At 39.8% G+C, this 72,089-nt stretch overlaps 1 protein-coding gene across 2 annotated transcripts; it reads left to right on the forward strand.

The window, feature by feature from the left end:
• Positions 1 to 11,281: 11,281 nt before the first annotated feature.
• On the forward strand, positions 11,282 to 42,369 carry LOC130869462 (pregnancy-specific glycoprotein 22-like). 2 transcript variants are annotated; one of them, XM_057761658.1, is made up of 8 exons: positions 11,282 to 11,345; positions 12,460 to 12,819; positions 13,405 to 13,764; positions 14,985 to 15,344; positions 37,323 to 37,679; positions 39,143 to 39,502; positions 40,730 to 41,086; positions 42,086 to 42,369. In XM_057761658.1, exons 1-8 carry the CDS (start codon positions 11,282 to 11,284, stop codon positions 42,367 to 42,369), a joined length of 2,502 nt encoding a protein of 833 aa, XP_057617641.1. The 2 variants fall into 2 exon arrangements, with proteins under 2 accessions (XP_057617641.1, XP_057617642.1); XM_057761659.1 differs by lacking the exons at positions 37,323 to 37,679; positions 39,143 to 39,502; positions 40,730 to 41,086; positions 42,086 to 42,369 and adding an exon at positions 16,346 to 16,629.
• The last annotated feature ends 29,720 nt before the right edge of the window (positions 42,370 to 72,089 follow it).

Consider the following 72,089-nt stretch of genomic DNA (forward strand, 5'->3'; position numbering starts at 1 on the left):
ACTGGTGGTGGCATTTTCAATTAAGGCTTTGTCTTTAAAAAGTAACTCTTGTTTGTGTCAAGTTGACATAAAACCGGCCAGCCTAATACCCAAGCCTTCTGAAGGCCTGAGCCTGCCTTGAAGATCAGCCTTCTCCCAGATTCCATCCAGACCTAACCCTGAAGGCTGGCAGGCAGAGAAGCAATAGCATCTGTAGTGTGACATTAAGGGTTGAGTGTAGCCACAAAGGAAACTGAAAAAAAACCCTATAATGTAAACATCTGTCAGGATGAGTTTATGGAAGTCATGTTGTTAACCCTCAGTGTGCAGTGTCTGACTGAGAGCAGTGAGGGAACAGCCCTGAAGATACCTGAGGGGAGATTTCCAAGATGAGGAAATGACAGTTTGGGGGCAGAAATGGAATGGAGGAGGTCATGGTGCTGACCTTCATTAGGTGGTATAGACACACCCACACCTGCAGTTCTAGACTGAGTAACAAACCCATCTTTTCACCACACACAATAATCCCCATGTGACAGCTTTTTTCTCTTTCCTCTTCCAGGCTCCCTTTCTCCATGCTGTAACCCTCTCACCTCTTCTCAAGTCATGATCCAATCCATGCCTCTGTATGTTAAGGAAGGGGAAGATGTTTTTCTCCAAGTTTATAATCTTCCAGAAGATCTGCAAGCCTTTACCTGGTACAGGGCAGTATATAGGGTTCCATATTATGAAATTGTTGAATGCAGCAAAATCTTGAATACCGTCACCTGGGGAGATCAATATACTGGAAGAGAGCTGGTGTATGACAATGGATCCCTGCTGCTCCAGCATGTCACTGAAGAAGATGCAGGAATGTACACACTAGAAATTTTGAAAAGTGATTTCAAAATTGAAAAAATTTATGTGCAATTCCATGTAAACAGTAAGTGACTCTCTATGTCTAGTTGTTGGGCATGGGTTATCCTAATTCATACGCCAAGCTGTCAGGACAGCTGTTTCTGATCTCTTCCTGACAGCATTATGTTCTCACAATAGGGTTTACGCACTTACTCCTGGACATACATTGGGTAAACAAACAATAGGTTAGAATCCCTTACCTGTCTTTCCGTGCACAGAGAAGAATGTATGCTGGATAACTCAGCACAAAGAAGTCAGTGTCAGTGCATATTCTTGTGACTCACTATGCACATAGCCTCAAGAGAGACTCTGAGACTTAGGCAGACAATGGATAAAAAAGCTATGGGGTCCTCACAGAGAGCCTCAGGAAGCCATGACTCCAAAACTTTGCCCCTGATTGTACTCTAGGTTACACTGGGGAGATTTTTGACACTGTCAGTTCTGATTTCCTGTTAGAGCTTGCAGGAAAGAAGTCTTTACTACTCTATAGAACCCTTAACAGTGTCAAACCATCAGTGTGCTGTCATGACAGTTACAGTTAGGTAGGTCACTTGTGCATTTTCTTCTCATGAGGCTCAGTAGACAGATGTCTGGGCCATTAGCCTATTGTTTGATGGGTTTATGAGACTTCACAGGAAGGTCAAGGCACCATAGGAAGAAACAGAGGAGACAAATCCTCCAAATTTTTCCTTTTCCTCATGGGTCCACCCTAGGGAGTTTTCTTCTTCAGGTAAATAGTAACAGATGCTGCTTATGTGAATAGCTCCCCTCCCAATGTCAGATCATTGCTCATAACTAAGCTTAATTCATAGACACAGCAATGATCATGTACTGTGTGTCCTATTACAGGGAAACTGAGTCAAAGGAAACAGTGACTGAATCAGGGTCACAGAGTCCCTGGGTGACAGATCCAAAACACAAGATATGTTTACAGTCACAGCTCCAAACTCTGCCCCCTGGAGACTTTATTAAGAATGAACTAAAGAGGGACTGGTTGAACTCTCTGGGCTACTATCATTTGTTTCTTTTCTCTCTTTCATCACAGAATATGTGGCACAGCCCTTCGTGCGAATCACTAATGGTGTAGTCTCATCACACAGATCTGTGATATTCACCTGTGTTTCACCTGACACTGCTATCTCATTCCGTTGGATCTTCAATAACAAACCTCTGCGGCTCTCAAGGAGAATGACTCTGTCCCCAACAAAATGTGGACTCAGAATATATCCTGTACGGATGGAGAATTTTGGAGAGTATAGATGTGAAGTCTTCAACCGAGTTAGTTCAAAGATCAGTCCCCCTGTCTTGTTTCGGTAATGAATGACTGACCTTTCCTTTCATCCTATAATATAATTGCAGATTTTCTTTCTTAATCAATGGGGTACTAAATGGAGAAAAGGTTTATGGTGAAATTGTCAATTATCACTGAAGTATAGCCAGCAAGGTCACTCATATCTATAATATTGGGATGCATATGTGTACAAGATTTAAAATGAGATGCTGTCTCCAAAGAAAAATAAAGACACCAGTATAGTAAAAAGAAATGAAAAGGAGTTAAAACTTTAGGTTTTGAATCAAATATAGCCAACCGCCAGAATTCATAGGTACTACTTTCAGGAGCTGCCAAAGTTTTGGTGCTCTGAATCTACTGTAAAAACAGTGGAACATTTGAATAGAGAAAATCATATTCTTATACGGTAAAATACATTCAGTGTTTAACTGATTCACTAATTGAATTAAGTTGAATGCTACCAGCACACCGGTCATCCATGTAAAGTGAGGAAGAGTGACAGGAGAAGACTCTGTCCATGCTTCATTATGGACATAGCTGGTTTCTAAATAGATTTGATCTATAGTTTGTTTGATATACAAATATAAAGTCCTTAACATAAGGGCAGATCATGTTATTTTCATTCTGAGAGTGGGCATTCACAGAGGGACCATGCACATGGTTGTTTCAATATGTATTTCTTCCACTTATATTCTCCTCTCAGGTATTCATCCAGACCACAATTTTCCCTCCCTCCAGTCCTCACTAACCCCCACATCCCCTCTCCCTCAGATACAGTCTTCACTTTTCCTTCAATAAATGAGCAGACCCCAAGGATGTTAGCCATATATGGCATGACAAATTACAGTAGACTTGCCACAATCCCTTATATCAGTGCTGGGTGAAGCAATCCAGTAGGAAGACAAAGGTCCCAAGGGCAAGTAAAATGATCAGAGATCTTTCCCAATCCCACTGTTAGGAGTTTCACAATAATACCCAGATACATTACCATAACTTATATGCAGAGAATTGAGCTTAGACCCATATAGGGTCTGTGTTTGTCACTTTAGACTCTGTGATTCTCTATAATCCCTGCTATTGATTCTGTGTTCCATATTTTTATTATGCCCTTGAACCCTCTGATACCTAAAATCTATCCTCCCCTCCTCTGTGCAGATACCAAGTGTTTGGCTATCTGTCTCTGCGTCTGCTCCCATCAGTTGCTTTATTTGTCAGAACAAAGAACATGTTACACACTTCTTCCTTTTTTTCTAAACAATAAGGGAAAGTTTTAAATAGCAGAAAAACTATATACAATAAGTAAAATGACCATATACAAATATACATATAATAATTACATTAAGAATTCATTTGACAAATTCAGAGAAAATACTCCAATGTCTATCCTATATTGGTGAGTTTATCCTAATTTGTATTATAAATCCAAAACTAATTTTTATATTTCCCAGGCTCTTACACATTTTGTACATCTTGTGTGAATTTATTTTCTGAAATTGTTAACAAGAAAAAATGTAACTACAACTATCTAGTCTTCAACTCCATCAGAGACTTGAGAAGGAAATAATATTAACTGAGTAAAAAGGAAATACAAGCAAGCCACTTTCAAAAATGTGAAAAGTAACAGAAACAGCTGGTTTCTTGGAAGCCACTCAAGGTTCTTGTGTAACATTGGGGTATTAATCTTTTGCCTACAGGCCTAAAATATTTGACAGCCTTTTCTGTGAAGCAGGATATTCTGAAGGGATGTCCTACTTTGCATTGGCAAAGTTTGACAGTCACTTTCTTTTTGTTCTGCTTGTCCAATTTGGAAAACAAACTGTCAGCAGTAAAGGCAAAGGTAATTTTCTCACACTGGTTAACTTTTGATCCTCAAAAGAAAACTCCACATGAAGTTTCTCTGATATCCATCATCTTCTCTGAAGTAGATTGGTATTGCCAGAAGCACACAAGTCTCATTGTCTTAAAAAAGAACCATGTGTTATTAAAACATCTTAAATGCCATATTGTGTAGATCTCTGAAGTGTCTAAAGATCACCAATCTATATAAAATATATCTGTTTGACTGCGAAAGCATACCTAATGTGACTACAAGTTTGACTTTGACTAACTACTTGCCTGCATTTCTTTATTATCATAAATAGTTTGTAGTAATAACATTTAAGTACTAGAAATTTTCATGACATTGTTAAATGAGCTGTAGAGGTACAATAACTTTAACAAGAGTAGAAAGGCATGTTCTCTATGTTCTAAAAATAGCCTCATATTTTAATCAATATACAACAATATCTTAAAGAAGAGAAAAAAGCATGCATTGAGTATGACAAAAATAACCTCAATTTTGTATTAAAATAAAAGCAATCCTTACCGGTGAAAAATATTTAAGACTAGTAGTTGTTATTTTTGGTGAAAAATTAGATTCAAAAACCTACCCTTTTATCCTTTCATGTGTATATCCCCCTTTCTCAGAATCAATTTGATATCTACCCCTTTATTCTATGATTTCTATATCCTTTCTTTTCTTTACAGAGCAATATCCTTGACTCTATCACCTTTGTTCAGTTATTTTTTCCCAATGATTAGTGATAATAAGTTGGAACCAACCTGCATAAATGATGACAAATATCCATAACCCATTGAATGACCAAAAATTGCCCACCCCACCTCTTGGGAGCATGGGTATCTTGCTACTAAAATTACTTCCTGTTGTTTAGGGATTATGGAATCTTTAGGGGACAATGAAAAAAATGGGATAATTATCAAGATCTGGGAGAGCTAGCTGTATCAATTGTTGCCCAGTCTTTGTATAATTGGAAAGTACAAGGCTTACCTAAGTCCTAAAATAAATAGTCTGTGAACCTGGACCATCTTAGCTAGCCAACCTGAAGTTGTCCTGGACAGTTTGTAGCCCAAAGCTGATCTTTGGTTTGCATTTGTCATCTTAGTGGCATTATCATAGTCCTGGTGGAATTGTTGTAGTATCCCATCCTCTTTTCAGAGACTTCAAAGGTTGTTGTTAGGCATGGTCATTGTTCACTACACAAGACTTAAACATTCTAAATGTCATATACAGCAGATCTCAAAGAGGTTAAATGACCATAACTTGTTATGGACATCCAGAGTACAAAATCTTAATTCTTAGTTACATTATAAGAGACTCAAGCCAGAAATCATGTACAGCTATATTAAGCTTTTTTTTCTAGAATTAGTTAGTATTCAACAGGACCACTAATATCAAGATAAAAGTTTAATATATGTATATAATTGTATGTATAAACATACACACATATACTAATCTTATAAATTTTGAGATAATATTTATACCTTAAGAAAAACTTTAAATTGATAAAGCAAAACCAAAGTATTATGAGATTGGTAGGAATAAATAGTCCCTTAATTTTGGTTTTTCTTCTGTCTAATATCAGCTGGTTCTTCTGACATGAAACAGAGATTTTGTATTTTACTTTAAAAAGCATGTTTAGGTTTAAAGAGGAAAAGATCCACACTACAAATATAAAGCCAGCTTTAATTTTAAAGTGAACTTGGACTTAACAAAAGATCATTTATGGCTGGGTGTTTGTGGTGTACACCTTTAATCCCAGTACTTTGGAGTCAGAGGCAGGCAGATCTTTGTGAGTTTGAGGCCAACTTGGTCTATGAGAGCTTGCTCCAGGATAGCCAGGACTGTTACACAGAGAAACCCTGTCTGGAAAAACAAACAAAAAATATCATTTACACATGTGTCTATAGATAACAGTAGAACCAAATATTTGGAAAGATTTATGACATTTTATAATATTGGAAATGTGAGATACCAATAGGCCAATTCACTCTTTCTCCAAGGAAATTTTCTTTGGATGATTCATCCCTCTTCTTCAGATGTCTCATTTGTCCAGTGATCTTCATATTTCTTATCAGAATGTCTTCATTCTCCTGGTAAGACAAAAACAAAACGTGGCCCAACCCTAATTTAGGGGAAGATTTCCTAAGCATTTACTAGTTATATAAGTTAGTCTAGATTGAATGATCACCCTCTTTGATGAACCATCACCTCTTCTAATCAAGAGGTTTTTCTTATGCATATCTAATCTTTATAATATTTGCTTTATGGTTTCTTGTGAATTTCTTGTTTTATCATCTAAAGCTGTTTGATCATCAGGAGCAGTATGTCTTTTCTTAAATAATAGTCATTAGTTCCTTTAATTTCATTGGGAAAGAGATTTCCCCACAGTGATAGGGAACAATTGAATCAAATTTGCAAGAGGCCTCCCAAGGTGTTTCACAAAGTTAAAGGGTTGCTTTGTCTGTTCCTTGTTGATCTGCATTTATTGTTCCAATGTTGGCCTTTGTTGCTACTTCTGCACACTCCAGAAGTCAAGGGACTTCTGGTGTAGAAGGTCCTTCTGTCTATGTGTTGCTTTCATTGGTTAATAAAGGAACTGCCTTGGTCTGTTGATAGGGCAGAACTTAGGTAGGCAGAGAATATGGAAATGTTGGATGGGAGGAAGAAGGGTGGAGTCAGAGACACCATAGATCTACTGCCAGAGTAAGACACACTGCTGAAACTTAACTGGTAAGCCACTGCCATGTGGCAATACACAGATTAATAGAAATGGGTTAAACTAAGATGTAAGAGTTAGCCAACAAGAAGTTAGAGCTAATGGGCCAAGCAGAGTTTTAATTAATATAGTTTTAGTGTGATTATTTTGGTTCTGGATTGCCAGGACAAACAAGCAGTCCTCTCCTTGCAACATCCTTCTGATTTGATTATTCTTGAAGAAACATTGTTTCTAGAAATTCTATGTCTACAGTCCTATTTTTGGTGACCTTTTTAGTCACAATTAAAACACCTAATATTTTATTTTTCTTCAAGCCTCTGAAAATCACATCTCCTATCCAAGCATCATCATGGGTATAAGATTCAATATTGACTGTATCTCATATCCATTCTTCTATGGGTGCTGATCTTGCTTTTAAAGGCCTAATTGCACTTTTACATTGTGAATTATCATTTTTCAAAAGTCAGAGATTCAAGTATTATTCATCTAGCTTCTGAATTTAGTATCATTTTATTATAGATGAAGTCAATAATTGTAAAAATCAGTGAAGATTTTGTTTGGACCCAGTATGAGTTTAAAAGTGATTGCGTTTTCTTTTTGACTTCTTCAATTCTGTGCCAGACATTCACAGCTACTGCATGGAATAAAGTCAAGGTGTGTTCATCATATAGAGATTGTCTTTGTATATCATCATAAATATCTTCTCCAAAAACTTAGTCTTGGGAAATTTTATTTTATTCTATTTATTTATTTAATTATTAAAGATTTCTGCCTCCTCCCTGCCACTGCCTCCCATTTCCCTCCCCCTCCCCCAATCAAGTCCCCCTACCTCATCAGTCTGAAGAGCAGTCAGGGTTCCCTGCACTATGGGAAGTTCAAGGACCTCCCACCTCCTTCCAGGTCTAGTAAGGTGAGCATCCAAACTGCCTATGCTCCCACAAAGCCAGTACGTGCAGTAGGATCAAAACCCAGTGCCATTGTTCTTGACTTCTCAGTAGTCCTCACTGTCCATTATGTTCAGCGAGTTCGGTTTTATCCCATGCTTTTTCAGACCCAGTCCAGCTGGCCTTGGTGAGTTCCCGATAGAACATCCCCATTGTCTCAGTATGTGGGTGCACCCCTCTTGATCCTGAGTTCCTTGCTCATGCTCTCTCTCCTTCTGCTCCTGATTTGGACCTTAGGATTTCAGTCTGTTGCTCCAATGTGGGTCACTGTCTCTGTCTCCTTTCATCGCCTGATGAAGGTTAATATCCAGGAGGATGACTATATGTTTTTCTTTGGGTTCACCTTCTAATTTAGCTTCTCTAGGATCACGAATTCTAGGCTCAATGTCCTTTATTTATGGCTAGAAACCAATTATGAGTGAGTACATTACAAGTTCCTCTTTTTGGGTCTGGCTTACCTCACTCAGGATAGTATTTTCTATTTCCATCTATTTGCATGCAAAACTCAAGATGTCATTGTTTGTTACCACTGAGTGGTACTCTAATGTGTATATATTCCACACTTTCTTCATCCATTCTTCCATTGAAGGGCATCTAGGTTGTTTCCAGGTTCTGGCTATTACAAACAATGCTGCTATGAACATAGTTGAGCATATACTTTTGTTGTATGATAGGGCATCTCTTTGGTATATTCCCAAGAGTGGTATTGCTGGATCCAGGGGTAGGTTGATCCCGACTTTCCTGAGAAACCACCACACTGATTTCCAAAGTGGTTGCACAAGTTTGCAGTCCCACCAGCAATGGATGAGGGTACCCCTTTCTCCACAACCTCTCCAGCAAAGGCTATCATTGGTGATTTTTATTTTAGCCATTCTGACAGGTGTAAGATGGTATCTTAAAGTTGTCTTGATTTGCATTTCCCTGATCGCTAAGGAAGTTGGGCATGACCTTAAGTGTGTTTCGGCCATTTGAACTTCTTCTGTTGAGAATTCTCTGTTCAGCTCAGTGCCCCATTTCATAAATGGGTTGATTAGTTTTTTACAGTCTAGTTTCTTGAGTTCTTTATATATTTGGGAGATCAGACCTTTGTCTGTTGCAGGGTTGGTGAAGATCTCCTAGTCAGTGGGTTACCTTTTTGTCTTAGTGACAGTGTCCTTTGCTTTATAGAAGCTTCTCAGTTTCAGGAGGTCCCATTTATTCAATGTTGCCCTTAATGTCTTTGCTGCTGGGGTTATATGTAGAAGTGGTCTCCTGTGCCCATGTGTTGTAGAGTACTTCCCACTTTCTCTTCTATCAAGTTCAGTGTGTTCGAACTGATATTGAGGTCTTTAATCCATTTGAACTTGAGTTTTGTGCATGGTGATAGGTATGGATCTATTTTCATTCTTCTACAGATTGACATACAGTTATGCCAGCACAATTTGTTGAAGATGCTCTCTTTTTACCATTGTATACTTTTAGCTCCTTTATCGAAAATCAGGTGTTCATAGGTTTGTGGGTTAAAGTCTGGGTCTTCTATTCGATTCCATTGGTCGACTTCTCTGTTTTTATGCCAATACCAAGCTGTTTTCAATACTGTAGCTCTGTAATAGAGTTTGAAGTCAGAGATTGTAATGCCTCCAGATGATCCTTTATTGTATAAGATTGTTTTGGCTATCCTGGGTTTTTTGTTTTTCCATATAAAGTTGATTATTGTCTTCTCAAGGTCTGTGAAGAATTTTGGTGGGATTTTGATGGGGATTGCATTGAATCTATAGATTGCTTTTGGTAGAATTGCCATTTTATCTTGACACAGCCCAAAGTCAAGTGGGTGGAAGTGGTCTCCTGGGCCCATGTGTTGTAGAGTACTTCCCACTTTCTCTTCTATCAGGTCTCACCGGAGTAATTCCTCATTAGTTCAGTCTGTGGACATGTCTGTGAGGGATTGTCTTAATTGATGTGCAGCACCATTCCTAGGCAGAAGATCCTTGGTTTTACAAGAAAGCTATGTCAGAGTGAACAATAGAGGAGGCCAGTGAATGAGCCAACAAGTGTCATGTTTTCTTCCTTGACTTCCTTCAGTGCTAAAAAATTACTGAGCCCCCGAAGAAAAATGGACCCTTCTCTCTCTCTTAATCTGCGTTTACTCATGATGTTTTTATCATAGCAAGAAAAAAACTAGAACATTTTATAAGGAGAAGCAGACAACACATCCATTTGAATCAATGTTCTCTATACTCAAAATCAGATCCCCTCAGCACCCTATATGTAAAGAGAAGGAAGGATTTAGAGCCCAAAGATGAACCAAAAAGTTCATTGCATCCCCTAGTTTAGTGTCTTCTTCTTGGAGTCTTAAGAGAAATTTTCTGAGCATAAAACTACTCCAGAGAGTGCCCATTCTCTGGAAACAGAGTGTTTCAATTTTAGTGCAGGGCTTTGCAGGAAAAATCTGAGTTCCTTTATAGACAAACCCTTCATGGAATACGAGTCCTGAAGAACACAGTGAACAGGATGACAGGCTCTTCATCCACTTGTGTTGAAGGTATCAGGTCATTTCACATTTGTATTGTTGACAATTCATGCTGTAGCCCAACACATGAAATTTCAGTTCTCCCATAGATATTCAGGGAGAGATATCAAGACACATGCTAAACACTTAGAAAATGTTTCTCTGAACTATATAACCTTGCCTTGCAGACTGGTTTTCATCTCTGTCCTTACTAACCTAAAACTCTCTCCCAAGGCCCTACTCTCACCTACTGGATGCTTCTTGTATCTGAAATCATCTTTCTGCAGGGCAACCTTAAAGCCCCATCCCTCCTGGCATCTCTCTAAGGGAAGACAGGATTACCACTGGAGAATTACCTAGACAAAAGCCATAGGAGGCTCAGGAAAATTGGAGAGGACATTGACTTACCTAATATACAGCTCAGCCAACACATAATGCTGAAAGTTGGCTTGAAGTTCTTTATAGGAAGAGGAAGCCACAGTCCTTTCAATGACACACAAGTCACATATTCCCCAACACTGAGGACTTGAAACTCCTCATAAACTTCTCCTGGAGCTCTGTTCTAGATCAAGAATTTGATTGATGAAATTATTGATAAAGGCTTGCTTTTAATTCCTTGTCATTACTCAGCTGGTCCCTTTCCATCCCTCAGAGACATCTCTGTCACCTTCCTTCTGGGAGTAAATCCCACCTTCCCATAGCACTGAGAACAGTGCACATTGGGTACTTAGCAGGGCCTCTGTGTCAAAAAGACACGTAGACTAGATAGAGGCTCCCTCTTTGGTTCACACAGACCCAAGGTCATGACACAGCAGATTTCAGACCTGGGATGAGCTATTGTTCTCTGAGGGCATGGGGATGTTTATCAGCATTGTTGCTAATGTGTTTCTTGGAGGTGAAACATAAAGAGAGAACAGTTGAGAAGGATGTGGGGAAGCACTGAGAGTGTATGGAACAGAGCAGTGCCTTTGACTCAGCTCTCACCACCTGAAGCCCACTTGATTCTGTGAAGTTCTACTGCCTGAGAGGAAGCTCAGATCAGAGGGAGGAAGGAGAGCAGAGGCTGGAATTTGGTTGGAACCGAAGTTCTTCTCCTCAGAGGGAGAGAAGCACCATGAGAAGAGAGATGGAGATGTTTTATGTGCTTCCCTGTAAGTGGGGTACCCCTTGGCAGGGGCTCCTGATCACAGGTAAGACACTAGATCTCTGGAAAATTAGCGAATTTCTGTGGTCTATAAAGAGAACGGAATTCTGAGAGAAGAGCCAAGATTTCTGTAGTCATAGGACAAAAATACAGGGAGGGAGAGAAGCTCAGCTACTTGTAACTATCTGTGGACAATAGGTGATAAATGATAAAAGCCTCATCTACTCCCAACTCAAAGTCAAACACATTGGCTGCCATTTCTGAAGCCTTGTGTTTCCTATCATGACAGGGTGACTCTTCAAATAGAAATTAAACAGGGGTGGGTCAATAAGACAAGTTAATCTGTGGAGACATGAGAATCTGAATTTAGTCTTCAGCTCATACATGGTAGATGGAGAAAACAAACTCCTTCTGGCCTTTTTCTGCCTTAAAATATTTCAGAGAATGAATGTGCTCATACACACACTGAGAAGTATGCCTTCACAAGTACACATACAATACATAAATAAATATAAAACCATTTAAATCACACTTGAGTATAATTTTTCTTGTTGCCTACAAATCTGGAGCTATGTAGATAAACCCATGTAGAAGCAATTTTCACTCTCGCTCTCCTTTTCTCCCTTCCTCTTACTCCATTCCTTTCTTCATCCATCTCTCCTTCCTTTCCCCATTCCTTTCTATTTTCTTCCTGACTACATTCTGTCCTTCCATCCTTCCTTAATTGTTTCCTTCCTTCTTTCCATTATCCACTGTTATCTAAGTCTTTTCCAAGACCTGAACCACCAAAAAGATCAGACTAATCTCTGTCCTCAAAAATCCCTGATTCTATTGAATCTGACATCAGCATATATAGAAAATGATATCAGGGTTTGACTGATACCACAAAGTATACAGAAATAAAAGTTAAAAAGTGAGGATTCTTTAGAGGAAGAGGTCAGAGAGGCTTCCTCACACCAATTCAGGGCAATGGTAAATGGAAAGCCAGCCATACACCTGATCAGAGAATTCCTAAGATGAATTTCAATCAGAGGCTCTAAGGTCATAGAGGTCAAGCTGCTCATGTGTCAAGGAGGGTACAGAAACCCCTACTCACACACCTAGGCTGAGTTATGATGTCAGCTGTTCAATATTGATTGTTTTTCTCTTTTCACTTTTAGCCTACTTTTTAACCTGTTGGCACCTGCCCACCACTGTCCAAGTCATTGTTGATTTAGTGCCACCCCATGTTGTTGAAGGAGAAGATGTCCTTCTTCGTGTCCGCAATCTGCCAGAAGATCTTGTAGCCTTTGTCTGGCACAAAGGGGCGACAAAGATGGACCTCGGAATTGTACTTTATTCACTGACCACTAATTTAAAAATCACAGGGCCTGGACACAGTGGTAGAGAGATAGTGTACAGAAACGGATCTCTGCGCCTCCAAAATGTCACCCAGAAGGACACAGGATTCTACACGCTACGATCCTTAAATAGGCATAAAGGAATTGTATCAACAACATCTATATACCTGCATGTATACTGTAAGTGATTTCTATGTGAACTATCAGTGCTGGGTGGGTTCATTCCACTGGATACACACAGGATGGTGGCCTGTGCCTACCTCCCCTCTACATTGTGTCCCCATCTTTGTATTTTGGCATTTAGTATGTGACTTGCAGTGCAGACTTTCCTTTTTTGGTGGTTAGAGATACAGGATACAGCAGAGAGCAACTCCAGGTTCAGCTGCTATTTTCTTGGGTCAAAAGGATACTCATTAGCTTTGATAACTTACTGGAACTACAAAAGGAACAGAGCAATAACAAAAAGAGTAAAAGCATGAAGATTCAGGATCTGTAAGGGAAGAAGTCATGAAGACATCATGACAAAACCATCCTACTGTAAATTTGAGCAGAGATCTGACAGCAGTGAAATAGCAACAAACAAGTGCAGGGACACCAATTAGGATGATAAGATACTTACCTACACAGCTAGATGGAGCAATGAACACACCTATTCAGGATATAGGGCTTCATCTCACCAAAATGCAAAGTTCTTACTATTGATGGATCTCTCTCTCTCTCTCTCTCTCTCTCTCTCTCTCTCTCTCTCTCTCTCCCCACTTCTAGCCTTCCTTTGGACCTGTGGACCCCTTTCCACCTCTGCCCAAGTCAATATTGAATCAGTGCCCCCCATAATTTCTGAGGGTGGAAGTGTTCTTCTACTCATTCACAATCTCCCAGAGAATATTAGATCCCTTTTCTGGTACAAGGGGATGATAGTGTCCAATGATCTTGAGGTGGCAAGACACATAATAACCATGAATTCAAGTGTGCTGGGCCCTGCATACAGTGGTCGGGAGACAGTGTACAGCAATGGATCCCTTCTGCTCCACAATGTCACCTGGAAGGATGCTGGATTATATACCCTACGAACTCTAAGTACAGATATGAAAACAGAATTAGCACATGTGCAACTGCAGGTGAACAGTAAGTGATTCTCTGTGATCATTCAGTGAAGGGTGGGGCTTAGACACATAGGATTATGATACTTGGACTGTACCTCCCTTCCCTCTGCACTGTGTCTCAGTGTTGGTGTTTGAGCACTAAATGCATGACACATGTTAGAGAAAAATGATCATACGTCAGACTGTATCTTCTAACTATACCCCACACACGTTAAGGAAGACCTTGATGGAATATAATTTAGCCTAAGAAGTCAGAGTTAGCCCAGTCTCTTGGGGGAATGGAGAACAGGGAGCTCTGTACTCTGTCATCTTTCCAAGGCTGGACTACTGTGAGAGAGGAATGCTTTGCTAGGACTCAAACCTTACTTTCTTGTATAACTGATAGGGAACAATGTTTTTTCACCGTCTATATCAAACTGGTGTATTTATAAACCCCAAGTTAAAAGTGTCATAAATAAAATCCATCAACTGGGTCAGGGATCATGGAGGTATGCTGCTTACTGGCTTACTTTACATGGCTGGTAAGACCACTCTTATATATCACCCAGTACATGTAGCCCAGGAGTGGGAATGCCTGCAATAGTCTGAACCCTTCCACATCAATCCCAAATATATATTGAAGATTGAGTGGGCAGCTACAAAAGGCCTAACTACAGGCCAATCTGGTAGTGATATTTTCAATTGATACCTTGTATTACAAGATGGCTCTACATTGTATCAAGTTCATGTTAAACTAACCAGCCTAAGTGAGCCTTTTTGAAGACCTGAACCCTGAAGATCAGACTGGTCCCTACTTTCACTTAGTCCCAGTCCTGAATAGTGCAGGACAGAGAAGAAAAATCTTCTGGGAGGTGAATTTAGGAGTTGAATGGAAACACAAAGAAAACAAATCAAAATAAAAAAACAGAAACAATAAAAACAGATAGTAAAACCCTGGAAGTTCATGGAAAGCATCCTCTCAACCCCCCCTGTGTGCAGTGTGTTCAGTGTCTGCCTGAGGACAGTGAGGGAGCAGGCATGCAGATACTTGAGGGGAGATTTCCATCCTGAGGAAATGACACTTTAAGGGGCACTGAGGGAATGGAGGAGGTCACATTACCTTGATTAAGTAGAACGGACATTTAAACACTAGGAACTTTAGGCTGAGTGATGAATTTGTCTGCTCAAGATGGAGGTAATCATCTTTACACAAAGCACAATTATCCCCATGTGTGATGATGGTTTTTCTCTTTCTCCTTACAGCCTCCCTTTCTCCTTGCTGTAACCCTCTCACCTCTTCCAAACTCATGATCCAAACAATACCTCGGTATGCTGCTGAGGGTGAAAGCACTCTTCTCCAAGTTCATAATCTTCCAGAAGAACTGCAAGCTTTTACCTGGTACAAATTGAAGTCTAGGACCGAGGTCCTTAAAGTTGTAGAATACAGCAGAGCCATGAATTCCACCACCTGGGGGAGCGAACATAGCAGAAGAGAGATGGTGTACACCAATGGATCCCTGATGCTCCAGAATGTCACTGAGAAAGATGCAGGATTGTACATACTAGAAATTCTAAATAGAGATTTCAAAATGGAAAAAGTAGATGTGAAACTTCATGTGAGCAGTAAGTAACTTTTTAAGGCCTCCACCTGCTGGGTGTGGCTTATGCTACTTCATATACTGGACTATCAATACTGGGTTATGCTTGCTTGCTCCCCATTGCATTGGGTCCCCACAGTGAGGTTTGGATGCTTACTGTGTGTCACACATGTGCTAGACAAACTGCAGTAGATCAGAATCCTTCATCAGTCCCCCCCTGCGCTGAGGAGAATGTGTGCTAGATAACTCAGCACAAGGATGTCAGCCTTACCACAGGCTCTTGTAGCTATGAATACGGTCCCAAGAGAAACTCTATGGTTTTCAGGCAGACCCTGGCTGAGGAAGCCATGGCGTCCTCACAGAGAGTACTAGAAAGCCCTGACTCCAAAACTCTCTCCCTGGATGACTCCAGGTTAACAGTGCTTGGTTTTCACTTCATGTTAGTGTTCATGACGGAGAACAAGGCTTTACTGACTTTTCAAGTCCCATAGAGTGTGGAACAAGCTGTGCATTGCTATGACAGGTGCAGTTAGGTAGGACATCTGGGTATCTTTTTCTCCTGAGTTTCAGTAGACAGGTGTCTAGGTCATAGCCTATTTTTCTTCCAGGCTTAGGAGACTTAATGGAAGATCAGTGATCTCATAGAAGAAAGGGGGGAGCTTGCTACTCCAGACAATGTTCAGAGCCCAACCTAGGGAATTCTCTTCTACATGTAAATAGTTACAGATGCTGCTGATTTGAGCAGCTCCTACATCCCAAGATGGAGGCACTGCTCATAATTAAGCTTAACTCTTAGACACAACAGTGATCATTTACAATTTGTCATATTATAGGAAAATTGAGAATACAGTGACTGAATCAGGGTCACACAGACCATGTATGATAGATCAAAAGCACAAGTTATATATATATATATAATCACAGTTCTAACTTATCTATCCTGGAGGACTTATTAAGCATAAATTAAAGAGGAGATGATTGAGCTCTCTAGGGATACTATCATTTGGCTCCTCTGTTTCTTTTCAGAGCCTGTGACACAGCCCTTCATTCGAGTCACCAACACCACAGTTACAGTAGAGAGCTCTGTGATCCTCGCCTGCCTCTCAACTAACACTGGGATCTTCATCCGTTGGATCTTCAATAATCAGAGTCTTCAGCTGACAGAGAGGATGACACTGTCCCCAACAAAGTGTGGACTCAGCATAGATCCTGTCAGGAGGGAGGATGCTGGAGAGTATCAGTGTGAGGTCTCCAACCCAGTCAGTTCAAAGACAAGTCTCCCAGTCACCCTATCTGTGATGAATAAATGACCTCTTTTCTCATCCTACAGTAGAATGAGGGCATTAATTTATCAATGGGGTACAACAAGGAGAAAAACTTTGTGATGAAAATGATCAGGTACAGCCAGAAGGTTCACTCATGCCTCTACTCTTGGGATACATATGTCTATAAGGACGGGCAAAGATTTAAAGTGAGACTCTGTCTCTAAAGGAAAATAAAGACATCAATAAAGTAAACAAAAATGCAAAGTCATTAAGAGCTTATGTTGTGTATCAAATATGTAGCCAAACCTCAGAATCCCTGGGAAATGATATCAGGAACCCTCAAACTTTTTGAGTCTTCTGTAAAAATGGGGCAGTGTTTGCATAGAGATAAATGTTTTTTTTTCATCTGCTCAGATACATTTTATGTTTAACTAATTCACCTAACATTTATGCTGCATGGACACAAGCAATCCATTCAGTGAGGATGAGTGACAAAAGAAGAATTTGTCCATGCTTCATTCTTCAGAGAGAAACCAGTTATGTCCACTGGTTTCTCTCTGCATAATGTCTGTCTGGGATTTCTGCATCTGTTCTGTTCTCATGTGCTGGCAAAAAAAAAGCCTCATTGATGATGACTGGTATGAAAATGATCTTTGAGTACAGCATATTATCATTAGGAACTATTTTTTCATTTTTTAATTTTAGCAGTCTTATTTGCACACATTTTGGCTATCCAGTCTCTTGTTCTAGGTTACACAAGCAGTGATAGATATGGGTTCCTTCTTGTGAAGTGAATCTTAAGTGAAATCAGACATTGGTTGACTATACTATGTCCCAAGAGTGGTAGAGCTGTATATTGAGGTAGCCATCTTTCTGAGTATCAGCCTTGTTTATTTCCATAATGGCTATACAAGTTTGTATTCCCACCAAAAATAGAGGAGTGTTCCCTTTGCTCCACATCAATGCCATCATGAGTGGTCACTTGTATTATTAATCTTGTCTGCTTCCAATCCTGGTCTATAAAAAGCTATCATATCTCTGCTGTAACCTTAGTTGAGCAGTTCAACCCAGGGCTGGTGTGCCAACTAATAGAAGAGTACTCATGTAGCATGTACAATCCCTGATTCATTTCCAGCACAACGCACAACACAGTCTCACTGTACACTGTGCAGTGTACATATGTGCATGGAGTCAATTCTGAGATATTCCCCATCTCCATCACCCACAGAAGCAAGAAAGGGCCCTTAGATATCCTGAAAATGGAATTACAGTTTTCTTATGAGCTGTCATGGGTGACCTGGAAACAGAACATCAGTCCTCTAAAAGTATAGTCATTGTTTTTAACCACCGAATCATCTCTCCAACACTCCTAAGTGGATGTTTACATAGGCAAATATTACTGGTAGAAGGTAGAGGTATGTTTGGCAGAAATACATTAGTGATTTTGAAATTTAACATTTTCCATATGAGACCATTGTTACTTATATAAGGTCAGTCCCTGAAAGGGTTACTTCTGTAAGGAGTACAATGGTGTATGATGAGATACCGATGTAAACTTGTCTGAAATAGTGACTTCCTGTCCATAGAGAGTCCTAAGTTAGCTGCAGGATTCATTGGAAGGATGAAAGCAAAGTCTTTTCATCTGCCTTTCTGTAGTAGTGGCAATAACATTCCAGAAAACACATGATTTCCTGTCCAACAGGTGGCCTGCAGAGTCGTGGAATTTTGTAAAAATTTCCCTGAGGCAGGTAGTGTAGTTCTTGAGTCATATGAAACTGTCCATTTGTTTTTGACGCATAGAGCAGACATTTCCTCAAGATGCTGATTCCTGAGATTAACATCTCTGAAAAACAGCACGTCTTTCTCCACAGAAACCTGAAAATGTCTCCAGGGTGAAGAGACTGCACACATTGTTGTATGAAGACAGCTTGTCTGTAACCTATCGCTCATATGAGGCAGATCTACACAATGAGTTTTCTGTGTCTCAGTTTCCCAATGATAGTACATATGGTTATGAATGTTGTCATGGTGATAAAGTAGCCTCACATATAAACATGGTCCCAATAATGTGAAAGGACAGCTATATAGATGAGCAACATCTGTTACTGCTTGCCTGCAGGAGAAAATTCACAAGACTCTAAGCACATGCAATCATCAAGGGGACCTAAGTCCTCTGTCCTTCTATTTAGAGACCCTGGCCATCTTGAGAAGTCTCATAAGCTAATTAGCTAATGACTAATGGTCAGGACACCAGTGCAGCTTGGATGCTTATGCTGAGACCCAGAAAGAAATGCCCAATTGACTATTGGGTACCCAGGGATTGTGTGGAATCCTGGGGATTAGAGTTAAATGAGGTTGTGATTACTCTTCACATAGGAGGTGGGGACTGAACTCAGGTCCTCTGGAAAAGCAGCAACAAGTGCTATTAAACACTGGATTATCTTTCAGTCCCCCATTTCTCATTCTCTTCTCTGTTCCCTTTTAGATCTAGTCAAACCCTGAATTCATCTTCTAAATAACTTTCTGCCTTCCAGTCCATTTCACCTAGGACTTTAATAGTAGAGAACAATCTTGCTGTTTTGGGATATTCCAGTACCTCAAAAAAGCAGAGACATCTGTGGGTGAATGAATGAATGAATGAATGATTATACAAGGGCAACACCATAAAAAGACCAAACCTAAGAATAATGGGGATAGAGGAAGGAGAAGAATTACAGCTCAAAGGCCCAGAAAATTTATTTAACAAAATTATGGAAGAAAACTTTCCCAACATAAAGAAGTATATTCCTATGAATATTCAAGAAACATACAGAACACCAAATAGACTGGATCAAAAAAAAAAAAACATCCCCTCGCCATATAATAATCAAAACACAAAACATACAGATTAAAGAAAGAATACTAAGAGCTGCAAAGGAAAAAGGTCAAGTTACTTATAAAGGTAAACCTATCAGACTTACACTGGACTTCTCTATGGAAACCATGAAAGCCAGAAGGTCCTGGATAGAGGTACTGCAGAAACTAAGAGACCATGGATGCAACCAGACTACTATACCCAGCCAAGCTATCGTTCACTATCAATGGAGAAAACAAAATATTCCAAGATATACAAGGGCACTGTCTTTGAAATGACTATCATTTTGGTTGCTAATAAAATGGAATTGTATTAGAACATAACTTTTATTTGCAGTTACTTATGCATTTTATGTATGTTTGTGAGAGAGTGAGAGAATATGTGCATCTTTATTCATGCATACATCAGTGCATGGGTACAAAAATTCTACTTAACATACAAGAAAGATAGGATATGTAAGTGAATTGGCTCTCCCCATCCACCAAGTTGAAGTTGGGGATTGAACTCAGCATTTCCACCCTGATAGCTTGTACCTTTACTCTCTGAGCCATTTTGGTGGCCCACCATGATCTGATTTTCATTTATAGGGAAATCATGTCATAGTTGAGAACACTAGTTTTCAGAAAATAATTGCCAAAGATGATGCACTTTGACAATAAAACAATCTGGTTCCTCCTCCCCTTACTGTTTTCATTTCCCCAAGGCCTTTCTTCTGCCAAACATTTGTAACTCTCCTTCCTCTCCCTTTAGGCTGTGAGAACAAATACTTAGTCCCCTCTCAAGCTCCTATCATAGAAGACTCTTGCCATACTCTGAGTTCCCATTCACTGTCAAGGCATGATCTCCCTACTTTGTGTTAGGACACAAATCTGCAGCTTCAGGTCATATCCTCACAGCTTTAATCAGACCACATCTCTTGCAGCTCCTTCTAGGATAGAGAGTGTAGGAACTGTCTTGCTGTGACCCGTATGCTCTCAGTTTATAATACCTGGCTCCTCCAAGTTCCTTGTCACTTACACTACACTGAACTGAATAAATGATGTGAAACTTTCATCTGTAACTTTCCTATGTTCTGGGAATTGGGGGAAGTCTGCTTGGTGATGATGCCCAGAATTGGAGAGTGCTCACAGAAGAGGTTCCTTGGATTCCCTCCACGATCACTCTCATGGCAGCTATTTCTTGTTCTCACACTCTCCCAAGCTTTCTCTTGTTTTCCCTCCCTTTTAAAACTTTTAGGAATATTTTTTAGAATTTTCTTGCATGCTTGTTGCATCTACACCATTTTATGCCTCATTCTCACCCTCTATCACTTTCCATGATTTCCATGCTCTCTCTAATTCATGCTACTTTTATAATCATTATTAGAATACATATATTTATATAAAATTTATCAATGTATGAATACAATCTGCTGGGTCTACTTAGTATTGCTCATGTGTGTATGTGTTTCTGACTGACAATTCGGTATTGGATAATCTATCAGAGGCTCATTCATGGAGAATACTGATTTTCTGTCTTTCAGCATTCATTAATTACTCTAACACTTTACTTTTGGGTGGAGCTATTGGATATTTCCTCATCCAATCTCACAGTAGACATGCTGGTCCTCTGACTTTTTACAATCTTTCCACCTCAACTTTTGAGATGATCCCTGATTTTAAACAAGGATATTGTAATACAGATAAATCACTGGGACTCGACATCCTGCAATATTTGTTGTTCTAAACATTTTGACAAATTTTGTAGTTCTTTGTTGGCCTCCATCTGTGAAAATAGAGGCTTTGTTGAGCACTATGAGAGGTACAATTAGCTGTAGGTATAATGCTTAAATTTACCTAGAAATTATATTAATTTAGGAAAGTGGCCACACTATGTATTCTTCTAGGGTCTAGGACCTTACTAGCCGAATGAAGCTGTCTAGGACTCCAATACCAGAAATGATTTCACTCCTGTCAAACATTTCTTACATCTAATTAGATAGTTGTCTGTTACCACCAAGAAATAAGTGCCTTCCTAGAAACTTTATGTATATCTGCACATGCTATTTTACAGATTTGCAGATATCAGAACTGAGTAGGACTATAGTGATATTTTATTTCTGTTTTAATAAAGAAAGCTTGTCTAAAAATAAGAAAAGCAAAGCAGCCAATCCACTAGGGAAGCTTTACCTCTACCAAGGCAAGGTGATTGTAGACTAAGCAGACTAAATAGACTAAACCTCTCTCTCCTCTCAATTTTATATTCCCTGTAGTTCTGGAACTAAAGATGTATGACTCCCTAGTACCAAGATTAAAGATATAAGCCACTATCATCTTGATTTGTTTTAGCATTGGTCTAGTGTAGTCTAGGGTATCTTTGAACTCACAGAAATCCATCTGCCTATGTCTCCCAAATTTTGGGACTAAAAGGGTGTGTCACCACTGTCTGACCTCTACTGTCTTAGTTTTGCCCTTTTGATATTCAGGCAAGTTTTATTTATTAGAACATAAAATAAATATCACTATATAGGACTACTAATTATTTCCCTCTGTTTCTAGGTTTCATTGAAGCTCTAACTATTCTAAGATCTATTTTTCAGGGAGAAGATGTCTGGATCAAATCCATTTAGAATCCTCAAAGCTTTGTGTCCCAAACCTGGCGTGTCTCATATTATTGGGTATAGCAAAGAGTACACAATAAGAACTTAAGTCATAGGGGTGTGGTGTTTTTCTTCAGAAAGCATAGATCCAATCAGGGGCTTGGGTATGAGGAACTTGTTCTACCCCCCAAAAACAAGTTTCATGTAACAATCAATAAATATGCTTCTGCATAACTGTTTGAGGTTCAGTGCATCAGAGGCTGTTCCTCTCTGCTGTCACACAGTCAGATTACATCCTGGAGTTGCCTTCTTTCTTTTATGGTCCCATATAACTCAGAATACCATCAAATTCCAATTGATATTCCACTATGGATGAATAAATCTCATGGGACTGTACCCCAAAATGAAAGCTGTAAGCAATTAATGAGTTCTGAGAGGGGGACAATCAGTATTATTTAGGAATGGGCCCTCAATATGTCATCCAATCCCAATTGGTCAGGTAAAACATAAGCTTATATGAGCAATAGTGAATGGGCCTAACAGATTGTATTTACATATTTATTAATTTGTATATAAATAAGTGTGATATTAAACATTAAAGAAGAAGTCATAAAGTTGAGATTGAGTGAAAGTATGAGAGGGGTATAGTGGGAGAGCGAGAGGAGAAAATGGTGTAAATACAATAAGCATGTTAATTTTTTTCTTTTTTTATTGATTTTATTGAGCTATACATTTTCTATGCTTCCCTCTTTTCCTCTATCCCCCCTTCAACCCGCTACCATGGTCCGCATGCTCCAAATTTACTCAGGAGATCATGTCTTTTTCCTACTTTCCATGTACATTAAATCCATGTATGTTTCTCATAGGGTCCTCATTGTTGTCTAGGTTCTCTGTGATTGTGATTTGTAGGCTGATTTTCTTTGCTTTATGTTTACAAACCACTTATGAGTGAGTACTTAAGATAATTGTCTTTCTGGGTCTAGGTTACCTCATTCAAAATGATGTTTTCTAGCTTTATCCATTTGCCTGCAAATTTCAAGATATAATTATTCTTTTTCTGCTGTGTAATACTCCATTGTGCAAATGTACCACATTTTCTTTATCCATTCTTCAGTTAAGGGGCATTTAGGTTGTTTCCAGGTTCTCACTCTGACAAACAATGCTGCTGTGAAAATAGTTGAACACATGTCCTTGTGGTACGATCAAGCATCATTTGGGTTTATACCCAAAAGTGGTATTGATAGGTATTGAGGAAAATTGTTTTCTAATTTTCTGATAAATAGCCATACTGATATCCAAAGGGGCTATACCAGCCTGCAGTCACACAAGCAATGCAGGAGTATAAAACTTAAAAAAGAAAGAATATAAGGGAGAGCTAGGTAAAGTGAGGGAATGAGAAATAGCTGCCCTGAGAGTGATCATGGAACGAGGCAAAGGAGCCTTTCTGGACAGCATTCTTCATTTCTTGGATATATGATTTATCATTTTTCCCCCCATTTCTCAAAAAATGAGGAAAGGCCTTATCTTTTATAACCTCATGGAAGTAAGGGAAATTTTTACCCCATGTGATTTAATTTAGCATAGTTTAAATGACAAAGTAACAAGGAGCATGGAGCATGTAAACTGTGAGTATTCTGGTTTCAGGAAGACAGCTCTTACACTCTATGCTAGAGTGAGCTTCAGGAGAAGTGACTTGAGGAAAGCTTTAAGAATCAGGCCTAAAGTTGCAGACCCATGTCCTGACACAAAGTTGAGGATACCACAACTGGACAATGCGTAGAAGGAGGGGAACTCAGAGAATAACTGGAGTGTTCTAAGATAAGAACTTAAGTAGGGACTTGGGATTTGTTCCTGCAGAGCACAGGTAGAGGCCAGATAGGGAAAGTAGTTCAGCAGTCGGAATCTCTGGGTAAATAAGTCATGGAAATGAGTGGATGAACATAATGTTTCCCTACTGAAACTTGATCACCTTTGACATTTATGGTCTGAAGAACAATGTTCTCAACTATGACAGGGTGACTCTCCAAATGAAAATCAGACCAGAGTGGGACACTGAGATTGGTCAGTGGGTAAAGTCACTTGCTTCCACAGCTGACATGCTGAGTCATTCCCTGATTCTATCTGGAATAAGGAGAAAATCAACTCCCTCATGCCCTCTAGCCTCCATATTTATACAGTAGCATTCTCACTTTCAGTGATACATGCATTAGTAAGCACATACATATCACACACATATACATAAAATCCATAAATACTATAAAATTAAAAATAAAAATGATATTATTAACTGACTGCATTGCCTACCCACAAATGACATTCTCAAAAGGCAGTGCCTTGGTATACTCATCCATCCATCCATCCATCCATGCATTCATTCTTTCATTCATCCACATGTCTGAGCCTTTTTCAGGCACTACTGTTGGCAGACACCGCTTGTTCATTCCTGACTGCTTAGACCTGAAATAATCACACAGAAACTATATTATTTGCAATACTGTTGAACCAAAAATTTAAACATATTTTTAACTAGCTTTTATATCCTAAACTGATCCATCTCCATTAATCTGTGTATTACCACATGGTTGTGACTTATCAGATAAAGTTCTGTCCATTGTCTGGCATCTATATCGGACCTGGTTGCATGGCTTCTCTCTGACTCTGTCTACTCTCTCTCTCTATATATATATATCTTTCAGCTTGGCTTTACTCTGTTAAGCCATTGGCCAAAAGCAGCTTTTTTATTAACCAATGGATATGAAACATATTCACAGCATACATCACCTCCCCTTTTTTGTCTAAATAAAAAGAAAGGTTTTAACTTTAACATAGCAAGATTACATATAACAAGTATCAAGCAAGAATTACATTTATGTCTACTTTATTCTTTATCATAACTAAAGAAAACTATAACTATATCTATTCTTCAACTCCATCAAAGATTCCAGAAGGATATAATATTACCTAAGAAAACAGGAAACATATTGCAAGCAACTTCCAAAACTCTAGAATTGACAGAGACATCTTGCTACCTGAACAGTCACCCAAAGTTCTGTAACATTTCATCAACCATCTTCAGTCTATAGGTCCATAGTATCTAGTAGACTTTTCTATGAAGTAGGAAATTTGAAGATCTGTTCTGCCTTGCAATGGCAAATCCATCAGTTGTTTTCTTCTGTGTCCTGCAGAATGTCTGGCAGACTCTTACATGAAGCTGGAACCCCAAGGGACTGTCCCACCTTCTTAGGCAGCTACAGCAATCATTTTTCTGTAGGGTCCTTCAAGTCCAGTCAAGCAGTTCAGGCAAGAGCAGTTTCTTGCCCAAACTGCATGAGGAACCTCTTCTATGCCCATCATCTTTTGAAGTAGACTGGTGCTGCCAGGAGCAGATATGCCTCACTGTCATGAAAAGTTCTAAGTTCTTAATATATTTTAAATGCCATGTTCTATAGTCTTTAAAAGATCTGAAGAATATCTATCCATTTGAAATATATCTCTGTACATTTAGAAAACCTAACTACCATGACTACAAGTTTGACTATCATGGATGGTTCTCTGTTGACCTATATTTCTTAATTATACATTACCTTTTGAAATGAGCTGCACAAACACAATACCTTAATCAAGAGCAGAAATATACATATAACAAAATTTTGTCAATAAACCAATCTCCATACTAATGCAAAGTATTCATCTTTATAGCATATCCTCCTTTGAATGTAAACAAACATTTCTAAACAATATTTGTGAATTTGAGCAAAGATCTCTCCAAACTTCTTCCTGCTTTTTGTAGGGTAAATTCATTTTTGTGGGTGTTCATGGTGACTTTTCAGGGTTCAGTAGACCACATTAATCTGGAAAGAATGCACAGGTTCTCATCTTCTGTAGAAACCAAAGAAGTACTTCTTTCCAAAGAAACATATCCTTAGATTCAAATTTTGAAGTCAAGATACCTTTGATATATATATTGGTTTAGCTTAGCAGCCCATACAAGTCTCTCTGTACTTAGCTCATTCACAGCCAAAAGTTTAAAGAAAACACAATACACAATCCAGATTTTCTGTGCATTTTCCATCTTTACCTCTTTAATCTGTACTCCTTTAATCTGTAATTTGTCCTACTCTGTCTCTTTAAAGACATTCTTTTAAGTTTTAAAACCATTTACTTCCTTTTATAACTCTCTATATTCTTTTCCCTCTCTTGCCAAAGCCTATGTACATTTTTAAAAACACACTGTGACCCATTTAGAGATCTTTTTCATCTGAATTTGTCTTTATTGTCTATCTGTAATCCTATTTTGACCACAACCACTTCTTAAAATGTTAAACCATGTGACTAGGACTAAGGCTGCTTTGCCTTTTAAATCCGCCAAGTCCAACATGGCATAGGTCTGTTCACCACCTCTGTGAGCCATGCACACTTCCTTTTTGTCTTATTTACTGTGTCCTTTGCTTTACAGAAGTTGCTCAGTTTCAGGAAGTCCAATTTATTTATTGTTGCTCTCAGTGTCTGTGCTACTGGAGTTATATTAAAGAAGTGGTATCCTGTGCCCATGCATTGAAACCTACTTCCCACCTTCTCTTCTATCTGGTTCAGTGTGGTCAGATTTATATTGAGGTCTTTATTTCATTTAGACTTGAGTTTTATGCATGGGGATAGATATGTATCTATTTTCATTCTTCTACAGGTTGACATCCTGTTATACCAGCACCATTTGTTGAAGATTCTCTCTTTCTTCCATTGTATAATTTTAACTTCTTTGTCAAAAATCAAATGTTTATAGGTGTGTGGAATAATACCCTGGTCTTTGATTTGATCCCATTGGCCAACCTTTCTGTTTTCATGCCAATACCATGCTGTTTTCATTGCTGTAGCGCTGTAATAGAGCTTGATATCAGGGATGGTGATGCCTCCAGAAGATCCTTTATTGTATAGGATTGTTTTGGCTATCCTGGATTTTTTTTGTTTCTCCATATGAAGTTGATTATTGTTCTTTCAAGATCTGTGAAGAATTGTGTTGGGATTTTTATGGGGATTGCATTAAATCTATAGATTGCTTTGTTAGGATTGTCATTTTTATTATGCTGATCTGACCTATCCAAGAGCATGGGAGATATTTCCATTTTCTGGCATCTTCTTCAAATTCTTCCTTCAAAGACATAAAGTTCTTGTTGAATAGGTCTTTCACTTCTTTGGTTATTGTTACCCCAAGATACTTTATATCATTTGTGTTTATTGTGAAAGGTGATGTTTCTCTGATCTTTCTCAACTTCTTTATCATTTGTATGTAGGAGGTCTACTGATTTTTTTTGAGTGGATCTTATATCTTGCCACATTATTAAAAGTATTTTTCAGCTGTTGGAGTTCTCTAGTAGAGCTTTTGTGGTCCCATTATGTATATATATATATATATTATATACATTATATACATTATATATATAGTATATACATTATATATATATACACTATCAAATCATCTTCAAATAATGAAAGTTTGACTTCTTCTTTCCCAATTTGAATCCCCTTAATCTCCTTTTGTTTTCTTTTTGCTATATCCAGAACTTCAAGAACCATGTTGAAGAGATATGGAGAGAGTAGACAGCTTTGTCTTATTCCTGATTTTAGTGGAATCGCTTTGAATTTTTCTCCACTCAATTTGATGTTGGCCGCCAGATTGCTGTATATTGATTTTATTATGTTTACATATGTTCCTTGTATCCCTGACCTCTCAAAGACCTTTATTATGAAGGTGTGTTAGATTTTGTGGAATGCATTTCAGCACCTAATAAGATATTCATATGTTTTTTTTTCAGTTTCTTTACATGATAGATTTTTGTATGTTGAACCATCTCTGCACCTCTGAGATGAAGTTGACTTGGTCATGGTGAATTTTTTTTTCATGTGTTCTTGCATTTGGTTTGCCAGTATTTTATTGAGTATTTTTGGGTCTTTGTTCATGAGTGAGATTGGTCTGTAATTCTTTTTCTTGGTTGAGTCTTCATGTAGTTTTGGTATCAGGGCAATTGCAGCCTCATTAAAAGAGTTTGGCAATATTCCTTCTGTTTCTATTATGAAGAACACATTGAGAAATATAGACATGAACTCTGCTTGGAAGTTCTGGTAGAATTCTGCACTAAAACCATCCAGCCCTGGGAGGCTTCAGGTTGGGAGGCTTTTGATGACAGCTTCTATTTATTTGCAGTTTATAGGTCCATTTAAATTGTTCACCTGGTCTTGATTTAACTTTGGTATATGGTATCTATCAAAATAATTTTCATTTCTTTTACATTTCCCAACTTTGTGGTGTACAGGTTTTATAGTATGACCTAATGATTCTCTAGATTTCATCAGTGTTTGTTGTTATGTTCCCCTTTTCATTTCTGATTTTGTTTATTTTGATGTTCTGTCTCTGCCTATTGATTAGTTTGGATAAGGGTTTGTATATCTTGTTGATTTTTTGAAAGAATCAGCTATTTGTCTCACTAATTCTTTGTATTGTTTTATTTATTTCCATTTTATAGATTTCAGTCCTCAATTTGAATATTTCCTGTCTTGTACTCCTCTTGGGTGTGTCTGCTCATTTGTGTTCTAGGGCTTTCAAGTGCACTGTTAAATCACTGGTAGTGGCTTTCTCTGCTTTCTTTATGTGGGTATTTATGCTATGAACTTTCCTCTTAGCACTGCTGAACTCGTCCTCTTAGCATGAATTGAACTCATGTCCTCTGAAAGAGCAACCAGTGCTCTTAACCACTAAGCCTTTGTTCTAGCTCCTAGCCTCACTTTTAATGGTGTTTTCCCCATGCTGCTCAACTCACTGTTGAATCACCATTGTACAATGCAGCTGAAGGGAAAAAATGTTCTATTTGTTCTTAATGTGAAAAAAAATGCTCAGGCCTTTTACTGATACAAAGGGATAACTGTGTTTGACAGCTGTGAACTCTCAGTTTGTAATAGTCAGCAGTCAACGTATACTGAGTCTTGCACACAGTGGCAGAGAGACAACATACACCAAGGGGTCTCTGTTATTTTAGAATACCACTCAGCTGGACATGGGATTTTTTACCCTATAAGTCTGAAAAGGTGAAGCTGAAAGTGAAAAACACATGTATATCAAAATGTAAGGTGTCCATGATTCTTTGTGACCTATGGGTGCTAGGTGGGATGTTTCTACTTTGCAAAATTAGGAGTGTTATGTGTTGACTGTGATTACATCCTAGCAGTATTGCATGCCCAAAATGGGTGTGAACATTTAGTACAGGACACAACCAATGTAGACAAACTACAGTATCAGCCTCTTTTATTTGAATTCACCCTGCTGAGAGGAGGATGTGTGATTGGGTAACTCAATCAAAGAGCCAAGATAAGCCAATATTATGTGAACCTCATCATAAATATAGCCCTGAGAATGTTCTTTGGGATTCAGGTAGTTTCTGGTAGATTAAAATACAAAATCTTACTATTGGAGGAACCACCAGAAATTCTTGTCCCTAAATCATTGACAAAGATGCCTCACTTCAGATGACTCTGTGGGAATCATGGCAGGGTTGGAATATAACCTGTTAGTGCTAGCAGGACAGAATACTTTATTAGGTGTCTGAAGCTCCTAACTCATAGAACTGGTGGGTACAATGCCATAAGATCCCCAGTTAGGCTAGGTCACCTGGGAAACTCCTTGTGAGTTTCAGCATGGAGAACATGGCTTCACAAGTACCCAAGCCTTCAGATAACTTTTCTGATGGTCTTATAAGAGACTTCCCAGGACATTCTAGATCCTCAAGAGAATGAAGAGAGAACAAAGGTTTTCCCCACACTTCAATGTCAGTCAAATAGTAACAGACATCAGTGATCTAGACAGCTATTCTGTCCTAGTTTAAGATTCCTGTTCATGTTAAAACTACATTCTAGATGTTGCAACACTCATTAACCATGTTCCTATATCTAATAAACAGATAAAGAAAATACAATGGCCATATTAGGCTCATACAGGCAGATACGAAGAACAAGCTGTTTGTCTGATGACACATCTAGTGTCTCTATGTTGAAGGCCTTCTTGGAATTCCATAGAGCAGGGAGGAGTTTGTTTTTAGAGATGTTTGCCTTGCTCATTGGTGGTTTGAGGGGAACATCTGGTCCAGAAAGTGAAAAAAACCAGTTAGCTTTGAGTCTAGAACTAAAACACCTGCCTCTGGAGAATGTCTACAGAATTCCAGGACTCCATAGGCCACGTACTAGACAGAAAATCATGTGTTTTCTGGTGTGACACTGTCACTTCTCCTGGAAGGTAAAGGACAGGGCTTTGCTTTGTCCCTACCAATAGATCCTGACTCTCACAGAGGTCGTCACTGATTTCAAACAATTTTAGAACCTGTCTATCATCAAACCTCATTATTTTCTTTAGATAAATAACCCTTGCTTGGATTGGTCTTATATCCTCAGTATTAGTTACAATGGTCTCATATGAAAAGTTAGTATCTCATATCCCTAGCCCAGATCTGACCAGAATATCTGTTTCTTTCCATCAGAATCCTAGCAAGTTCTTCTTGTCTACCTTCCACCAGTCAATCTGCCTCTGAAAACATCTACCAGAAAGGAATGGAATGATAGCTGACTGGTTAATAGCACTGGATACTCTTGTATAGGACTCAAGTTTAGTTGCCGGTACACACATGGCAGCTCATAACCATCTGTTAACTCCAGTTCTAGGTGATTCAATGTCCTCTTGACTCTTTTGGCACCAGCCATAACTGTGTTTCAGAAATATACATACAGTCAAAATAACCATACAAAAAATTAAAAGAAAGAAAACATCTACTTTTGTTTAAGGAAATATCTCTGCATGGTTATTACCTGTGTGAGCCTGGGACAAAGAGGCCTTAAAAAAAGAAATGATACTGTGTATTAGTTATGGTTTTTATTGCTATGAAGAGACACCATGACCATGGCAATACTTATAAGAAAACATTCAATTGAGGGAACTCAATTACAGTTTCAGAAGTGTAGTCCATTATCAGTATGGTGGAAAGCATGGTGTGTACAGGCCGTCACATGACACTGGAGCTGAGAGTGCTGTAGTTTTCAAGAAATAGGACTCACTGGGTGGTATCCTAAGCATAAAAATCTCAAAGTCTGCACCCACAGTGACACACTTCTACCAACAAAACCATTCCTCCTCTAACAAGGCCATACCTTCTAATAGGGCCACTCTCTATGAAATTATGGGGGCAAATTATATTCAAACTACCACTTTTCACTCTTGGGCACCCATAAGCTTGTTATAATATCACAATTCAGAATGTATTCAGTCCAACTTCAAAAGCCCCCATAGTCTATAACAGTCTTAACAATGTTAAAAGTCCAAATTTCAATGTCTCTTCTGAGATTCATGCAATCTCTTAACTGTTAGCCTGTAAAAATAAAAAATAAAAAAATCACATCACATACTTCCAACATATAATAGCAGAGGATATATATTAGCATTTCAAATTGCAGGGAAGAGTGTATAGTGAGGAAATGTATGACCAATGCAAGATGGAAAATCAGCTGAGCAAACTCCAAACTGTGCATCTCCATGTCTGATTTTGAAACATTCTTCGGATCTCCAATTCCATGTATCTTTGTTAACTACAGCACACTTATTTTTCTTGGGTTGGTTTTTTACCCCTGTTTTCAGCTCTCCTCAGCATGTATTCTATGACTCTGGCATCTCTAACATCTTAGGGTCTCCAATGCAATACAGGCTTCAACTTCACAACTTCGTGTAATGGCATCTCTAGGTCTTTATTTATGGTGATTCCTGACATTAGCCTGTTCTCAGAAGCTTTCCTTAGGCATGAGGACAAATTTCATAACCTGTTTCCTCAATCCTTAACTATAAAGCCAGAAATAGTTGGTAAAAGCTAATTTCTGTTATTTTCTGGAGCTGAAACACATACTGCTTATTCAATTACATATTCACCAGCTTTCTGTTATTCACTGCCTAAGCTTGACTGTTCTGAAACTTGCTCTATAGAATAGGCTGGGCTCAGACTCAGAGATCTGCCAGTCTCCTCCCTCTGAGTGCTATTCCGGAATTAAAGGTGTGCTCCACCACACCTGACTTTAAACTTTTCTTTAGATTCTTTCAACAAGTTGTTAATTTAGCTGGGTGGGATCTTGCCATGGTTGACCACTCCCTTTATTCCATTTCTTGAACACAGGACTTAATGCTTGCCCATTCTTGGGTATTCATTTTCTTCTTAAATTTTATGTTTTCCAATTTACCCTGTTCCTATTTGTTATAAGTGTTCATTAGAGTTACCATTAATAACCACATAACAGACTTTATACCGGTCTGTTTTGAGATTTCTTCTGCCAATAGAATTAATCTAAAACTTTTTTTCTCTAACCTCAGTCAGAGTTTTTGGACAAGTGTAAAAAACAGCCACTTTCTTCACAAAAGTATCACAAGAACAATCTCCAGGCAACACATTAAAATTCCGCTCTCCTGAAACCTCTTGAGTGAGCCCCTGACAGTTCAAATAAAGCTTAGCACCTCTGTCTTCCATGCTCCTACTAATATGACCCTTTAAACAGTGCTTAAAGCATTCCTCTGCTTTCTTAACCCAAAGTGCCAAAGTCCAAATTCCTCAAAACAAAGACATGATCAGGCCTATCACAATATCCTACTACTAACTTCTGTCTTAGGATCTTTTATTGCCATGAAGAGATACCATGACCATGACAACTCTTATAAGAAATTATTTAGCTGAGGGGCCTCACTTCGGTTTCAGAGGTTCAGTCCATTATTCTCATGGCAAGGAACATGGTACATGCAGGCAGATGTGGTACTGGATCTGAGAATGCAACATCTTGCAGGCAACAGGAAGTTGACTGACTTACTCAGAAAGTGACCTGAGCATGAGAAATCTCAACACTTGCCTCCACAGTGACACACTTTCTCCAACAAAACCATACCTACTCTGACAAGACCATACTTATTAATCGTGCCATTTCCTATGAGATTATGGGGGATAATTACATTCAAGCTATTGCATCCTGTTTCAAGCCTGTCTGTTTCTCATGTCTCAAGTGCTTGTTCTTACTACTGTGCTATGATTACCTGTTATGGCTATTCAAGTAATTAATCAGACTCAGGTTAGATGGATCATAGCAAGTCTGAGGCTGTGCCAATTTTACTGAGATGATCAGACTTACTATAACCTTATCAGAAACAGAATATAGTGGTGATTTCCACGATCAATATAGTTGTAGTTGACAGGAAATAATGAAGTTTTCAAGCTATATGGTGTACACAAGATTGGTCTCTAAGACCAATTGTTGGGCCAAACTATATGCTTCATTGACTTCTAAGAAAACTTTAAAAAATGCAAAGTGGACTGAATGCTTCATTACCTGATGGAAGATACACAGTGCCCCAGGAGACATGAACTCTAACCTGAAAAAAAAATCTATGAAACATGTTTTTCAAGGCATTTAGGCTGAGCCAACTCCATTGTTCCCTGAACCATAACCTTCAATCTTCTAGATAACTCTGAAACTCATCCTTTACATTTGGGGTCCTCTAATCAACATGAAACACTTAGGAAGATTGATACATGCTACAATCCAGCCTGGGTAGTTAGCTGAATGTCAGGCCCATTTTTGGTGTCATGTGTGAGCTTTCTGTAGAAACATCAAATCCTGAGGAAGGATGGTAGATATTTCTCATGAAAACTCAATGGCATATGTTATTCTGTCATATCTAAAGCACAACCTTTAACAGCAAAGACTTGGTTAACACTGGTCCAGGCTTAGCAGTGGAGGTGAGTGCAGTTGGAAGGACACAGAACTGCATAATGTTAGGTAGGCAGTGGTCGGTGAGGACTAAGAGCAGACAGTGATGATCCGAGTCCATGTTCTATGAGTCCAGGTTCTAGGACTGTACCATCAATCTATGAATCTCTGTTCACAAAAGACAAAGACTTTCTCACACACAGCACAGGAAGCCCACCATCTCTGAGCACTCTCATTCTCCTGCATCTGCTTATGAGTCATCTACCTGGTTCTCTAAGAACATGGATTGGAGGTAGAGTTTAGAGAGACTTACATTGGTTGAAAGAGGACTTTGCAATGATCTGAGGTCCCACAATAACATCTTCTGTGTGTTGTCTGCTCAGCACTGGCACTGCTTCCCAAGGCTAATATCACAAGTAACAAATCTAAGGGTAATAATGTTAGCCTTGAAGCATGCTCCTGAGATTTGGAAAACAATTGTAGAGGGAAAATGGTTAAAAACCTATCAGAAGGTGACAGATTGAAGATGTCTTAGGGTAACAGGATTCTGAGTGTCACAAATGACACAGCACAGATCCCTATGAGTGTGTAATCTTGAAATGAGTGACTTTGACCTGGAGTGCTCCATTCAACCTGAATGTTACCTGTATGTCAATTCTGTAGCATCATGGATATAAATGCCTACATACAGAGGGCTACAGCTTGGACACTCAGTCCCTTTTCAGTTGGGACAGAGATTCACCACACAGATGCCTAGGCTGACTGGGGCACCCTAGCCTGGGCCAAGCACATGTAGTTTGCTTGAGGTATAATACGGTAGGGAACTTCTTCCTAGAGAGGCTCATGGTGATGGTGAAAAGGGACATCTCAGACTCAAGCTCTATGCACTCCTGAGTGTACAGTGAATCCATTGTGTGTGTTATGCTGGTGATAGATCAAAGCTTGTGCATGTGGCACAAGTACTCTTTTGTTAACCTGCCCCTCAGCTTTAGTAGGGACCCGCTTAACTACAATTATAGTAGATCTCAAAAAGATACTATGGCCTTCTCTGCATAAGACTTTCCTTAGAGAGTAGGGTTGATCACTTACACCTTGGTTTACTCTGTGCAGTTACCGCCTGTGCTTCAGAGTTCCTCTGAGGTCATGGGGGTAGGTGGGTTTGGGGGTGGAGTGGTACTTATAGCTTACAGGGTCCAATCTATGGGTGGGGGTGTTGGAGAAGCTTACCTGCAGGAAGCTTACCTGAGTTAGTGAGATCCCACCAACTCTGGTCTGACAGTGAGGGAGCCAGAATTAGACTCTCAGTATGGGTGACAGTTGTATGTGTAGGGCAGATTGTGAGGCCAATGGCAATGAGACCAGGATTTATCCCTACTGCTTATACTGGTTCTTTGGAACCCATTTTCTTTGGAGAGATACCTTGCTCAGTCCAGATATAGTGGAGAGGGCCTTGGTACTCCCTCAAAACAATGTGCTACACTTTATTGACTTCTCATGGGAAGCCTTACCCTCTCTGAGGAGTGGATGGAGGGGTGGAATGGGGGAAAGTAAGAGGGGGGAGGAGGGAAATCTGGAATTGGTATGTAAAATGAGAATAAATTAATTTAAAAAGACTTTCCCTTTCCTTATGTTGACATGACATGTAGCTTTATTCCATTAGTTCCAGATGGTTCAGATGTTCTGAAACAAATGCTGCTGGGATGTTGCCTTGAAATCCATTATAGGAAGAGGGACCCCATGGTTCTTTTCAGGTTACACAGGTCATCTCTTACCAAACCTCTGCATACAACTACTCCAGACTTTCTCCTGAGTCAGAATTTTGACCTGTTATACTAGTGAGAAAAGACTGATCTTCCTCTCTAGTTATCCCTCAGCTGATCCCTTTGCAGCTCTCACAGTAATCTCTGTCACTGTCCTGCTAGGAATAAATTCCACCTTCCTAGAGCACCAAGAACACAGGGCAGATTAAGTGCTCATCTTGGTCTTTGGGACACATGGACACATAGGGATACCTCATTGCATCTAAGAGGTCCAAGGCCAGGACACAGCAGTGTCAGCTTTGGGATGATCTGTTATTCTCTGAGGGCATGGGGATGATTATCAGCCTTGTTGCTCAATGTGTTGCTTGGAGGTAAAATATAAAGAGATAAAAGTTGAGGGATGTGAGACAGCACTGAAAGTAGAAGGGACAGAACAGTGTCTTGGACAGACACTACTCATAAAAACCTGTTGGAATCTCGGAAGTTATCCTGCCTAGGAGAACGCTGAGGTTAGAGCGAGGAAGGACAGCTGAACTTGGTGGCTGTGTTGGAGTTAAAGCTCTTCTTCTCAGAGGGAGGACAGCACAGTGAGAAGATAGATGATGATGTCCTCTGTGCTTTCCTGCAAGGGGTACAACCCCTGGCACAGGCTCCTATTTACAGGTAAGCATATCTACTCTCTAAGTGTGAAGGAAGGGGAACTCAGAAGCAAGATAGAGTCTCCAAAATTGGACAGGAGCCCCAGGAAAGACACAGGGTTTCTGTTTGAAGTCAAAGGTCAGAAGGTACCATAAGGTACAGAGGCTCAGCAGCCAGAAATCCTCATCAGACAGGGGATGATGAGGGAAAGTAAAAAGCCCCATACATTCACTGTTCAAAGTCATTTTCTGAAGCCTGATATCCCCAATCATGACTGAGTGACTCTTCAAGCAGATACCAAATTGCGGTGGGCCAGTGAGATTGTTCATTGTCCAGATATACAAGCAAGCTAAATTTATTTCTCAACCCACATATGGTAGATGCAGAGAATGGATTCCTGAAGGATAAATCATCTCCTCCACACAGGAGCTGACACATGCAACTGTAGATGTGCATGCTAGGACACATGCTTCCATACAAGCACCATTGCATGGACTGGTACATGCACACACTAAGGCAGGTCCTTTATAAATACACACATATAATACATAAGTAAATGTAAAATGTTTGAGTAAATTATTGTCATTATTGTCAAACTTAGGAACTATGTAGATAAAGCCATGGGTGTAGTTCTTCCTTTGTTCTTTCCTTCTTTCCTTCCTCCCTCCCTCCTTCCCTCCCTCCCTTCCTTCCTTCTTCTTTCCTTTTCCCACTGGTGTCAGTGTCTTTTATGGAACTGAACCTTACAAAGAGAACAGGACTTCACAAAACTGTGGTTAAAGTGGACTAGAAATCAGATTGTTTGGGACATGAGGTCTTAGGTTGGCTAGAACCACAAGGGAAACAGGAAAAGTCAGAAAGTGAAAGACACTGTAGCAGAGATCAGAGAGGCATTGCATCTTGCATCAAATACTCTTTATTTGAGGAGGGATATGGGGACAGTGTGTTGGGAGCCAGGCAGACACCTGGGAAAAAATCCTATATACAGGAAATGATATAGTTAGAGGCTTAGAGGGAATGGAGGTCATACTGCTCACCTCTATCAAGGAGGGTCAACAAACACTTACCTATACACCTCAGCTGAGTGATGAACACACATCAGTGTTGATGTTGACTGTTTTTCTCTCTTTCTGCCTAGCCTCCCTTTTAACCTGCTGGCACTTGTCCACCACTGTCAAAATCACAATTGACTCAGTGCCACTCCAAGTGGTTGAAGGAGAAAACGTCTTTCTACATGTCAACAATCTGCCACAGAATCTTCGAAATTTTGCCTGGTTCAAAGGGGTGATAAATATGAACTCCAGAATTGCACTATATTCACTGACCACTAATCTATGTGTGATGGGGCCTGAAAATAGTGGTAGAGAAGCTGTGTACAGCAATGGATCCCTGTGGCTCAAAAATGTCTCCCAGAAGGACACAGGATTTTATATACTACAAACAGTAATTAGAGGTGGAAAAGTTGTATCTACAACCACATACCTCCACGTGTATGGTAAGTGATTCTCTATGAACTTTGGGCTCCAGGTGGTACTCATTTCAGTGGACACACAAAGAAACATCAAACTTAGCTTGTGCCTATGTTCCCTTTGTGTTGTGTCCTCGTGTTGGGTTTTGAGCATTTGCAGCAGGGCCCACATGATAGAGAACAATTGGAATAGGTCAGAGTCCTTCATCTAATGTCACTTTGTAGGCAGTTGAATGCATGGTGAGTAACTCAGTCTAGGGTATCAGACACTGTCTAGACTCCTGGGGTTCTCATAAGGAATGTGTCCTTGAGAAAGTCCTCAAGGGACAGAAAGTGGACCTGATTGAGAATGCAATGGGATTCTCATAATAGGGTGAACCCCAGGAAGCCCTGGTGGGCTCAACACCAAGTAGTTCAACACCAGGTAGCATGGACAAGCATTTTACTAGGGTTACATTTTGACTTCCTGATATCAGGGAACAGTTTTTTTTTTTTTAATAGTTGACGTCACCTCAACTAGTCACCAGTTGTAACCAGCTAGTCCACTGTCCATGAGAGCTACCTTTATGCTAGATCCCCAGACATCTTCTCCAGAGACTCACCAGTGAGAACATAGCTCAACAGGTGTCTATGCCATGCAATAAATATCCTGATGTGCTTATGAGACTTCCAGGAAGGTCATGGTTGCCAAGAGAAACAGAGAACACAGGTCCTCCTGACAATTGCTTGTCCTTTGGGATGCATCTCAGAGAATTCTCCCCTAGAGGCAAATGACTAGAAGACCTGAGTTATAGAAATGTCTTCTTCACCCAAACCCCTACACTGAGACATACTGTTGCACAAATTCTCACGTGAATTTAATTTGTAAATAAATGTCAGAAATAATGCCAATGAAAAAAATTTACACTATATAGCCAAACCAATGAATTTCTTAAATCCATGAATATACAAGTTCAAGAATATCTTTCATTCATTTATTCTTTACCAGTATATGAAATTTTCTAGGTAGCATTTTCTTTGAAAATATAAGACAAATCATGGTTTTTAAATTGCTCCATTTTGAATGAGTTTAAAGAAAAAAAAAAGCCAGAATGTAAAGTCAAGTGTTGACTGGAACCACAAAAGGAGCAGAACAACAACAACAAAAGTCAGAGCATGAAGTTGCAGGGTATGTAGGGGAAGAGGTCAAACAGGTATCACCCCAACATAAATAAAAAATATTTATTGTCCCATAAATACAAGCAGTGATATGAGGGCAGTGTGCCAGGCTATGTTGACAACTGAAGAGAGAGTGCTGTATAGTGGAAATGACTATTTTTGGGACACTGAGAACATGGAGGTCATGTGCTAACCTCCACCAAGTAGGAAAGGGAGTCATTCACCAAAAACCTAGGCTGAGAAATTAACGCAGCTGTTCAGGACAGAGATATTCAACCTATCAAAATGCAAAGGTGCCTATTGGATTGATGGATTTCTCTCTTCTCTTCTAGCCTCCCTTTTCACCTGTGGACACCCTCCACCCTCTTCCCAGCCCACTATTGAATTAGTGCCACCCCGTGTTGCTGAAGGGGCAAGTGTACTTCTACTTGTTCACAATCTACCAGAGAATATTAAATATCTTTTCTGGTACAAAGGGGTGTTTGCGGTGAAGAGATTTGAGATTGCCAGACAGATAAGAGAACTAGATTCAAGTGTGCAGGGGCCTACACATAGTGGTAGAGAGTTATTGTTCAGCAATGGATCCCTGCTGCTCCATAACGTCATTTGGGATGACACTGGATTCTACACCCTCCGGATTCTGACTACAGATCTAAAAGCTGAAATAGCACATGTGAAACTCCAGGTGGACAGTAAGTGATTCTCTTTGATTTTTCAGTGCTGGATGAAGTTTAGACACACAGAACTGCCATGCCTATTTCCCTTTTTCACTGTGTCTACTTGTTGGGGATTGAGAACTTAGTGCAGGACATCTATGGTAGAGACAAATGGCCATTGATTAGACTCTGCAGTCTGACTCCCTGCAATATCAAGGAAGATATTGATGGAAAGTAATCCATCATAAGATGTCAGACTCTGTCCAGTATCTTGGGGTCCTATCCATGTATGTGAGGAAAACATGACATCCCCTGAGAGAGGTAAGCAACAGGAAGCCCTGGCCACTGTAATATGTTCCAGACTTGACTACATATGACTCTGGGGATTTTTGTGCAGGATTCAATTCTTACTTCTAAGAGCCAACAGGGAACAAGGATTTTTGACTTTCCATGCCAATCTCAGCTATATATTAGCTCCAAATTGACAGTATCATAAATAAAATTTAGAAACTGATTCAGAGACCATAGAGAGGTGTTGATTACTGATGTGGTCCTTATGCCTTTTTCAGCCTGTTCTCTTTTATTTTTCACCCAAGGCTGATAGCCCAGGTGTGGAATGCCAGAAGTGAGTTGGACCCCCCCCCCGCCACAAATCTCAAAAAAAAAAAAAAACCATATATTATATATTACAGGCTTGCTCACAGACCAATCTGATAATCTGATAGTGGCATTTTTAATTGAGTCTCCTACTTTCCAAAGACCTCTAGCTTGTATCAGCTTGACATAAAGCCTAGTACCTGAGACTTTTCTATGACTTGAGTATGCTGAGAAGATCAGACTGCTCCTGACTTCACCCAGCCCAAATCCTGTGGGATGCAGGGCATAGTTATAAGAACTTTAGTCAGGGGTTGACTAGAGCCATAAAGCAAACTGAACAAAAGGCAGAAAATGAAATTCTATGGTCTGTAGAGTTCAAGGAAGGCATCATCTAAAATTACGGTGATCATGAGTATGCACAGTATCTGACTGAGGACAGTGAGGTGTCAGCCATTTAGACAATGGTAGAGTCAGCTCCTTGCAGAAGAAATAACACATCAGAAGCACTGAGGGAATGGGGGTCATGTTGCTGGCCACCACCTTGAAGAATAGACATACCCATGATGTATCTCAAAACTGAGTAATGGATCCATCTGTTTAGGAAAGAGGTTGCCATCTTTCCACCAACCCAATGTTCTTCAATTGATGACTTTTTTTCTCTTCCAGCCTCCAATTCTAATTGTAATCCTTCTGCCTCGGCCCAAGTAAAAATTGAAGCAGTGCCTTCGTATGCTGCTGAGGGGGAAAGTGTTCTTCTCCTAGTTCATAATCTACCAGAAGACTTTCAAATGTTTTGTTGGTACAAATCAGAATATAGAACAGACATCTTTAAAATTACAGAATACAACAGAGTCACAAATTCCACCATCTTGGGACTTGCCCACAGCCAAAGAGAAATGGTGTACACCAACGGATCCTTGCTTATCCACAACATCACTGAGGAAGATGCAGGACTGTACATGCTAGAAATTTTAAACAGAGACTACAAATTTGAAGATACACATGTGCAACTCCATGTGAACAGTTAAGTGACCATTTATGGCTTCTAGCTGTTGATTGTGGCTATCCTACTTCATACAGTGAACTGTTAGGACTGAGATGTACTTGCTCATTCACTCTCAGCATTGTGTCCCCACACTAGGATTTAGACACTTACTGAAAGACATACATAGATTAGACAAACTACAGTAGATCAGAACCCCTTACCACTCTCCCCTTGCAGAGAGAAGAATGTGTGTTGGATAACTCAGCATGAAGGATGTCAGACTCAGCCCAGACACTTGGGATTCTCACAATGCAAATGGCCCAAGAAAGACTCTGTGGGAGTCAGGCTGGCACTGTCTCAGGAAGCCATTGTGTCTTTACAGAGGGAACCAGCAAGTCCTAACTCCAAAGCTGTGTCTCTGGTTATTAATTTAATTTCCTGTTATTGTTGGTAGGGAACAAGTGTTTCCTAACTGTCCAAGTCCCACAGATTGTGGGACCAACTGTGCACTGACATGGGAGCTGCAGTTAGGTAGATCACCTTGGCATCTCCTCTTCTGAGTCCAAACATACCTGTTATCAGACCATTAGCATATTATTCTGATGGGTTTATGAGACTTCCCAGGAAGGTCAATGTCCCAAATGGTAGAAACAGATGAAACAGTTACTGCATACTCCTTATTCTCAGAGGTTCCACCGAGGGAATTCTCTTGTGCAAGTAAATATTAACAGATTCTGTTGATTTGAGGGGCTCCTCCACTACAAGGTCAAGTTGCTGTCCTTAGCCAAGCTCAAATCATAGGCAAAGCAGTAATCATTTCCAACATGTTGTATTATAGGGAAACTGAGACACAGAAAACTCAGGAATTGAATCAGAGTCTTCCTGGCCATGGGTGGCAGATACAAAGCACAAGACAAATCTATGGCCTAAGTACAACTTCTCTCCTCATGAGGCTTTATTAAGTGTGACAACTAGAGGGGTAGTCGAGTTCTCTGAAGGACTACGATCATAAGGTTTCCTTCTCTGTTTCTTTGTAGAGCCTGTGACACAGCCCATCATTCGAGTCATCAAAACCACAGTCACAGTACAGACCTCTGTGGTCTTCACTTGCTTCTCAGCTGACCCTGGAATCTCCATTCACTGGATCTTCAATAACCAGAGTCTGCAACTCACAGAGAGGATGAAGCTTTCCCCAACAAAGTGCCAACTCAGCATAGATCCTGTCGGGGGGGAGGACGCTGGACAATATCAGTGTGAAGTCTCCAACCAAGTCAGTTCAAAAACCAGTCTCCCAGTCACGCTGGATGTGATGGATAAGTGACCTCTCCTCTCATCCTACAGTACAATGACAGTGTCTCTTTATTAATGGGGGTACAAAACAGAGGAAAGTTAAGAAGTAAAAATTGTCAACTATCACTCAAATACAGCCATTATGGTGACTTACATCTATAATTCTGGGATAAATGTGCACATGGAAAAGCCAGGGTTTAAAGTGAAACTCGGCTTCTAAAGGAAAATAAAAACATCAATGCAGTAAATGCTATAATTTATTTTAAAATGACAGTAAGGAACACATCATACAACAGGGATCATATGGGATGTTTATTGGAAAAAGGGCAGAAAAAGGGACAGAGAAGGAGGCAGACAAGGGGGCAAAAAGGGGACAAAATGTAGGGACAAGAGTGCCAGAAGAGAAAGAGACAGGAGGTGGGAAAGGTCTGCCTTTTATAATGGAACATAATGAATGTGGACAGTGGGCGTTCTAAGTAGCTTCAGTTGAGCACATATCCTGTCAGGACCCTAAGGGCAGGCCAGTGCAGATGCCTGAATACTAACATTCCTCCATTTTGTTTATTATAAAAAAGTAAGGAGTTATAAAGGGGTAGCAGATGAGGCAGGGATGAAGACATTGTGTTCTCAAGACTGCTTCATGACAACCTGGAGCGGTTTGGGAGACCTGAGAAAGTTGGGTTGCTGGCCATGTCTTGGGTTATCTGGCTGTTTCACTTCACTGTCCAGGTTCTATGGAACTGTCAGGTGCCATTTGACCTGGCAAAATGCTCTCAGAGGTGTATCCAAATTGACTCCCTAGAGCTCAGAAGAAATTTGAGTTTACAAAAAGAGATAAGTTATAGACACATTAGAAAGCAACCAAAGAGAATATAGTGACAGAGTATAGTGTTTAGTACTCTGACAGAGTTGGACTAATAGGTTATCAGAATTCTATCAATTAATGTCAAGATTGTGAATAGCAACATAGTGAGAGAGAGAAATCTAGAACATATTTCATTTATACATCTCAAATCACTTTATCCCTATCAGCCCTTAAGCTTTCCTATTTTCATATAAACAAACCTCGAAGCACTTGTTCCTTTCCCATCAACACACAGTATCACCTTACCACCATCTTTCTATCCAATTTACCAGATGCAGGTGGTTAATTACTGATGGCAGTCAATAGTAAAAAATGTAACAGTACAAATTTGTATCAAATTGTTAAGACTGTCTCCTGATAAATCAAGGAAGAGTTAAATGGGAAGGATCACCAGGACCAAATGGAAACAGGAAAAAAGGGGCCTGTGAGCAGGGACTGAAGAAGCACAGAGGTCAGCGTTGCCCTTGACAAGTCAAGGGGGCCTCTGCTCAAACGCCCAACACTGGGAAAAGGACACTCTTGGGGGACCAGAAAATCCATTATAGAATATATATCTTGTTTATCAAATACTTTATGTATCAAACATATGTCACCACTTATTTAAATTCTCTAGAAATTTGGTGTTGAACATTTGGTAAAGACATGGGTATACTTAGGTGTAAATCTCTAAGTCAGCTTTTGTTAATCTTGATAGATTTATAACCTTCAATAATCTTGATAGATAACTTTATAAACTTCAATTTTATCACCATATAGAGTATATTCTAAACTAAAGTTGAATCACATATAACTTTACATTTCTATCATTGTACAATCCAAAATATTTGAGGTGTGTAGTTTTCAGAAGTAGACTAGATTGCCAGGCAAAAATTGGGATCTTGGGGGTGGGGGTGGGGTGGGGGTAAGGGGAGATGGGGACATGGGGAGAGAAAAGTGAGGAGGGGAGGATGGGGAGACCCTTGGGGAATGGGATGGTTGGGACGGAGAAGGGTGGATATGGGAGCAGGGAAGAAGATATCTTAATTAAGGGAGCCATTTTAGGGTTGGTAAGAGACTTGACTCTAGAGGGGTTCCCAGGTATCCATGGAGATGTCCCCAGCTAGTTCCTTGGGCAGCAGAGGAGAGGGAGCCTGAAATGGCCCTTTCCTATAGCCATACTGATGAATATCTTGCATATCATCGTAGAACCTTCATCTTGCGATGGATGGGGATAGAGACAGAGACCCACATTGGAGCACTGGACTGAGCTCCCAAGGCCCAAATGAGGAGCTGAAGGAGGGAGAACATGAGCAAGGAAGTCAGGACTGCAAGGGGTGCACCCATCCACTGAGACGGTGGGGCTGATCTAATGGGAGCTCACCAAGACCAGATCAACTGGAACAGAAAAAGCATGGGATCAAACCGGACTCTCTGAACGTGTTGGACAATGAGGGCTGACTGAGAAGCCAAGGACTGGGTTGCGATCCTACTGCACTTACTGGCTTTGAGGGAGCCTAGCCTGTTTAGATGCACACCTTCCTGGACCTGGATGGAGGAGGGAGGACTTAGGACTTCCCACAGGGCAACGAACCCTGACTGCTCTTTGTACTGAAGAGGGAGGGGAAGGGGAGTGAAGGGAGGGGGAGGGAAATGAGAGGTGGGGAGGAGGCGGAAATTTTTAATAATAAAAAATAAAAATAAATAAAAGGAAATAAAATGAACAGAGAGCTCATTAGGATTAAAAAATGTACTCCTTAACCTTAGTAAAAGATGACTGCCAGCCATGTAGCTGCTTACATCATGAAAAGGTCGCCAGGCAAGATGGAAGGGAGCCATGTGGTTGCTGTTTAAAATATGTTTTTCTAAACATTAGTTACATGCACATTTAGAGAGGGAGAGAAGACAGACATAAGCATGTCTTGGAGGAAAGAAAAAGAAAGTGGAAAATTATTTCTCTATTCGCCAACTGCCTGGTCTGAAATATATTGAAGCCAGTCTTACATCCAGGGGAATGGTCAGAGACAGCCCTGCTAGAGATTCAAATGTTGGTATTGAATGGAAGGAAAAGTTGTCAGTCAACAAGAAAGCAAATGTGTTGCAGGTGGAAGAGAACAGATCAGAAAGCAGATTTGTTGCAGGTGGAAGAAAGCAAATCTGTTGCAGGTGGAGCAGGTGGGTAGGATCCTAGCATGAAGTGGGCACCTTTGGCAGGCTCTGCCAAGGTAAGCAAATATGTCACACATGACAGAGTTAGTGCAAGAGATTTATTGTGAGGGGGAGAGCAAAAGAGTGGAAGAGTAAAAGGTTGCATCAGAGATGAAGCAAAGAGAATGAACTCTGCCGGGCAGGTACTTTTAAAGGGTGCACCTGTTGCATAGTGGTGATTGCTTGGGACCTGGTGACACACAAAAGCTTAGGACAACAGAGCTGGTCTGCTGCTGCGCAAATTAACATCATAATTCTTTAATAAAAGAAGCAGATTTAGATATAGAAGACCTCAGGGTTTTTTTTTTTTTTTTTTTTTTTTTTTTTTTTTTTTTTTTTTTTTGTCTATTTGAGACCTTAATAGGCTTCACAGCTGGCGGGGGATGGGTAGAAGAACAGGAAGAACAGAGAGAATGTTTGGAGTGAAGATAGAAGAAAGCTTGAGAACAGGATACCGTCTACCATCTATCAAAGTTGGCAGAATGTTGCAAAAGTACTGTAAAATATCAGGATATAGGGCGCCAGGAAGTGGTCATTTAGATCGATATCTAAGGGCGAGAACTGACTGCAAAAGTGGACTAATTTACAACATACTCAAACTTATGGGACACTATGAAAGCAGTCCTAAGAGGAAAGTTCATGAGGTTGTGGAGAAAGGGGTACCCTCATCCATTGCTGGTGGGACTGCAAACTTGTGCAACCACTTTGGAAATCAGTGTGGCGGTTTCTCAGAAAAATTGGGATCAACCTACCCCTGGACCCAGCAATATCACTCTTGGGAATATACCCAAGAGATGCCCTATCATATGACAAAAGCATTTGTCCAACTATGTTCATAGCAGCATTATTTGTAATAGCCAGAACCTGGAAGCAACCTAGATGCCCTTCAATGGAAGAATGGATGAAGAAAGTGGGGAATATATACACATTAGAGTACTACTCTGTGGTAAAAAACAATGACTTCTCGAATTTTGCATGCAAATGGATGGAAATAGAAAATACGATCCTGAGTGAGGTAACCCAGACCCAAAAAGAAGAACATGGGATGTACTCACTCATACTTGGTTTCTAGCCATGGATAGGGGCCACTGAGTCTATAATTTGTGATCCTAAAGAAGCTAAACAAGAGGGTAAACCCAAGGAAAAACATATAGATATCCTCCCAGCTATGGGAAATAGACATGACTGATGGGCAAAAAATTGGAATCTTGGGGGTGGGGTGGGATGGGGATGAGGGGTGATGGGGAGAGAAAAGTGTGAAGGAGAAGATGAGGGGAACTGGGGGAATCGGGGTGATTGGGGATAAAGGAAGGTTGGATAGGGGAGCAGGGAAACTCATACCTTAGGTAAGGGAGCCACCTAAGGGTTGGCAAGAGACTTGAACTTGGAATGGCTACCAGATGCCCAGGGCAATGTCCCCAGTTAGTTCATTGGGGCACCTGAGGATAGGGAACCTGAAATGAACCTATCCTATAATCATACTGATGAATATCTTGCATATCGCCATAGAACCTTCATCTAGCAATGGATGGAGATAGAGACAGAGACCCACACTGGAGCACCGGACTGAGCTCCCAAGGTTATAATGAGGAACAGAAGGAGAGAGAACATGAACAAGGAAGTCAGGACCATGAGGGGTGCACCCAACCACTGAGACAGTGGGGCCGATCTATTGGGAGCTCACCAAGGCCAGCTGGACTGCTACTGAAAAAACATGGAATAAAACCAGACTCTCTGAATGTGGCGGACAATGAGAGCTGACGAGAGGCCAAGGAGAATGGCACAGGAACTTTCATCTGGCGATAGATCGAGAGAGAGACAGAGACCCAATTTGGAGCAACGGTCTGAGCTCTTAAGGTCCAAATGAGGAGCAGAAGGAGGGAGAACATGAGCAAGGAAATCAGGACCACGAGGCGTGCACCCACCCACTGTGACAGTGGAACTGATCTATTGGGAGCACTCCAAGGCCAGCTGGACTGGGACTGAATAAGCATGGGTTGAAACTGGACTCTCTGAACATGGCGGACAATGAAGGCTGATGAGAAGCCAAGGACAATGGCACTAGGTTTCGATCCTAATACATGAACTGGCTTTGTGGGAGCTTAGCCTGTTTGGATGCTCACCTTCCTGGGCCTGGATGGAAGTGGGAGGACCTTGGTCTTCCTGTAGGGCAGGGAATTTGGACTGCTCTTCAGTATTGAGAGGGAGGGGGAATGGACTGGGGGGAGGAGAAGAGGAGTGGGGATGGGGGAGGGGAGTGGGGGGAGGGGGCAATGTGTGGGAGGAGGGGGAGGGAAGTGGGAAACGGGGAGCAGTTGGAAATTTTAATTAAAAAAGAATAAAAAAAAAAGAGGAAAGTTCATAGCACTAAGTGCCCACTTAAAGAAAACAGAGAAAGCACACGTTAGAGACTTAACAGCCCACCTGAAAGCTCTAGAAAAAAAAGAAGCAGACTCATCTAGGAGGAGTAGAAGACTGGAAATAATCAAACTGAGGGCTGAAATCAACAAAATAGAAACACAGAAAACAATCCAAAGAATCAATGAAACAAAAAGCTGGTTCCTAGAGAAAATCAACAAGATTGATAAACCCATATCCAAATTAATCAAACAACAGAGAGAGAATATGCAAATTAATAAGATCAGAAATGAAAAGGGGGACATAACCACAGACACAGAGGAAATTCAGAGAATCATTAGATCTTACTACAAAAGCCTGTATGCCACAAAACTGGAAAATGTAAAAGAAATGAACACTTTTTTAGATAAATACCATATACCGAAGTTAAACCAGGACCAGGTGAACAATCTAAATAGACCTGTTAGTCGCAAAGAATTAGAAGCTGTTATCAAAAACCTCCCTACCGGTGTAAGATGGTATCTTAATGTTGTCTTGATTTTCATTTCCCTGATTGCTAAGGAAGTTGAGCACGATCTTAAGTGTCTTTTGGCCATTTGAACTTCTTCTGTTGAAAAGTCTCTGTTCAGCTCAGTGCCCCATTTTATAATTGGATTGATTAACCTTTTACGGTCTAATTTCTTGAGTTCTTTGTATATTTTGGATATCAGACCTTTGTCAGTTGCGGGGTTGGTGAAGATCTTCTCCCAGTCAGTGGGTTGCCTTTCTGTCTTAGTGACAGCGTCCTTTGCTTTACACAAGCTTCTCAGTCTCAGGAGGTCCCATTTTTTCAATGATGTCCTTAGTGTTTGTGCTGCTGGGGTTATACGTAGAAAGTGTTCTCCTGTGCCCATGTGTTGTAGAGTACTTCCCACTTTCTCTTCTATCAGGTTCAGTGTGTTTGGACTGATATTGAGGTCTTTAATCCATAACGGACAATGAGGACTACTGAGAACTGAAGAACAATGGCAATGGGTTCTTGATCCTATTGCACGTAATGGCTTTGTGGGAGCCCAGGTCGTTTGGATGCTCACCTTAATAGACCTGGATGGAGGTGGGTGGGCCTTGGACCTCCCACAGGGCAGAGAAACCTGCTTGCTCTTTGGGCTGAGGAGGGAGGAAGACTTGATTGGGGGAGGGGGAGGGAATGGGAGGTGGTGGCGGGGAAGAGGCAGAAATCTTTAATAATTAAATAAATTAATTAATAAAAAAATTTAAAAAAAAAAACCTCCCTACCAAAAAAAGCCCAGGACCAGATGGTTTCACTGCGGATTTCTACCAGAACTTCCAAGAAGACCTAATACCTATACTCCTTAATGTATTTCACTACATAGAAACAGAAGAGTCATTGCCAAATTCCTTTTATGAAGCTACAGTTACTCTGATACAAAAACCACACAAAGACTCAACCAAGAAAGAGAATTACAGGCCAATCTCACTCATGAACATCAATGCAAAAATCCTCAATAAAATACTGGCAAACCAAATCCAAGAACACATTAGAAAAATTGTCCATTATGATCAAGTAGGCTTCATCCCAGAGATGCAGGGCTGGTTCAACATACGCAAATCTATCAATGTAATCCATCATATAAATAAACTGAAAGAAAAAATCCATATGATCGTTTCATTAGATGCTGAAAAAGCATTTGACAAAATTCAACATCCCTTTATGATAAAGGTCTTGGAGAGATTAGAGATACAAGGGTCATACCTAAATATAATAAAAGCTATTTACAGCAAGCCAACAGCTAACATCAAATTAAACAGAGCAAAACTCAAAGCCATCCCACTAAAATCAGGAACACGACAAACTCACAACAAATACAAAAGTTCATATCTAGAAATCATATATGAAAGAAAAATACCTTTTCATCTTTCTGAGCTAAATTTTTGGGTACACATGAGTGTATAACTGATAAAGTTTTTAACACTTTATAATCTAAAGTGAGTTCTTTGAATCTGCCAGCAAAAGTTAACATACCCAAGAGATGCCCTATCATACAGCAAAAGTATATGCTCAACTATGTTCATAGCAGCATTGTTTGTAATAGCCAGAACCTGGAAACAACCAAGATGCCCTTCAATGGAAGAATGGATGAAGAAAGTATGGAATATATACATATTAGAGTACTACTCAGCAGTAAAAAACCATGACTTCTTGAATTTTGCATGCAAATGGACAGAAATAGAAAACACTATCCTGAGTGAGGTAGCCAGACCCAAAAAGAGGAACATGGGATGTACTCACTCATATTTGGTTTCTAGCCATAAATAAAGGACATTGAACCTACAATCCGTGATCCTAGAGAAGCTAAATAAGAAGGTGAACCCAAAGAAAAACATATAGACATCCTCCTGGATATTAACCTTCATCAGGCGATGAAAGGAGACAGAGACAGAGTCCCAATTTGGAGCACCAGACTACAACCCCAAGGTCCAAACCAGGAACAGAAGGAGAGAGAGCATGAGCAAGGAACTCAGGGCCATGAGGGGTGCACCCACATACTGAGACAATGGGGATATTCTTTTGGGAACTCACCAAGACCAGCTGGACTGGTTCTGAAAAAGCATGGGATAATACCAGACACACTGAACATAGCAGACAATGAGGACTGCTGAGTAGTCAAGAACAATGGCACTGGGTTCTGATGCTACTGCACATACTGGCTTTGTGGGAGCCTAGGCTGTTTGGATGTTCACCTTAATAGACCTGGAAGGAGGTGGGAGGTCTTTGGATTCCCCACAGGGCAGGGAACCCAGATTGCTCTTAGGGCTGATGAGAGAGGGGGAGTTGATTGGGTGAGGGGGAAGGATATGGGAGGCAGTGGCGGGGAAGAGACAGAAATCTTTAATAAATAAATTAATTAATAAAAATAAAAGAAAGAAAGAAATTGAAGACGATACCAGAAAATGGAAGGATCTCCCTTGCTGTTGGATTGGGAGGATCAACATAGTAAAAATGGCAATTCTACCAAAGGCAATTTATAGATTCAATGCAATCTCCATCAAGGTCCCATCAAAATTCTTCACAGATCTTGAGAGGATAACAATCAACTTTATATGGAAAATCAAAAAACCCAGGATAGCCAAAACAATCTTATACAATAAAGGATCTTCTGGAGGCATTACCATCCCTGACTTCAAACTCTATTACAGAGCCACAGTAATGAAAACAGCGTGGTATTGGCATGAAAACAGAGAAGTCGACCAATGGAATCGTATAGAAGACCCGGATTTTAACCCACAAACATATGAACACCTCATTTTCAATAAAGGAGCTAAAAGTATACAAGGGAAGAAAGAAAGCATCTTCAACAAATGGTACTGGCACAACTGGATGTCAACCTGTAGAAGAATGAAAATAGACCCATATCTATCACCATGCACAGAACTCACGTCCAAATGGATCAAAGACCTCAATATCAATCTGAACACACTCAACCTGATAGAAGAAAATGTGGGAAGTACCCTACAACATATGGGCACAGGAGATCACTTCCTATATATAACCCCAGCAGTACAGACATTAAGGGCAACATTGAATAAATGGGACCTCCTGAAACTGAGAAGCTTCTATAAAGCAAAGGACACTGTCACTAAGACAAAAAGGCAACCCACTGACTAGGAGATCTTCACCAACCCCGCAACGGACAAAGGTCTGATCTCCAAAATATATAAAGAACTCAAGAAACTAGACGTTAAAATGCTAAATAACCCAATTAAAAAATGGGGCACTGAACTGAACAGAGAATTCTCAACAGAAGAAGTTCAAATGGCCAAAAGATACTTAAGGTCATTCTCAACCTCCTTAGCCATTACGGAAATGCAAATCAAAACAACTTTGAGATATCATCTTACACTTGTCAAAATGGCTAATATCAAAAACACCAATGATAGCCTTTGCTGGAGAGGTTGTGGAGAAAGGGGTACCCTCATCCATTGCTGGTGGGAATGCAAACTTGTGCAACCACTTTGGAAATCAGTGTGGCAGTTTTCAGGAAATTCAGGATCAACCTACCCCTGGACCCAGCAATTCCACTCTTGGGAATATACCCAAAAGATGCCCTATCATATTACAAAAGATTTTGTTCAACTCTGTTCATAGCAGCATATTTGTAATAGCCAAAACCTGGAAGCAACCTAGATATCCTTCAATGGAAGAATGGATGAAGAAAGTGTGGAATATATACACATTAGAGTACCACTCAGTGGTAACAAACAATGACATCTTGAGTTTTGCATGCAAATGGATGGAAATAGAGAACACTATCCTGAGTGAGGTAACCCAGACCCAAAAAGATGAACATGGGATGTACTCACTCATAATTGATTTCTAGCCATAAATAAAGGTCATTGACTCTATAATTTGTGATCCTATAGAAGCTAAATAAAAAGGTGAACCCAAACAAAAACATATAGTTATCCTCCTGGATATGGAAAGTAGATAAGATTGCCAGGCAAAAAATTGGGATCTTGGGGGTGGGGTGGGATAGGGGTAAGGAGAGATGGGAAGAGAAATGTGAGAAGGGGAGAATGGGGGGAACTTTGGGAATTGGGGTGGTAGGGATAAAGGAAGGATGGATATGGGAGCAGGGAAGCATATATCTTAATTAAGGGAGCCATCGTAGGGTTGACAAGAGACTTGAACCTAGCGGGGCTCCCAGGTGCCCAGGGGGATGTCCGCAGTTAGTTCCTTGGGCAGCTGAGGATAGGGAACCTGAAATGGCCCTATCCTATAGCCATACTGATGAATATCTTGCATATCACCATAGAACCTTCATCTGGAGATGGATGAAGACAGAGACAGAGACCCACATTGGAGCACCAGAATGAGCTCTCAAGGTCCCAATGAAGAGCAGAAGGAGGGAGATCATGAGCAAGGAAGTCAGGACCTCGAGGGGTGCACCCACCCACTGAGTCAGAGGGACTGATCTATTGGGAGCTCACCAAGGCCAGCTGGACTGGAACTGAAAAAGCATGGGATAAAACCAGACTCTCTGAATATGGCGGACAATGAGGGCTGATGAGAAGCCAAGGACAATGGCACTGGGTTTTGTTCCTACTTCATGTTCTGGCTTTGTGGGAGCCTAGACAGTTTGGATGTTCACCTTCCTAGACCTCGATGGAGGGGGGAGGACCCTGGACTGTCCACAGTGCAGGGAACCCTGACTGCTCTTTGGACTGGAGAGGGAAGGGAAAAGAAGTGAGGGGAGGGGAAGAGGAGTGGGAGGAGGGGGAGGGAATTGGGAGGCTGGGAGGAGGCTGAAATTTTTTTTCAATAAAAAATAAAAAATAATGAAAAAATATATTTCACAATATCATGGAAGAAAAATTTCCTAACCTAAAGAAGGACATGCCTAAAAAGATACAAGAAGCTTGCAGAACACTAAATATATTATATCAGAAAATAAAATCCCTTTCACACATAGTAATCAAAACATACAGAACATACAGAACAAAGAAAGAATGTTAAAAGCTGCAAATTGTAAAGTCCAAGTTACATAAAATGCAGACCTATCAGAATTATGCCTGACTTCTCAATAAAGACCCTAAAATCTTCTGAAATAAATAGAGAGATATTGAAAAAGTGTTTAACATCCTTAGACATCAGAGAAATGGAAATTAGAACTATTTTAGATTCTATCTCCCTCCAATCAGAACAGCTTGCTAGTAAGGGGACAATGATAACATATTCACAAGGACGTGTGGGAAGAGGAACAACACCCACTCCTGAGGGATTACAAACTTGTCCAAGTGCTGTTGAAATCAGTATGGAAGTTCATACAAACACTGAAGTTGGAATTAGCATGTGACCCAACTCTAAAACTCGTAAGAATAAACCCAAAGTCCCTAAGCAACCATTACAGAAATACTTATTGTAGCAATTTGAATAAGAAATGTCCCCAGAGGGACATTATGTATTTGAACACTTGGTCCTCCATTGGTGGAGTAGTTTGCAGGGTGTGTCGTGGAGCACTTTGAATGGGATGTTTTGCTGAGGGAAGTAGGTTACTGGGGGCAGATTTTGAGATATTCTAACCTACCCCCACTTCCTGTATCCTCTCATTATTTCCTGTGTGCAGATGAAATGTGATCTCTGGTTCCAGCTTCGGTGGACATTTCATGTCTTCAGTGTCCTGATGGACTCTCTCCCTCCAGAACTGCAAGCCAAAAGCAAAACTTTCTCAAGTTGCTTTTGGTTATAGTGTTTTGTCCCTGCAACAGAGAAGGTGCTAATGTGATTGCATATTCATGTTTATTTTTGCACTATGCATAACCATGAAAAGAAATTTGCCTAGATGTTCATGAATAGGTTCACGGACAAGGTAAATATGGTGGCTAGATACAAAGAAATTCTATGTAACCAGGAAGAAAAATGAAATCATGACATTTTTAGAAAAATAAATGGAAATTATGTTAAGTGAAATCAGTCAAATTCAAAAAGATAAATCCTGCATGCTTTTTGGTATATGTTGGCTTATACTTGTGTGTGTGTGTCTTTATGTTAGGTCATAGAACTGGAAAGGTATTATAATAATGGAGAAGAAGATCTCAAAAGAGGTGAGGAACATACAAGGCAAGGTAATGAATGTTATATGACAAGAAATGGGAGGGATAACTTGAGACTAACTTGAGAATGAATAGGAACCAGTTGGAGCTGACATGGTTGAAGGTGAAAGAGAACAAATCAAAAAAAAGTATTATGACACAAATATCTTAACATACTATAATGGATAGCTCAGGTATGGCCCTTGTGAGTGGGAGAATGATTTAAAGCTATTTAAGAAGAGATACGAACAGAGTCATGAATATTTTACTAGTTGCTTTCAATATATTAGAGCTGTCTGGGAAGAAACAAATTAGATAAAATAGTTTAAGGTATTTCAAAATGCTCTATTTTATTTCCTTGGTAACCATAGCATAAACTATCATTCAGCCCAGTCTGCTTGACATTTCTAGAGAGATCCAGCAAAATCTGAAGACAATGAGGGATGTTAGGTATCCTAGGCCTGAGCTGTATATTATTGCTGAGAACCATAAACCCCAGAGGAGGACTCACTGCTTTTCTTCTCCTAAACCAATAATTCATTGCTGTATTCTAAGTCTTCATCCTTTACACACAGATACAACTCTCATGCCTCATTAAACTTCCTTTTGAAACTGACGGGGAATTCACAACTGGTGAAAGTGTGCAGAATAAGTGACCATGGGCTGCACAGACCTAACTGATACATTCACTGTGCAATCCTGTGCTTAAAGCACAGAGAGGATCATGGAAGAAGAGGTAGGAAGATTGTGCAAGCCAGAGAATCAGAATGCCTGAGAGAAAAGATGTGCTCATTAATTCTCAACAATATGTTTATATAAACAAGACTTTTATAAAAACTTCAGTTGACATGTCACTGTGAGTGGGAAAAAGAGCTCGAGGAGGGAGAAGTCAGTTTTCTCCAGGATCAAGCATCCTGATAGATTATCCAATTTCATGTGGTCAGCCGTAAACATATGTACATAGCAACACTAAACAGACTGATTGTACATATTGCACACATGCATGTAGATATAGATGTATAGATGGAAGAGAGTCTAGCTTTTGAGAGGTAGTATGGGTCACAGGAGGAGTTGGAAGAAGAAAGGGTACCAATTAGATAAATATTTATGTATGAAATTCCAAAACAATAAAAGCTTATATGGAAACATTCTATTCTTTTTGCTGTGCTGTTCCATTTCCAGAATTCACTTGTCACCTATGACAGAATGGCACTGAGTATCTGAGACAGTGAAGGTTTTCTCATGGCTGACTGCTCATCAATCAATACTTATTTGGGCTTCCTCTTGAGAAGGTCACCTCCTGAAGCTCAAGCTGGAACTGAAAGTCATTCAATATCTCTCTAGTCTCTTATAACAAGTGAATGTGGCTTGACCAAGTGTCCCTGTCACTAACTCTTGATGTTTCCATGTTCTGAATCACTGTCACTGTCTTTTAATTAACTCATTTTTAAGATGACTCAAAATGAAACTGATAAAATATTTTCTTGGAAGTGATCCTAGTTGATCAACTGATATCACATGCACCTTATGCAATGATACCAGGGGATAGAAGATTTCCACAGAAGACTTAAAACTTGTCCAAGCATGGTCTCTTATTGAGGCTAAGATTGTCTTATGATAAATATTCTTATTTATCTTACCCTGGATCAGAGTCCATTTTTTTTCAAACCCCAACTTGTCTTTAGCAATACATCTTTAAAAAGAGGCTATGAAGTTGAAATCTGTAAGTGGAGGGTACATCTCATCTTTATTAACCTCTGTTCGTGCTTCTCCTTTCTGTATTGCTGGCAACCACATACAAGCTACCATAATTCTCTTCACTCCTACTCAGCTAGATCTCAAGAGAATTCAACTTATAGAATAACAATGGTGGTGCCAAAACAAGTTTAACTCATTTCCCAGGTAATAAACTGATGACTATGGATGAGCTGAAATGACAAATACATTTGTTTTCCACAAGGTGGTTTCCATCTCTGTCCATCTATAAGTTGACTCAGAGGGTCCTTTAGTTGATAGTGGGACTTTGACTAGAAAGAAAGAGGCAAAAAATCTTGGGGTTGTGTGCATTGGTTAATTTTCCTGGTCACCTTGTTGACTGTCCCTAGTCATGGAATGTCAAGGAGAATTGTTCTAGAATCCACTTAGAGACCATGCCCTGCGAGTGTCAGGAAGAGAATCTCCTGCCTCTCCTCTACTCTGTTCCAGATGTCTTTCTGCTGCTCAGATCATTTCTTCTGTGTCCTTTCATCCTTTATGAATTGATCTTCACTTCCATCACTCTGCTTTATAATTTTCCTCAGACTTCAAAAGGGATGGAATAGTAGAGCTCTATTGACTGTTCCAGTAAAACTCAAGTAATGGCAAGTGCACACTCCTGCCATTTCAGAGATGCCTACCTCCATGCCCTACCCTCCATGGTGAACTGTAGCATCTCAAACTGGCTCCCACAGTTTTGTACAAAGGTCACAATACAAAAGGTTGGAACATTGGGCAAAAATTCTTCAATGGTGAATAAAGGATGTTTCTTGGAGCCTTGATACAATCAAGTATCTTGAATCACTAATTTTTACTCCTTGTAGAATCTGGAGGTAAAAAATATGCAGCATGTTATATGTGGCCATGCATAGAGATCAACCATCTTCCTAAAGGCAATGAACATGACGTAGATTTTGGAGAAGAGAAGGATGTTTCAGAAATCATTTGACTTCATGCTTGTACCTCTTTTAAAGGGATATCTTTCTACAAACTCCAGAGGAGACTAGGGAAACTCAAAGTCTCAGTGACTGTTCTTCATTCTTTACATTCTGGATGATAATTCCAGGTTGGTTGTCAAAGTGTCCACTCTGTCTGACTTAGAAATAGTCTGCTTTTAGTCTTATATAGACTTCAAGTTCTGCAATGAATATAATTGTCATATCAAATGTAAGTAATGTTTTGGGTTCTTATCAGAGACTCATAAACAACACGTGGGACAGAAGCTATAATCTGCCCAAAGTATGACAATAAGACTATCACTGAGCATGAGATGATGTTTAGAGTTTTACCATGAGTTGTTGAGGCTCACCAGAATGATCATGTTGACCATCTGGAGGGATGAAATGTTTTCCTATTTACAGAACAACTTTGATACCTTGGAAGACAGCTTCATTAGGTATCATTATCTTGTTGAGTATCCAGCATAGAAGACTCATTGCATTTGGGTTTAAGTCAATAGAACGTCTTTTTTAGCCATCTGCCTACTGCACTGGGTGTTCTGGATCCCAGTGTAGCACTGAGCCTTTCTCAGGGTAAACTTTTAAGCACAAAAAACATATTCTGGGTTAATATACTTGACTTAACTTCAACAGTTATTCACAATCGAAACTACAGAAGCCAAACCAACATTAGCACATTTAAAGACTTTATAAGAACTATGGACTTTGATGGATTAGGTCTTTGTTTAGGTCCCTGCAAGCATCATTGCTGGCAGAAAAAATGATCCATATGAGTTGATAAATGAAACTTGAATCAGATCCACTTTAGCAGGCACTGGATCAAAAACTTCCAACTTTTAACTTCAGGATTTGTTTGTTTGTTTTGTGCGTTTAAGCACAGTAAAACTTTAGGGGGAAAGTATCCGTGTGAAATTATCATAACAAAGCTTCATGGATGGTTTCATAAAAATTAATTGCAAAGTAGCAAAACACCTGTGAAAATTACAGCAAGAATCAGTTCTATTAACTGATAAACAGAGCCCAAGGTAAAGCCTAAGGAGGAAGGATTTGTAATAATCAGAGGATGTGTTCTGCTGATAGAGGATACAAAGTACATGAGAAGTCTTTCATAAGGATGGTTTCTATTCAAGAGAGGCAAAGCTCAGGATTGAGACCTAAATAATGCTCAGGATTTGTGGAGATCCAGGTAAAGTGTGACTTGGGAGAAAACAAAAGATCACCAGATTGTTAGTAAACATCCACTCCAGCATTGTGGGTGAACATGCCTCAGTCATTTTCTTTCCTTGAAGAAAAAAGACCTGAGTGTTTAACAATTCTGGTTTTTCTAATGCTTTACATAAGCTGTGTCTACTACAGGCTTTGTTTTCACTTTGGAGGTGGTATTGTTTATGTGCTGAGTTTTATGGCCTAAATGGTACATCCATCATAGAGTTGGTTATGCTAAGGCCTGGGAGCCTGCTATGCCCCCCCCCCCTAGTTTTAGTAAATGAGCCAAATCATGAACTCAACCTGCTTTAAAGCATTGTACTTGATCCTAAGAACCCATTAATTTTACTGAATTGATAGATAACTGGCCCTATATTTTAAAATGCAAGGTCCTGCCATTAATACAATTAGAATGATAATTAAGACTCAGTCAGAGTTGTTAACAGAGTAGTTTGCCAGGGAGACCAAGAAAACAGAGACTGGTACCAATTATAAGACTTGGTTTTTTTTTTTTTTTTGGATTGATCTATTGTTTAGTTTATTTCCAACTGTAGCAAGATTTTTTGCTGAATACTTCTGATTAATTACCATAGAAACAACAAGTTTCCTTTAAAGATATATACAACCCCCTTAAATCTTGTGAAGAAAGTCCAAGTTTCTGATTTTGTAGGCTCATTTCTGCAAGGTACTTTATCTGTTGTTTTAGTTCAGAAATTGAAAATTTTCATATCTCTAGATCATGATCAATCTGTCGGTTTATTTTCTGAAAGATTTTATCTTCTAGGATAAATACTGGTATGGCCATGGCTGCTTGAGCCAGGTGCAGCTCTTCTTTGTATTTCAAGGTCTATATTAAATTATCTTTCCTTTTCCCCCATATATATATATATATATATATATATATATATATATATATACACACACACACACACACACACACACACACACACACACATATACACACACATACATACACAATACATCTGGGGCAGAATATGTACAGAGACACATAGAAGGGATTTTTGAGTTTGGCAGCATCAGAAGAGACACATTTAGAGAAAACTTTAACACATTCCCACCAGTTAGTCTCAGGGGACTATATCTGCTATTGTCCAGATAAATTAACTTTAAGACAGAATGGCAGGAATCAGAATAAGGTAAAGTACCAAGGTTAAAGGTTTTGGATATTAGATAAGTTTTATCCCTCTGTAAATCTTCAAATTTTAGTTTGAGCTGTGCCTAGTCATAGGGAGTCTGGTCAGTCAATTGACTGACAGTCTGTTTTACTCCTATCCCTACGCTATGTATTATGGGGGCCAGGGGATTCAGCATAACCAACAATCCTGATCAATCTCTGGGAATGATGGACTAAGCATTGGGCCTTGTAAAGAGTGGAAAGTGGAGATTGGGATCCTTCAGCTTTCTGAACAGCAGGAGGTAGGCCCTGGATATGTTAAATGTTTTGAAGGAAAGAGTTGGTTGGGACTCTGGCATAGGTAAAAGTCCATTTTAGGATTCAAAAGTCTTAGGACTCCAGGGAATGGTTTCTTTTAGACAGTAAATCTATCCCAGGGTATCTTCCTGTAGCACAGTCTGATTTCCCAGGTTCTCCCTGCTCTCCAAAGGCCATAATCTTTCTTAAAGAATATCTACACTTTTAATTTTATGGTCACTGGATTGCATACATGTATAATCATCTGTATGTTTCCAGGAAGCCTCAGTTTTGTAATTCCATATTTTGCAATGGAAACTTCCTTCGTCTTGGCAAGTAGAGGGCCCTGTCATAGACTGTGCATAACATTATAAACTATATATTCCTATTTCCAAATGATAAACTCCCATATCTTTTCCTTCTCCAATGAACCAAACATTTAAAGTGTGCATCACTGAGCAAAAGTCAAGATAAATATAGTTTGTTGGGATATAGCCATAGTAGCTAATGTTTTCCCTATATCTGGCTTCCTAAGTTTCCTGGTTCAGTCCTGAGGATAGTGTGCACTGGATCATGACCCTGTGTTGACGTCAAACATAAGACTCAGGAGGAGGAATAAGGCATGGAGTAAAATGGTCTGGGGCTTAAGGAAACATTAATTTTAATGTCTCATAGTCAGGAGACCATCTGTTTTGTGTCATCATCTGTAGTTTTTGCTTTCTTGATCTGGGTATGGTGGATCCACAGTATAATACCACCTGCTTTCATGGTCATAGGAATGGAGAGAATATCAGGTATGCTTCTTCCAGGTTGTTTTCAGTACTCCTCTGGCTACCAGCTTAACCCAGACAGTATCACCATGTTTGAAGAAACAGAAACTTCTGGTGCAGTCTGAGATCACTTTGATATCTAAAATAATCTAATGAATAGTCTTTTGGGAGAACATGTAGTGATTTGAGAAAGAAATTCTTAGAATGTTCCACCAATTGTTAGCTTCTGATCATTGGAAACAGTGAAGTAGATCTTCCAAACAAATTCTCATAGGGAGTCAGTCAATCCCCTTCTACATGGAGCAGGGTACAAGTAAAGCAAAGACAAACAGGTCTATCCACCCTTTAGTGGACTTTATTGAGAGTTTTTTAAGAGATTCTTTTAACATCCTGTTTATTATTTCTACCTGTACAAACCTCTGAGGTCTATATACACAATGAAGTTTCCAATCTATGCCCAGGCTTTAGCTATTAATTGAGAGATTATAGCTATGAAAGTTCAGCCATTATTGGACCCTTTTCCTAGGGGGAAGAACAAATTGGGCTAACAGTTTCTGGAATAGGCTTTGAAGCTACTATTTGAGCTGTTGCACTCTGGTTGGAGAAATCTTTTAACCACCTGGAGAAGGTATCTATAATAAATAATAAGGACATGTATCCTTCCTTGGCCAACCAGATCTTGATAAAATTTCTTTCCCAGAGTTTACCAGGGTCTTGGCCTTTCATTTGAACCCCTTCTTGTGTAAGGGCTCTCTGTTTTAGATTTTCTTGAACACAAACTTGGCATCTGGCCAACACATCTCACTCCATGCTGTTCATTTAGATCTGAGATACCGGGTCTGAGCAACTCAGTTTTTTAGACCACAGGTCAGTAATAGTCTGGTGAAGTTCAGTTACTAGAGTCCTGTCAATTGTTTCTTGGAGAATGATCTTTCACGGTGGTGTCCTTCATCAACCTGTGCGTTTGAACTGTGCATTTATTCCATCCTCTATTTCCTCTTGGTTATACCATGGAGTCTCAGACATCACTGAGGCATCGAACATCATCATAATACCAATAAGCCCTAGTGATCACAGGACCATATTTTGGACAGTTAGATCAGTGACCCAATTTCCTCATGAGTCAGGGTAATCATCTTTTGGATGTCGTCAGAAGTGGAGGATAGCAATTCATATGTGAAGCCAATGAGCCCTTGAGAAGACAAATAATTTTTCTTTGTTTTTAATGTCCATTCCCTCTTTCTCTATAGATTCCTATCTTGAACATTCACAGTAGTAAAAGCAGAGCAACTGTTCACTTATATGGTGTTGGTCTTTCTTATTCCCTTCTTAAAGCCTAGGCTAGATCAATCACTTCTGCTCTCTGGCTGAGGTATCTGGCTTAGGCCCAAACCTTTAGACAATATAACTATGGTAGCTCTCACTTATCTGGTTTCTTATTTCATCTCATGAAAGTCGTTGATACTTTCCTGAAGGCCATCATCAGGCAGGAGGGTGATAAGACTGATGGGGGTGGGTTTCTCAAACTGGACTCAATAATGGTCCAGAAGTAGGGCCAGGTACTGGGACCTATTTTTATCATTAAAATTTAAAAAAATTTTATAACATTTTCATAATCTCTGGAACAGACTGTGTAACAAAGGTGATCTTCTTGCAGCTCTCTTTGATCCTTCTAAACCCTTCTAAAAATGACCAAGTAAAAATTGTTTAAATTATCCTTATCATTGTTGGACAGAGGGGAAAATCCTTTCTTTCCAGGTTGTATTGTCTACCTGAGATTTCCTTGCACACACCCAGAGCAATTTTTCTGCATTTTTTCAGATAATGTTGGGTTTTGATCTTTACGATTATACAGATGATTGCTTGAAAGGAACACAATAATTGAAAAAAAGGAACTTTTTATTTTTCTCTTACCCAGAGGCTGCTTAGAGCAGACAGGATATCTGTTGAAATACACACCAGTGTGAACTTTTACACCACAATATATGCATTCTGTTTAGGTTGAAGGTGGTCCTGGATGAGAGACCTAGACTCTCCATGCCTCCACACAGGAATCGATCAACCTGGACAGTGAGCAGAAGTCAAGTTACAATAAATGAATGTGACAGGTACAGGATTTAATGAATTTCTCTTGATGATCTTGCAGGAACAAACATAGTCAAGTACCCAAAAAGAGGTACTGTGGGTAGTGGTCTCACACTAGAGAAAGAAACCAGTCAATAGAGGTAAACAAAATTGGCAGAAGCACAAGAATAACAGACATACATATTAACAACAACTAGCGATGCTTCCACACATTCTGAACAAACAAAAGAATCACATGACATCTCAGAATGTCCTGACAGTCACAAACATACCCTATAATTGTGATTCTTTGATTCACTATGCCCTTTTATCATGGTCTACCACCATAGCCAACATCCCTGAGTTTGACTTCATCATTTGACAGTGCCTACTTTTCAAGGCCTCTCACTTAGACTTTCACCATGTGGATTTAATTATACCATCATTCACACCCTATTGGACTATTATGCTTATGAGAAAGAACAAGTCTGTGCCATGGTCTGGGACCTTTGGAGATGATGTTGACAGGGTCTGTGGAGACAGTATCAAGCTGAATAAGTAAATCACATTTTGGTGGGACAAGGCACAAATGCTGGATACTTCTTTCACACAAGCCAGTAGGTCCAAAAATGAAGTCCTACCAGGAGTTCAAAGAGGAAGTAAGTTTTTTTTTTTTATTTTTTTATTTTTTATTTTCGAGACAGAGTTTCTCTGTAGCATTTGGTTCCTGTCTTGGAACTAGCTCTTGTAGACCAGGCTGGCCTCGAACTCACAGAGATCCGGCTGCCTCTGCCCACCAAGTGCTGGGATTAAAGGTGTGCGCCACCACCACCTGGCTAGGAATGTACTTTTAATGAAGATATCAGAAAATCCTTCAGATAGGTAACACTGGAAATGTGAATAAGCTGGCTAAGATAGAGATATTAAAATAATAATAATATTTTATGAGAATTTCCTAGAATATATTTGACATATTTACCCTTCACAAATGCTCCCAGATCCATGCCCATCTTACTATGCACCAACATTTATGTCTTTTTAATCTATTTAGTACAATTTCTAGTGCTCCAATTGTCTTGGGTATTTACTTGTACTCTAGAGCATGGTTGACTGTAACTATATTATTAAAGAAAATAGACTCTCTCTTACCTAGAAACTATTAGTTGCCAACAGCGCTTCACCTAGTGGTGGGGCTTGATGTGTACCTCCACTCTCCATACTTTACATACTTTAAATTTGTCTGGTTTGAGCTTTCTTACATCTTGTGCATACTCACACAACTGCTGTAATTTCATATGTGCAACTATACTATTGTGTCCAGAAAACATTTTGGTGCAATCACCTACAATGTCTGACTCTTAAAATGTTTCACCTCATTCTTCTGTGATGCTCCCTCAGACTTGGATAAAGGACTGTGATAGAAATACCCGTTTAGGGTTAAACATTCTTTAGTGTCACTGTTTGTAGGCTGACCAGTTGTGATCTCTATAATCACCATCTACAGGTAGCTAATGTGTCTTTTAGAGAGCTGAAGAGTGGAGGTCTTTCAAGGATTTCTTTCTTTCTTTTTTTTATTGAAAAAAAAACATTTTCCGCCTCCTCCCCGCCTCCCATTTCCCTCCCCCTCCTCCCGCCCCTCCCCCCCTCCCCCCACTCCCCCCACTCCTCTTCTCCTCCCTCTCCAGTCCCAGGAGCGGTCAGGGTTCCCTGCCCTGTGGAAAGTCCAAGGTCCTCCCCCCTCCATCCAGATCTAGGAAGTTGAACATCCAAACTGTCTAGGCTCCCACAAAGCCAGAACCTCAAGTAGGATCAACACCCCGTGCCATTGTCCTTGGCCTCTTGTCAGCTCTCATTGTCCGCCATGTTCAGAGAGTCCGGTTTTATCCCATGCTTTTTCTTGACCATAGCTGGGAAACATATGCTATGCTTAGAGAAGGAACAATTTCAGTCTCTTTTCCAGGACACAAAAGGAGACCATCACAACTTAGGTGAAGGCATTTATCTTGGCAGCAACACTCTGTCAGAGACCTTCCTGTGGAGATTAGGACAATATAAAACACCCCTCAAGACTGACCTAGGCCCTTTGTGTATATGATATAATTGCGTAGCCTCGTCTCCCTGTGGGACTCTTAACAGTGGAAGTCAGAATTGAATGACCTGTGCATTGCTGCTGGGAATGTAATAATGCTCACTTGCTCTGAAAGCAATGTAGCAATTCTTGAAGGAAGTTAAAAGGAATTGTCATGTGACTCAGAAATTGCAATCATTTACATATGACCAACCCAACCGAACACAGTAAATCAACAGATACTTAGACATTGATGCCCATGATAGCATTATTTTTTAATAGCAGCAAGAGGAAACAACCCAATTGTACATCAACAGAAGGATAATGGAGTAAAATGTGTTCAATCTGTATGCAGAATATTACTGAACCATAAGAAGAAAGACATTCTCTTTTTGCTCCAACGTGATAATTGTTGAAGATATTATGCTAATCAAAATAAGCATACACATATGATAAGGAAATGAGAGCTTCCTGGAGTAATTACAGATGCCTTTATCACTGCTGGGATTTCAATTTATTTTATCTGCTGGAGTTGTGAAGACTTAGAACTGAGACTTTTGCCTGCAGCTAACTAACAGTGGTAAGAAAGAGTCCAACTGAATCAGGGTGGAGATTCAGTTTGCCAGTGAGTGTAGCTCTTTTATTTCAGGCAACTTCTTGAATGACCATAAAGTTTAGTTTAGTGGAACAGAATTGGATCCAGTAAGTAAAGAAGCAACACTTCCTAAAGGCCTTCTGAGTGAGTACCTTGACATTTATATGTGGGACATGTGTTTTCCTGGACACTGAAGAGGGCAAGTGTGGGGTTTGGGTGAGGAGGTGGCAATCACTCGGCTCTTTTCCAAATTCTTGTCCATAATTGGTTAAATTACTCATACCAGATATTTCTGTGTTTTCAGTGTCAGGTGACTTTGGGCTTGATCCAGCAAAGTTAGGGCATAAGCAAAAATTTGGAAGGTTCAAGGAAGAAAACTGTGTGTGTCTTTTGCCTTAATCCTGTCTTCATCAGCACATCTAGTAGCAGGTGAAGCTCCATCTCCTCATATCCAGGCCAAAGCAACCTTCCCTCTGCTCTACCCTTCATCAGTGAGTCTTCCCTGAACTCTAAACATGCCTTCTTTCCCCTTCTCTTCACTTCCCTCCTCTCCTTTTCTCTTCCTTCCCCTTCCCTTGTGTTCCTTTCTCTTCCCTAAAAAGGAGTTGTGATGAATTCCATTGTCACCAATCTGTCTATATGTAGCTTTTTTGTCTGCTATACAAATTCCCCATTTTAAATTCTATTTATACTTGAAATGAGTTTTCTTTTACTAGAGCAATAATGGCTAAAGTAGATATTTATGAGAGGAATGTGTTTGTAAATCTTTGTTGTGACAGAATTGAAAAGAACATATATGGTGCAGGGGATGTTGGTCAGTGGTAGAGAATGCATGAGATCCTGGGTATTATCCTTAGCCCCACAGGACAATAGAAAAGAATTGTAGGACTTTTAGACTATGTAATCAAAATATTAAATCTTTAGAAGCTTCCAGGAATAATGATCAAAAGTAAGTGAATATATGCCATAAATGGTAGATTTTTAGGAATTTAATTTAAATACTTTTATTGATCTACATTGAGTTTCATAACTGGGTAATAAATGTAGCACATTTTGATGAAATTTCTATGTCTTGGCAAGGTCATTCTGTATTAGCAGAATTACAGAAGCATGGTTAATATCAAACATATCCAGAATTTAAAACTCTCAAGACTATAAGTCTGACGTGGATATAGAAGCCATGAAACTCAATGGTACTCGCTTAGGGGTATCTTGGAGAACACACAGGTCTCTTAAATAACACTCCAGGACTATTTCCGGTAATATATGGGACAGAAACATATGAAAACCAGTAAAAGTCAGCTGCAGTAGTGAATTGGTAGAGTAAAGACAGAGCATTGTAGTCACTCACACATTATGTTTATAGTGACTCTAGGTGTCTTGTTTAGCATTGCAGATAACAAGGAATACCCAAATACAAAGGAAATTTGTGTGACATAACAGCATAGAGGCACCAAATCACTTGATGGAAAATTTAACAGTGTTTACCATGAAATATTTTAATAGATAAGAAGTTTGGGTTCCTGTTTTTCTGGAGGGGTGCAATTATAGGAAAAATAACTCTTTTTGGTTTTGCTGAGTTTTTTGTTTGTTTTCACTTTTTAAAGTCATTGGAACTGCATTGCAAAAGGCTTTTGTGGAATTTGGCATGAATATAAACCAAAAGGAAATATTTGTCTCCATGTTGAGAGCAAAGATCTAGAAACCTAAAGTTTGCACTAGGGTGCTTGAACACAGAAAGTGTCTGTCATGTATGGAATAACTGGCGGATTGATTTTTAAAGGTCTTTATCAAACGACATGTCGGATATGAAGGAGTCGGAGATCAAAGTTATGTGGTGCTGAGACAAAAACCAATAGGTTAGGGCTTTAGGTATAAAGGGTCCTATGGCAAGAAGGAATATTTCTCTGGAGACATTTTCAACTATGTCTTGTCTCCATAGCATTTGGTTTGGACTCCTTCTTTGGAGAAGATAATGTTAGAAAAATATAAAGGTGTTGTGTTTCCATTTTCTCTTAACTGAGTGGGTCTTGTGAAGCACGATTCAACCATTTAGCAATATGATCTTGGAAAGCTACATTGATTAAAATTTTTTGGTACTATTATATTCTACATATTTTTAAAACTTTAATACTTATTACTTTAAAGTAATTGCTATTAATAGCAATAGCTGTTAAAGGGTCTTTGTAGTGGATATCATTGACAGCCACTTTTAAAGGTTGTTCTCTTAAATGAAAGAACTTCTAAACATGGACAGAATAGGCATGTATTCTAGGCAGAATACAGAGACACTTGTGCCCTTCCTTTGCTATCAGACTATTGCCACAATGGTTTCCAAGAACAGAATTTCCCAAAGGATTTCATTCTGGGAGAATGGAAAAGATTGGGTACTGGTACTGGTCAGAGGTATCTTGTCACCTGCAGAGATTTCACACAATTCTGACAACTTGCCAGATCACTTTACAAGAATGAATGAAGCTATGAAAAAGTTATGGGTGGGGCCACACCTTGAACCAGGACAGCAATGGACAGTTGTGACCCTCTAAGCCTAAACTCCACGTTAGGACTCTGAATGTGTGTGTGTGTGTGTGTGTGTGTGTGGTGTGTGTGTGTGTGTGTGTGTGAGAGAGAGAGAGACAGACAGAGAGAGAGAGAGAGAGAGAAAGTGATAGAGAAACTGTACCTTTTGTTCTTCCCAAAGCAATTGCATTGAAAAAAAAACCTGCTTTCCATCAGTAATTGTGTTTTTAATTGGATTATTCATCATGGGTACCTAAGCCTGACTTTTTAGGGATGCCAGAACTCTCAGTCTCTGACCCTAACAACTCCAGTAATATTTAAGGAGGTAATCTGGTTCTCCTTGACTGATTGTGTTTCATGGTGTCGACCGCCTTGACGGGTCACTCTGTCTAGGGTCTGTAACCCGCCTGGCTGGTCAGTTATTTCAGGGTCACAAAGAGGTACCACCTGAAAGACATGGGCTGATAGGAGGAATGAGGCTAAGCATATTTGTCGAAGCCTCCGTTTATTAGAGTCATGGTTACAGCTTATATAGCCCCTGGATGAGGAGCTTGGGGGGCTGGGGCACGGGATCTTGCCACGTGGTCCATGACCGTCACGTAGGCCAAGAGGTTACGATCGGTCAGGTCATGATTCCTTGGTCAGGAAGTCACAAGCTGACCCACCTAGTTCTCTAGATAGTTTGGAATGTGAGGCGGGTTCCGTTAACAGATAGCTCTCTATTAACAGTTCATTTGGGTGTGGGATAGGCTTGGTCAATAAAACTATTCTCAATACAATTGGGAAGTATAGCTCTCTGCAAAACTCCTCACGGTGGTGCTTCCTGTAAATTTTGGGGGGACATGGCTCCTGACATATCCCCCTTCCTTTTATAAAGGCAGGCATCTATCAAGTGGAGGGCACCAGGTCAGAGTCTAACCCTGGGACTGGGACAAGGAGGGACCCTCCTCTCGAATGGTGAAGAAAATTACCTCTCCTGGGAACAGAGGGGTGCCTTATAAGTAGCATTAGTTCCTTGGAGGTCCTCAAATAAAAGGTATCTAGCAAGACCTAAACTAAGCAGGTCTTTGACCACAGGGTAACCCTGTCTTAGGCCATGTGGAGGGCAATCCTCGTGCCTGGCACCATGCCATGTTGAGCCGGTTTCTACAACCTCTGTATGGTGTGCTGTTCAGGCGAGGGTCCACACTAACTCCTGTCATTGGGCCCCTGTGTGAATCATTAATGAAAAGACTGTGAGGAGCTCCTCAAATAAAAGATATAATGATATAATTTGGGCACCAATAGATCCATCTTCCAGACAAGAAGAAAGGGCGTTTTCCAAACCCAGTATTCACCCTTTAGTCTGGCCTAAGGTATATCCTCCTTCCTAAATGCCTACTCCACATTAAGATTACGAGTGCTGTCTGCCAACAATTAGGGCAGTGTAAAAGGGATCAAAATCTAAAATTTTTAACATATGCATTAAACCTAAACACTTTACAGCATGTGTCAAACTTTTCTCAACATCTATAAGCAGTTACAAATATCATTAAGTCAATTCCAGTAAGAATACATACATTGACAGACATTGTTGTTATCAAATACCACCAGTTCCAGTCTCTGAGCAACAGTCAGAACCCCAATCTTCCCCCTTCTTAAGTAAAGAGGGGTTAGTATTTTAATTAAAATGGGTTTTTGTGTCCCAAAGTTTAAAACAGTCAGATGTTTGGTCTGCACCTTGGCTCCAAAGCAAACAGAATGCAGACTTCAGAAGCAGCTCAACATTTGTGCTTCAGGGCAGGTGGGCTTCCTGGGTGAGGTGAGCTGGAGTCAGCTATCTGAAGCATATCCTGGCAATTATATCAGGTCTCCCTGGACCCTCTAAAGGCAGCATGACATCCTGTAGAGTGGCGTAGCAGGTTCTGTTATCTATCAGGCACTCCTCTCCTTGGGGTCAGGAAGACTGGATCAAACATTCCTCTCCAATCGCCTCTGGAAGTCCTCTGTGGGGAGTCTGCAGCCACGACATCAGGTCCAGCTTTTATTTTCTTTCTGTGAAAAAAGCATAAATATCTCCTCGACCCCAAATATATATAGGTCGGGTTTTTTTTTCATGCATTGCAAGGGCTTTTTTACCTTGCCTTAGTAAAGGTCAGCTTGATGTCATTATACTAGATTCGTTTGCATCAGGATCTGTGTGCAACTGTAATAAGTTGCTGTGTGCAACTGTTAAGTTGCTTTTAAGGAGCCTTGGTACGCTCCATAATTTCTTTTCCTTTTATTAATTATTAGCCATATATGTAGTTCTTCCATTGGAAGAGCCATTTGTAAAATTTAGCATAAAATCCTTTAAGGGATTTTTAGCTATAACATTAGCAAAATACAGGTGTGAATTATAGCAATGATCATCTGGGAAAAGATTATTGTTTTGGCCTTTGAATTGAGCAAAGGCAATTGTCCAGTAATCAACCTTAAAATTATCAATGAATCTATTGTTTAGTATAAGAAACACTGATCATAGTCAATATTCTGTTAAACTATCTCCCAGATTTTATCCTGCCCTTTTGTATCAGACAGGCTACTGTTCTAAATTAAGAATTTAACATCTTAACTGGCAAAACTGGGAAGGTTTAGCCATAAACAGCATTTTTTATAAAACTGTTGTAGAACAAGTTTTACATTTAACATACACACTTGCCATAGCTGTATTATAATTAATATACTGTACCTGTTGATTTATATTTTACCTGTGTGAGTACCTGCTTGGCAGCTTTCTAAGCTCTCTATTGGAAACTGTTTTTTGTAAGAATTTTACCTATCAGCTCAAGGTCTCCCATAAGAATATTATAACTAGAGCTTTAACCATTGAATATCTAATTAAAAGCTTATAAGCTATTCTCTTAAGTTGCAAGTCTGCCCCGCAGATAGGAAAAATGGAAAAAGGAAGCATTTTAACTAATGATGTTGGCCTCATTAGACACCACCATGTAGAAGAATAAAAATAGATCCATATCCATCTCCATGTACAAAACTTTAGTTCAAATGAGTCAAAGGCCTCATCATATAAAAATTATGTTGAACCTCACAGAGAAAAAATTTTTGAAGTACACTTTGCCACATCTTAAACACAGCCTCAGTGGCACAAACATTTGGAGAAACCATAAATTATATCTCCTGAATTGAGAAACTTTTGTATAACAAGACTATAGAATGAGAAAAGATTCCTACTTATCATAAACCCATTTTAAAAACATATGAAGAACTCAGAAAATTAGTTATTAAAAAAATTAATCCAATAAAAATATTTGTTACAGACCTAAACTGAAAACTCTCAACAGACGAACTTAAAAATGACTGAGAGACAGTTAAAAAAAAATGCTCAAACATAACATCCTTTAGCCATCAGAGAAATGCAAATTAAAACTCTTGAGATTTTATTTTATCCTTGTAAAAATGACCAAGATTAAAAATTATTGCTAACAATTTATGCTGAAGAAAATGTGAGTAAGGAAAAAACTTCATTGCTGGAAGTGCATACTTGCGTTGGAAGTGTAAACTGGCAGTCACTTTCGAATCATACACAGTATTGAAAGACCTGGATAAATCCAGACTTCCCCAGCAGGAAGAGAAGAATCAAAAATCTAGGGCTAGCCTGTTCAGCGACCCTGCCCTAGGAATCAGCTGAAAACAAAGCCAGACTGCAATCCTGATAAACAATCCCGAAACAGGGAGTTTTTCCCTTGTGATTATCATTATACTGTTTTAGGAATGAGCTGATTACCCTTGGAGTGGTCCCAAGAGACAGGGAGCTGTCCCCCTGTGACCATCACTGGATTTTTGGAATTTTTATGACCCTCCTGGACCACAGGGCTGTGGTCTCTTTTTCAAAAATTTCCTCTCCAGGTCACTAGAGGCCAAACTCTTCCCCCACGTGGGACATGAGCCTCGGCCCCAGTGCATTGAGCCCCCATAACATCTCATTAACGAAAGCCTCATGCGATTGCAGCAAGGACGGTCTCCTGCAAGTCATTGGGGGGGGGGCGTGCCCTCCCAAAACCTGAGTGAGAGTCTCCCCGGCATTGGGAGTCCCTCATTATGGCTATTTTTTTTAAAATTAGGCAAATATCTACCTTAAAACTTATCAATACCCCTGTTGGGCCTAAATACAAAAAGTTTTTTGACCATAAAAACATGTGCTCAGCTATGTATACAGCAGAACTATTTTATCATAGCCAGAATCGGAAAATAACCCAAGTGTATCTCTTTTACATCCAGGATAAATGAGACATCATCCTTTTAAATATCCATGAATACCATAAAATATTTTGGAGTAACTCCAAGCAAGCAGGACAGAAGTTTTAGTTCTGTTACCTCTGCTTGTGAAGGCAGAAATGTTTTTTAT

Source organism: Chionomys nivalis, chromosome 2 (assembly GCF_950005125.1).
Source record: "Chionomys nivalis chromosome 2, mChiNiv1.1, whole genome shotgun sequence".
Lineage (NCBI taxonomy): Eukaryota > Metazoa > Chordata > Mammalia > Rodentia > Cricetidae > Chionomys > Chionomys nivalis.

What these genes read in the sequence shown, in the direction of transcription:
- LOC130869462 (XM_057761658.1), top strand. Translation starts at nt 11,282, where the DNA reads ATGGAGATGTTTTATGTGCTTCCCTGTAAGTGGGGTACCCCTTGGCAG. An exon ending in CACATACCTCCACGTGTATG is followed by an intron (nt 37,680 to 39,142) that starts GTAAGTGATTCT and finishes CTTCTCTTCTAG; the next exon opens with CCTCCCTTTTCACCTGTGGA. An exon ending in TGTGCAACTCCATGTGAACA is followed by an intron (nt 41,087 to 42,085) that starts GTTAAGTGACCA and finishes GTTTCTTTGTAG; the next exon opens with AGCCTGTGACACAGCCCATC.